This window comes from Delphinus delphis, chromosome 7 (assembly GCF_949987515.2).
Source record: "Delphinus delphis chromosome 7, mDelDel1.2, whole genome shotgun sequence".
Taxonomy (NCBI): Eukaryota; Metazoa; Chordata; class Mammalia; order Artiodactyla; family Delphinidae; genus Delphinus; species Delphinus delphis.
The window spans coordinates 66,005,820-66,064,607 of NC_082689.1; the positions used below are offsets into that span (position 1 = coordinate 66,005,820).

The window sequence follows — 58,788 nt, forward strand, 5'->3', positions numbered from 1 at the left end:
GTGCATCACCGCAGTATGTCCCTTACGGCACTTGCCATATTTTGCTTTTGATTATATGTATTGTGTTTACATTTTATCCCCCCATCAACACTGTAAGCTCCCTGGGGAGAGGGATAGTAAGTTCTTATATCACTCCCCACAGCATAGTGTACAAAGTAGGCATTTCATTCAAACGTAAGTATATACACCTAGTGTTTGGACCATCAGAGTTCTTAGCTGTGAGAAGGAAGCTCCTAATGGAAAACTCATAATATTAGAGTATTCCGAATTATACAGTAATTAAGGACACAAGCTTCTATAACAGCCTGCATGGGCTGAATCCTCACTCTGCTGCTCAACGGCTTTGTAGCCTTGGGTAGCTTACATAATCTTCCAAATATCAGTTTCCTCACCTGAAACATGGTAATACTACTACCTACCTCGTAGGGTTTTTGTGCAAATTAAATGAAATAAGGTGCATAAAATGCTTAGTACACATAATACACACTCATTACTATTCACTCTTAGTATCATTATTATTTGAGCTTAAGAAGTTTGATTTTTTAATGGCTGATATGCTTGCTTTGCAATATTTGATAGTAGGTTAGAAAGTGTCTCTGCACTGAGTAGCCCTTGATCATCCAAGGAATAACGGTGACCAAATAATTTAGGGCCCATATATATTTCGCTTGGAAATCTCAAAAAACTTTCTGCAATTCTCCATTTAATTTTTGTAGAGACCTGTGATATACTTCTTATCATGACATTTAATGTCCAATTATTCTTTTTTTTTTTCCCCGGTATGCGGGCCTCTCACTGTTGTGGCCTCTCCCGTTGCGGAGCACAGGCTCCGGACCGCAGGCTCAGCGGCCATGGCTCACGGGCCCAGCCGCTCCGCGGCATGTGGGATCTTCCCAGACCGGGACACGAACCCGTGTCCCCTGCATCGGCAGGCGGACTCTCAACCACTGCGCCACCAGGGAAGCCCCAATTATTCTTCATTAGGTTAATAGCAATGATTTCTTATAAATAACTCTGGTTACTTGATTAGTATTTATAAAGCGTATTATAAATGCTTCTTAGTGAGTACCTTAGTGAGTAATGTATATTAGTGAGTACGTTGCCCCATTGGAATGAACACATCATGAAATAGCTAGGCCACTGTACCTTAATTTCAAAATAGGGTTCTGCAGCTTTCTTGTCCTAGTGCAAGAGATCATCAGGGGTACACACATTAGCCAACTGAGCACAAGATCTGGGAGAGTCCCACTCAAGGAACTTTCAAGATAATATTACCATTTGCTTGATTCTAATTTAAATAATTTGGAGTTCTTATAAGATTAGGAAGCTTTGAAGAGTAGAATGTTGACCAAAGAGAGTAAAAAAGAAAACTTTTTTTGGCATTTACAAAATGTTCCTTCTAAAGAACAACATGTTTTTATAGGCCTGCACTGATTAAAGAAACCTTATTAGATGTAGATGAGAAGCATGTGCTTCTGGTAGTATTGTACCCAGAGGATTTTTAGTTAAGTAAAGTCCAAACTTTTAGAGTATTTGAAATATACCCAGTTGGGCAGTTAATGAACACTCTTCAACGTAAAGTAGAGAACTGTTATAAAACAGACAACTGATGGGAACTTACTGTATAGCACAGGGAACTCTACCTAATACACTGTGGTAACCTAAATGGGAAGGAAGTCCAAAAGGGAGGGGATATCTGTATGAGGATGGCTGATTCATTTTGTTGTGCAGTGGAGGCTAACACAACATGGTAAAGCAAGCATACGCCAATAAAAATTGATGAAAAAAAACACCATAAATTACTGAGCTCTTTCCCAATAAATAAATAAATAAAAAGTAGAGAAGTCTTACAAGAGAAAAAAAATGTACCAAAAAAGTTATGGAGGAGACCAAAAGATATTGAAATCTTTTCCAGTGTTCCCATTTCGATGATTCTTAGAAGTTATAGCTAAAGAAGTACAGCTTTCCTTCCAACCCTGAAATTGGTTTCTTGTATAACACATTATTTTGAATGTCAGCAATAAGCCCTTGCACTTATTTAGACCAAAGACCAAGATTGAGAATAGAGTGAATGCCTATTTCAGTCCTAGAAACGAAGACATCCGTAGTGTAATAGAAGGCAAGTGAAAGATAAATACATTTGTTTTTCCATCTGTTAAGACATAACTGAAACATTCTTCTCATTTTTTCCGTAATATTTTGTTTCCTGGCAACAAATAACAAAAATTCCCAATCAACCACATCTTTCACAATTCCTGGTTCTTTGAAAAAGCAGCACTAATAGTGTTTAGATTTCTAGTATATAAAATTATTTTCAGAAAAGAAGTAATACATATATAAAAAGAGTTATTTATATATATATAATTATATGCCTATGTATAGTTCAGTAAAGGAGCATGCCATCAAAACCATGGGGGTGTATTATATAACCACTTTGAGAAACAACTGGGCACTATATGGTAGATTTTCTATAACCCAGATATTTTACTCCTGGGTGTTTATCCAAGAGCAGATCTTTCACATGTACCAGAAGGCAAGTGTAAGAATGTTTTTAGCAGCACTGTTTGTGATCTCTTTCTCTCTCACACATGTACCTGGAAATTTTTCCAGTGTTCATCAAGAGCAGAATGGATAAACCTGATACAGTGTGAAAATAAATTATTTACAGCTACATGCAAAAATACGTATGAATATTGTCTACACAGCAAAAAAGTCAAGTAGCAGAATATTACACATATATTTCCGTAATATATAAAGTTCAAAAATGTACAAAATTAGCCATTATTTTGTTTAGGCATACAAACATATGTGGCAAAACTAAAGAAAAGCAGGACAATAATTAGCACAAAATTCCAAGTTGAGAAGGATTAGGACCTGATAGGGTCCCACAGGGAATATCAGAGTAATATTCTTTCTCTTTAAGTAGGTGGTGGGTAGAGAGCTGTTTATTTCATTGTGATTCTTTATATTTTGCATATATTTAATAAATGTTCTTTTGAAACTGCTCAATATTTGGTAAAAACAATAAAAAGCAAAAGGTGCTACACAATTACTGCCATTATTATACCTAAGCAAAATATCTTAAAAGTAATATAATTTTCAGTCCTTTATAATTCATCTACTTGTGTGTGGTCTGGGACATTATTTCCTGATTTCTATGAAACTATGGAAGTGTTTAAACGCTATTAAGAAAAAAAATGGCAAAACTAGTCAGTCTAGTTCATTATGTTCTGTGATGCTACAAAAGGTCAAATTCCATAAAACCAATTGACAGGCTGTCCCAAGACTTTTTGCTTTGGACAATCTTTAAAAATGAAAAGTTATTTTGAAAATGCACTGAGATTTTATAAAATACATTTTGCTTGAGGATTTTTATTTCATTCTACCTTTTCACTGAATAGTTTTATATTATACTCTTCTAGAATGATTCCTTAAACACAGTCCATCACTGCAATTCCATCTATCTAGTGTGTTTGTATGGGCTCCAATACAATTAAGTTACAAAACTCACAATTTCATTTTTTATATTAATGAACTTTATTGTACTTCTCACTTTATGTTTTTACTTTGTCAAGAGATAGATTTGGACCAACGGGTCCAAAAGTCTTTATAAGTATTTCACTTTCAACTAAAGTATAGGTATCACTTAAAAGTAAGAGACGCTTATTTTTAATGTCAAAATATCAATTTGGAGGTAGTTTATTTCTATTTTTCTAGTAATAATTAAATGGATAAAACTATACTATTAAATATGATGAAGCATTACTTTGGAGAATTTTGTTTATGTTTTAAAATATGTTACCAGTTTACGGTTTACAATCACACCAAAATGTTAACAATTCATTTTTGGGAAATCCTTGTTGTACTTAAAGTACTAAATGAATAACTCATGCACCTATTGTTAAATGGAGCACTGTACTGAGTTAGTTTTATACCTTCTTTTATCCTCCTGAGTTATCTAGAGGATCCTGGAATTCTCAATGTTTTGATTGTAGAAATCAGTGTGTTTGCTTTTTGGTATGACATTGTTTCATAGCATCTTTTTATTTATTTTAAGCAGATATTCATTTTTAATTAATTAGTTAATTATTTTTGGCTGTGTTGGGTCTTCGTTTCTGTGCGAGGGCTTTTTCCAGTTGCGGCAAGTGGGGGCCACTCTTCATTGCGGAGCGCGGGCCTCTCACTATCGTGGCCTCTTGTTGTGGAGCACAGGCTTCAGACGCGCAGGCTCAGCAGTTGTGGCTCATGGGCCCAGTTGCTCCGCGGCATGTGGGATCTTCCCAGACCAGGGCTCGAACCCGTGTCCCCTGCATCGGCAGGCAGACTCTCAACCACTGCACCACCAGGGAAGCCCCAGAAGCTTATATTTAAAGAAAGATTCATATGAAACAAAATTAACAATTTTGGTTTTATTATATTTGAAGATATTTTAAGATTTATATGTGAAAAAAAATCTTACTGCTTAATTTTTCCACATGTTATCATTACATGAATGGAACAGAAACTGTGAAAATAGAAATTGTCAACAAATGCTTAAAGACAAGCTGAAGATGCCAAATTATTCACCCTTGGATTCAAGGCAAAATGATTTTACAACTTCTCTGACATGATGTATTTTATAGAACACAGGTATTTGGGTCTGACAGACCTGCTTTTACATTCCAGCTCTATCAGCTGTGCATCTTTGAGCTATTTACTGAGATCTCCTCACCTGAAAGATGACAGGGATTTTTATGGAGACTAAATTAGATAATGCAGGAATAATTCCTGGTACAAAGATATTACTCAGTAAATGTTCTCCCTGCCCCACATCACAGGTCAAAGTAGGAAGTAAAATTTTTTCAGTACAAGAATATCAAGTCGTTGCAACAGGTTATAAGCAAATTCCTTATCATCCAAAGCACTTACCAGTGTTTTTTTGTGACATAAACCACAGACTTCTGGATTCCTGCCCTACTGTCTCCTCCCACTAACGTCATACATGTTTTCCTATCCATCATTCTTTTTCATTTGAGGGGTTTGGGATAAGGGAGAGAAATGGTGTCTCAGGGAATGGAAAAACTTACTGTGGAGGGAAGGGATGGAACTAAAAAGGAATGTGTATTATCATTACCATCTTCATTGAAGAAAGCTTATAGAAGACATGAGTTGTGAATAACATACTTTCTATATGAAATGGCAATGACAGAATGAGCTTTTGTAAGATAAGAGACCAAAGAAAATCCCATGGAGGTTGAACATTCAATATAGATTTCTTTTGCATCATTTTGTGCTTATTACTATGGAAGGCCTTGCAGTGGGTGCTAGCTCTGAAGACAGAATCAGATATACAACAAACTTAATGTAAAATTATTTCTCCATATCTATACCTAAGGGTAATTTCTTTCTCACATCTATTCTTACTTATATTGAAAAACATTTTGGGGCCTCCCTGAGTCTTCCTGGGGCCCAAGAGGGCTTTGGGGCTGTACCAGGCCCGTCTGCCTCAAGATGCCTTTTAGAAGTGTTTTCTGTTCTTACTTAACATTAGGCAAGGAATAAACTTGGGGGTCTTTCTGTTCTCCGGGTTAGGGTCTATGAAGCCAGCTTCTTTTCTGCTTTCAGAGTTGCCTCACCAGTCTGGCTCTTAGCGTCAAGTTTGCATTTCTGCACATCTTATTCTGCACACCATTCTGTGAATGGTGGCGCATGTGGTTGTGCAATATGGCATTTCTGTTCAGCCAGGTTACAGGGCTTCTTCTCAGGCATTCTCCCAATGCCCTCACCCCCAGCCCACCTCGCCTATCTTCTCTTTCCTCATTCTGCACACATTTTATTAAGATTTGGGGTGGGAAGAGAAAACTAGCTCCAACTGAGCACATATTCTTCAAAATATAAGGTTTATGGCATATGTTTTGCGCATTCAAGGTTTAGACTTCAAAATTCCAATAAATCCAAACCTTTGCATTTCAAAAGTTTTCTCTGTATGAACTGGGAGAGTACAAAGGGAGCAGAAGTATAAAAGGTGCTTGTTCCTGTTGAGAGATCAAATTTAGATGAAACTGTTAAATAACTTAAAAAACTCCCCCAAACGTAGTGGCTTAAAACAACAGCAAATTAATACTTCTCATGATTTACTGGGTTGGCCAGATGGTTCTTCTGTTGTTATCTGCCTGGGCTCAGTCACAAAGTTGCATTCAACGGGTGGTCGGCTGGGGTCTGAGCTCAGCTGAGCATCTGGGACAGCTGGGCCTCTCTCCATGGTCTTTCACCCTGGGCTTCTTCATGGCATAGCAACATTCCAAGAGGCTAAACACAAAAGGTAAAAAGTTTCTTAAGGCCTGGCCTTGGAAGTCACATAACATCACCTCCACCATATTCTATTGGTCAACACAGGTGGCAGAACACTCCATATGCAAAGGGTGAGGAAACAGGCTTTACCTGGTGGACACAAGGTTGTGTGTGCTGTGCCCTGCCTGCATAAAGGTATCCTGTCAAAGGACAAGTAGGGCTGAAATGCACTCTGGGCTCCATTCAGCCAGCTGGATGACTTGGAGTGAATTTATATCTACTGGGAGGATGGGGTCATCCCCTTGCCAAGCCACGAGCCCATGAACTCCCTCTGCCTATTAGTGACATTTTCTAATTCACACAAAACACTGTTTAGGTTAGTAGAGGCCCAGCTGAATATCATCTTAGTGTGAGTCAAATACACACTGGATCTCGATGAAGGCTAAGGTCTTTCCCACAGGATTTAGGTAGTTATTACAAAGCTGCATAGAGTTTGCAGTGGGGGGAGAAGGGAAGAGGGAAAGAAATTGGATGTCGTTCCTAGTTTACCTCCTTTGCTCCCTATTCAATCCCAGGAGTGAAGCCACATTACCAGGCCTTGGAAGGGATGTGTTCCCAAGACTGCTCTTAAGCCTTCAGAGGATGTCCCACATGAATGAGTCCTTTGTGCTCTACTCTTCTCCTTCTTTATCATTTCTAAGCCCTTTAACCCCTTTTTGCAATATCTCCTTCTCCCCTCCCCTTTTCTCTGTGGTCCATCAACTCTTCTAACAGAAATAAGCACATTTCCTTCCCTAGCAGTGATTTTGTGTGTGTGGCTGCAAATGTCAGCTGCTTGTCAGGGACGCCTATTCTTGAAGCTTTGCAGAGGGGAGGAGTGGGCTGTGGTCTGTCTGCTGACTCCCTTGGGAATAGAGAACAGGTGCATTCTTATTCTGTGATTCGATGTTGGGAAGGAGCAAATGACTTTTCTGTTAATCAACTAAAAACAAAGCCACTGAAAAATATAATTTCCTTCAAAGTTTTCCTTCTAGTATGCATGAAAAAATCAATATTTCTCTCTTTAACTTAATTACAATGATGTTATTTCTTTTGGTATAATACCTTAGACCTATTATGCTAAAAGAGCATCCCTGTCTTCTATGATTTAAGTTATTTAACAAATTTCATAACCTATTTGGCAATAAATGATACCACGCCCAGGTAGTGTCTCTCCACAATTCTCTCTTCATGATACTGGAGTAAGGAGAGGGTAGGGACCAAGGGAGGAGGGTAGTTTATTTTATGCCATTGCACTGGAATTTAAAAGTATCAAGGTGATTTGGGCTGATCTTGGAGTCTCTGTAGGAGACTAGGGTCTTCAGCTGGGCTAAAGAGGTTTTGGAGAAGTGAAGAGAGGGAAGAATATTGTATCAAAAGATATATGGATTTTCAGAGGTGGGAAGCTGAGTGTGGCATGATCAGAAGATGGTAAAAGATCTGACTTTTCTAAAATAAGGGGGCACTCTACTTCCATATTTCTGAAGTAATAAGGTTTTAATCATAATGAACATCCTTTACATAAATGTTTGGTAACTAAGATTCTTACAAATAGAAAATGCTAAATTGTTTATTTTTTTACTGTTTGTCTTTGTGATATGATTCTTCTAGTGATATCGTCATTGTTTAGGATCTTGAATGATTGATACAAAGTGGCTTAATAAAAGTCAGAAGGAAATCATTACAAATGGTTCAACAGATGAAGAGCTTGATCATCACAGGATGGTTTGCAATAGCAAAATTAGGAGACAATCTTTATTATCCATAATAAATGACTGATTAAACACATCTATACAAAAAGAAACCATGCAGTAATTTAAAAATAATCTGTAAAAAAGTGAATTTATTGATGTGGAAATATATGTTAAGTAGAAAACTTTGGATACAAAACAAGACCCCCAAATGATATACTTTTTATTTTAAAAACATGTCTCTGTCTCCCTTCATATCTCACATTCCTCTCCCTCCAACTTTTTCCAATAAAAAAAGATATCTGGAAAGATATATAACAGAAAAGGGTCTGGTAGTTAGTACTGATTTATCCTTATGGGAGAAATTTTGTATGTTTCAAAATTCGCCTGCATTTTTTGATTTTTCTGTAATGAACATGAATTGCTTTACAGTTTAAACAATCGTTTTACAGACAATAGAGAGATAAGTTGAGGAAAAAAGTGAGTCAGGGATACCTGGAGTACTTCTCTGAGGTCAACATCATGCAGGACTGTCCCCATCTTTTCCCACAGAATATCCTTTGGTGCCACTGTCAGAATTTAGAGCTGGCTAGATTGAACATAGCCTGACTCAGCATAGTATTTTTTTTTCTCTTATGCTAATGCTTAAAAGCTTGAAACTCTGCACTCTACTCAATCCATTTCATCAAATATTTATTGAGCACCTACTATGTGCCAAGCATTAAGGATACAAGATTAACAAGACATAATTCTGTTGCAGTTTAAGGCAATAGTGCCGTCATAGAAATTTGTACATCTTGGAAAGTCCCAGATGGTTGTGCTGATGATAGCCTACAGGGGAAAAAAATCATAAGTAAACTTCATACAAGACAATGTCCAAGAGAGTCCATACTAAAAATAATCTATCTATGTTTTCACTCATAATATTTTAAGCACAATGTAGAATTATGCTGAATCATTATTTTAAAAAAAATACCCACATATTTGTGGCTCTTCATCATGATACCAGCATCATTCCCCTTTTAAATCAATAGCCTTTCAATTCTTTTAGTAGAAATTATTTCAATCTGTTTAGTCTTTGAGCCAAAACTCTCAATTTGACTTTGAGATCCTGAACTGGAGACTCCAGTTCCCACATAAGGCAAAATTGTTTTTAAAAGTTAAATCAAGGCAGTACATTTCAAACTAAAGTTGCTAAACCCTGGGTGACCATAAATTAAACAATTAACAAATCCAAAACATTTAAAGTTGGACTTAGTGAATCTGAACAATTTCACTAGTTACATTATATATTATAATTTTTTGAATTAAAATTTCAATCTCAAGTAATTTACATATCCTCATATTTGTTTTCCATTACTATTCCTTTACCTAGAGGTTTTTTTTTTCCCCTGACAATTATCATGGCATTTACATGAATCAGTGTGTAAAGGAATTGGCAATCACATTATACCATTATCTTATTTTGTGGAAGAGAAAATGTAAGCCCAGAAGTAACTCATAGGAGTGTAAGTTTCTTTGCATAGCGCCTTTTGAAACATAAGTATATGATAACTGGTAACTACTGTTATTAGAAGCTTGGCCCTCAGATTCCTAGTCCATTACTCTTACTTGCCCGGATTATTTCTCCATACTGTTTAAGGCATTAGACTTGTACTCTGCTCAAGACACTCTGCATATTGGTTTTTTCATGGTATTTAATGGATCTATTTATTCATTTAACAAATATTTATTGAGTACCTACTAAGTGTCAGATACTGGTCTTGGCATTAATTTGCATGTTAACAGAAATGATTAAACAGTGAGTATTATTTTAAATCCATATAAACGAGCATTTGTGGTTAGTCCTGTGTGTGTGTGTGTGTGTGTGTGTGTGTGTGTGTGTGTGTGTGTGTTTTCCTGCGGGGGGCCGGGGGGAGAGAGAATGTCTGTCTTCCTTCCTGTATAAAATGTTTGGTTTTCTATCTTAACTGCCATTTTATGCCAAGCATGTAGTATTAAAATAAGCTTGTTTCTGAGAAGCATGTCTACACTGAGTCTCCTGGATTTTATTTTATGATGAAATACTAATTTCCCCTTTATAAAACAAATTCTCTATTCCATAATTTTGAATAGGATGATACTTTCAACTGATTGCATTTAGGACATTAAACATTTCAGCATGACAATATTTTTCTCTGGGCCTGCAGCATTTTAATTTTATTATTAAGTAAGTAACTTTCATTAATTTTAAGACTTTGCTTTCAGACGTAATGCTAATAGGTATGCCAGACACAGAAATATTGTTTTCCTTATTTAAATTATCCGTCTTCATCATAAAACTGACAGTCAATTTTTAGTAATTTCTGATTTTTATATTTTTTCCTGTTCTTTTTTCACTCATGCAGCATTTTGGTCCTATTTGCTTGTTCTCTCTTTTTATAGGTCTCCCCTAGCTTCTCTTTTCAGTTATTATTTGGCTTTACTAGTCTTGCTGTCAATGCATTTCAGTCCTTGGATTCCAGATTGCTATTCTATATTCATCTGCTCTGTTCTGCTCTGTCAGTGAAAATTCTGGCTCTTTGCTTGGTGGGACATCAAAAATCTGATAGGCTTTGGCTCCTGCTTCATTTAGGGATGAGTAGTACAAAACAAGAGATACAGATACTCCTTGGTTATACATTTAAGATTTCTCCCAAATTTCCCAAAGACTAACACTCTAGTCTCCATTTAAAAGCAAACAACAAAGAAAGTGGCAGAATATTTTTAAGAAGGAGGAGGGTGGTGTAGAATTTAGGTAGTGTTTAGCTACGGCTCTAAGGACAAATATTATCTAGTTGGTATGGTAATGCACATAAGTAGCTCCTGAACTTTTGGGGGGAAGAGGGGGAGAGCTTAAAAATTGCAGGTAAGTACTGATATTAAAATGTCATAAACATATTGATGCTTGCAATATGATGCTTCCTTGATGCTTGCAAAGTAACCATAATATACAAAACAAACAACTAACTAAAGTTTTAAATCCAATTCATGAGTGTAATATAAAATAGTACTGTGGATGCTAAAACCAATGTCAGACTAGCTGAGTCCTAAAGCTACACCTGTTGATACTGTACTAACCAGTATTTCCAAACCTTAACTTTAGGTCACACATAACACTAATATACCAATAAATGGGAACCATAAGAGCATGTGTCAAAATACAGGAGGAAGGCCACAGGCAAACTTTATGGACAATCTGCCAACATGTAATTAAGCATGCCACTAAAACATCTGCAGCTCTTTTCATATTTATATTCCTGTGAACATTGAAGATAGAGCCAAATAAATGAATAAGTTCATAGGAAAGTAGAAAGGTCATTTTAAGTCCTGGTTTCGAGTGTGTCAATGTTTGTTCAGAACAGCAGAAGGAAGACAAACAGAAAGGAATTAAATTTATTTTTGTCTTAGAAACAACGGCAAACCCCACCATCTCCCTAGAGTCTGCGTTCTCACCTTGCCAATAGATGTTGGGTTTAAGCACACCACCAGGAGAAGCAAGCCCTCTCTAGGAAACCACAGTGTCTTTTCAAACAAGGACAGCGGGTTTTTCTCTATTGTCGCTGCTTTCCCTCTCATCTGGGAATTGGTTTGCCTTTCGATAGCAACTCAGGAAGGGGTGGTGCGCCCCAAATTCGCGAGGCTCTGCCAAATACCAGAGGCTCTTCTTTGGAAGAGGGAGGCTCCTCCTTTGGACGTGAGGCGCCCCTACCAGAGCGCTTGCTTGCAGAAACGGAAACCACTAGCTGCGCTGAAGTGAGTCAAGTGATGAAATCAAGACTGCATGGGAAGGAGGCTCACCCAATAGCTCACGAACCTAAGTGGTGACAGACGCTGCTGAACCCTGCTCGTGGAAACCCTACGAGCCAACCACTGCTGCCGTCATGAGGTGGTCCTCGGAGGCACGGGGCCCCCGGATCTCCGGGCAGCGCACCCCTTCATTTTGGCAAAACGCAGAGGAAGGGAAGTGTGTGTGAGGGAAATCTAGACTCTCTGGTTCCCTAAGGACGCAGACCGTGTTCTGGTTACAAGGTGACCCCTACCACCAGGTCAGAGCAGGACTCCCCAGGGCAGACGGGCTGAGACTCGCCTCGCGCCGAGAACCAGCCTCGCCTCCCGCGGAGAGAGGAGCCGCGCAGCGGCCGCGCCCGGACAGGGACGGCGCCCTTGCCCCGCGCGCAGTCCTCGGTCCTCACCTGGAGCGCTCAGGTAGGGCTTGGGCGGGGCGGGAGGCTGGCGCGCACGCGCGGGACGGGGGCCTCGCCCCTGCCGACGTCGCAGGCTGGAGCTCACCTGGGAGACTCTGAGAGGAAGCCGAGCCTCGGTTCGGCCTCTCCCTGGCAACGCCGGAGGCCCCGCGGGAAGGCAGGAGGCGGCGGCGGAGGAGGAGCTGGACTAATCGGCAACTGTAGCTACAGCCACCGGAGCCGCCGCCGCCGCCGCCACCTGCACCTGGCGCCCGGCCCACGTCCAGCGCCCGCCCGGCCGCCGCTTCCCGCCGCCTTGCCCTGCCCACCCGCCAGGTAACTCGGCGGGCCGGCGCTCGGGTCGGGGCGGGGGACCCGTTGCCCCTGGGCAGCGTCGGAGGTGTGTGTGTGGGGGCGGGGGGGGGGCGGACAGACGCGGGGGCTCACTTGGCGGAGAGACGAGGAAGGTCCCGGTGGCCGGTTTTAGATGGTCTCGAGAACGATGTTTCAGTTGGCCCTCGGGAGAGGCCGAAAGGGACTCCCGAGACCGGGGAGGAGGTGGCGCTCCGGGGGTTGCCCTGTCCTGCCTGTCACTCGCAGTGCCCCCTGTCGGTCTCTGTAAGGAGGCTTCAGAAGAGCCGGACCCGGGCCGAAGTCCTGGGGGCCCCGAGCTGGTCCCTGCGAGGGTGGCCTAGTGGGGGGTGGGAGGGGCAGGGCCGGGCGCGAGGCTGCGGGCTCCTCTCGGGCTCACAGGTTGCTGGTCTCCTGCCGCCCCGGTGCGGGGGCCGGAGGGGCGAACCCGCGACGAGAAGGGCACGGCTTGGCCCGGCAACTTTCCCAGCCGGACCCCAGACCGTCCTAGGCTGGAAACCGCGGCCGCCCGAGCCGTTCAAATGGTTTCCGAGTGGTTTGGAAGGCGCTCTGCGGTCGGGACGCGGACATCCTTCTCCCTCTCTCTCTCTCTCTCTTTTTTTTTTTTTTTCTGGTCTCTGTACTTTTCCGGGTGCGCTCCCTAAGCCAGAGCTGCGCCCACTTTCCGGTTTGATCGAGAAGTTATTTTCTTCGTGGCAGGAGGAAATCTAACTGCCACTCACCAACCGCACACCATCGCGTTGAAGGACCTGTTGACTAAACGACCTGCCTATCGCGGCTTTGGTCTGCCTGTGGCATATGAGTCAAAGGTTCAAAAAAACTTTGTTTCAGGAACCTGCCACGTCTGAACCTGGGTGTGCCAGGCCCAAATTCCTTTCCCTGCCTAATTAGGCTTTTCTGAAGCCTAAGAATTGAGGGTGAAACTGGTGCTTACCTTAGACTTTATTTCCTTTTCTTTCAAAGCCCATCAAAGCACTTCCTTCTCTCTCAAATATTCACCCAAACACCTCACTTCAAATTTATCAAATAACTATTTCTGTTTTTAGAACTCCAAGGAGTTACCAATTTCTCTGGCTTCCAGAAAACCTTATTAAGTGAACATAACTTGCTGTAAAAGTTATACTACATAATGAAGACATTTAAATTCAAATTGTATTGTTAAAAATTCATTTATTTGAGAATTTCTGGTTGTGGGAAAATCTGTTGCTTCTTTTACTGTATAAATTTTTCTTTGAGTTTCTGTCTAAAATACATGAGGTTAAAGTCATACCCTACAAATAGACTTCTTTAAATTTAACTTTTAATATCTGAAGTCTAGCATACATATTAGTTAAAACATTCTGAAGAGTTTGTACCAAGCATCTTTCTTTTTGCAATGCTTTAACTAACATTTTTACATAGAAATTTTAATAATAAATGGCAATCTCACTGCCTATATTTGTTTAGTTCTATCTTTGCTAATTTTAAAAAATATATTTTAAATTGCACACTTAACATAAAATGCTGTAGGAAACACATATAGTTGTTTTTTTAAAAGGTGCAGTCAAAGTTAAAAAGTCAACCGCAGCACAAGAGGACATAATTATTTATGATACCTTTAACCAGTGCTTTCTGTTTTTCTTAAAAGAGCCTCACCTGTCCTCTTAATCGTGTCTCCATATGTGCTAAATACTATTTAAAAATTAGATGTAGGTATTGCTCTCTGAGTGTAGGGTATTAATTTAATCTTCACTGATTATTGGGCCAGATGTTATTAGATTATCTTTACCCTTAATTTTAGGGAGAAATGTAACATATTTGCATTAGCTAGAGTAACAGGGTGTCTCAGTTAAACTATCTGTAAAATAGGAAAAATAATACTCCCCTAGATTAAGATAATGAGGACTTAAATCAGGAATCTCTTCTAGCCCTAGCATTCTTAGGATCCCCTTCTCACTTTGGATGTCTAGTCAACCCATCCAGTTTGTGATAACCTGAAGCTGAGAGAGAGATTCTAACTTCAGTTCATCCAGCAAGTTAGTGGTAGACATGGCATTATTATTTGAGTGGCTTGACTCACGACTCATGTTATCTGTACTTTTCACCACCTACATTCTCATTTATCATAAGATTTTTACCTTGTTGTGTCTCATATAGTTTGTAAGGCCTTTGTAATTACAGAATAGTCAATTGTTCTTTGTCCAGCTCTGATTTACCCTAACTTCTACTTGTCCAGATGATGCCTGACTCCAGGGAGATTGAGGCCATAATTCTTCTCCTGTCATTGTGGATCACATGTGTATTGAAGATGCCATGTGGACTGAGATTTTTAATCCTTTCTTGGTATTTCAGAGCCACAGTTAATTTTTTGAGTCAACTCGGACAACATAATTTAGTCTTCTGATCTTTTATTATATTGGCTTAAAATATATTTTATGAGGCAGCAACCCAGGGTCATCCTTCCATTTGCAACACTCTAGATTTTTGGTTGGCAAGCACACTTCCTTAACATCAGTGTTTTTTAAACTGTTTTTTGTTTTGGACTGCAATCCTTAGAAATGCATTCTATTCCTCAACACAATACACTCAAGTATGTGTACATATAAATGAAACAAGGTTTACAAAACAATACTTAATCCTACAGCATGGATGTTCTCTATTATTTACTTTTAAAAAACGTTGGTCTTAAAACACTACATTGATTTTCATCGATTTTCTGACCACAATGGGCTGGAACCTACAATAAAAATAGCGGTATCCTATTGAATTTACATTTTTTTTAAGGCTGATTTTTCTACCAGTTTACTGTGTCTTACACACACACACACACACACACACACACACACACACACAGCCATGCATTCACAGAATAGAAAATCAAACTGTACTTTTAAAAATACATAAAATTATACTATAATCCTTATTAAACATTTCTTGGAGGGCTTGAGACTCTAGGATCTGGTGCTAGACTAAAACTCTCAAACATTAAGAACTGTGTGAAATCTTATTGTACATTATTGTATCTTAAATGGCTTCTCAGCATACTGTAGTATTTTGGGGATAGAAAAAACTGAAAAGGTTTTTCTGAAGGGATTTTGATGGTAACTATTGAAGTTACCAAGTATAATCTTGATAATACCAAATATTATCAAGTGAAAGTTTGAGAGAGAAAAAATTCTGTCCAGCTCTATTATAAGTTCTAAATTTTATGGGTGAGTTATAATGCTGGGTGGAGTCTGAAAAAAATCATTAAACAGGCAAGTTTATTACTTGGTTTGTAGTTTGTTAATATATATTTTGCTTTCACAATGAGACAAATATGAGACATATTGTGGGAATCATACCACTCACCCCCCAAAAAAGATTGAGAAATTAAGAAATTAGATCCCTAGGACCTGTAGGGATGTAGGCTTGGAAGCTCTGATTGGATGATTACGCCTTCCATAGAAGCTTTTAATTTTAACATGCCTTCAGATTCCTGGTAAAAGGAATTTTTCTCCAAAAGAAAATATTGATGTATTTAATATTTTGGAAATGATCAATGCCCAAATCATCTTCAGACATATTCAATTTTCTGGTCCATAAAGTGTAAAAATACATTTGGTATGCCAGATCTTTTATGATTATAAAATTGAGAAGGAAGTATTTTCAATCACCTATCTAATTATGCATCTAGTTAGTATCAGAATAATTAGTTTTATATGATTTGGGTAATCTTAACACAATTAATATACTGCCAATAGCAACAATTAATTCAAATCAATGCCAGCAAAGGCAAAAGACCAAAGTGCATTAACTTATGGCAAAGCAGAGACAAGTAGGGCTCTGAATTCTAGGTCATTAGTGACTACTGGCAATTAGATGAAGTCTCCTTCAGTCATTCTCTAGGTTGGGCTCATATTTTTTGGCACTAAATAGAGATTATTTTCCCAGCTACACTTTTTTCCCTATAATTGTTTCAAACTGCCCAAACTAGTTTGCTCATCTCATCTATCCCGTTGCCTGCTGGACATCTTTAAGATGTCATAATTACCTGAGATTTTACATTTGTAAACCAGAAACTCTATCGCATCAAAACAGCAACAACCACAACAAAAAACAATGTTTTACTTCCTGTATTTTATTTATGAGTATTAGTACATTTACCGTTTCTTATCCACAATTCCAAAACCAAAAAATCTCTGATAGCAAAAATTTTTTTGGTTAACTCAGTTTTCAGCAAAACTTGAATGCATTTGCTGTAAAACCTGCGAGAACTGTCAGGAAGCTATTTATCATCTACTCTGCTTGGAGGATGTGTCTTACTGCAGAAATAGTTCTGTGTTTGATTACATGGTACCGTCCCAGGCCCTGCTGGGGGGTACACTGTTATATTGGGCATGTAAACGATATCTCCTTTCTAACATCCAAAATATTCTGAATTTTGAAACACATTAGGCTCCTGGGATGTTGGAGAATGGGTAATGGATCTGTACTACCATCCAGGTATCATGCCAGAAATCCAGAGGTCATTTTTTACTCTTTTCTTAACTTCTACAACTATCAGATCACCGGATCTGCTCAAGGTTTTCCACCTATTTTCACAAATTCCTCTCCTACTTCTACTGCCCTAGTTCAGGGTTTCATCAACTTTTGACTTTGGTACCACGGTCACCTGCTACCTGATATCTCAGTGGATAGTATTAAGCTTGAATCCATCCTCAGCAGAACCCCTGAGGTGATGGATCTCTTTAAAAATGTAAACCTGAACTTCTCTCTCCTCTACTTCAAGTCATGTAGTGACTTTTCATAGCTCACAGAATAGAGAACCTATGGCCCTTAAAATGGTCCCACAGTATATGACCCTTGTTTAACTACGGATTTATACTCCGTAAACCAAAATTTTTTATTCCGGCAACAGATTTCGTTGTTTTTTTCTATTGTTGTTACTCTCCACCACTGAGAGCTCCTTTCCTCTTATCTTTATTTCTATAACTTTTTCCGGTTCTTAAGAGTCAACTGAGGTCTCACCTCATTGAGGACACTGCACAACCCAACCAACATTCCTCCACATACACCTGAGCTGGGTGAGGTATCCTTTTATCATGTGACTTACATATGTGATATAATACAGTCTGCTTTTTCACCTGTGTACACACACACAACTTGTAGATTATTTGCGGAGCATGTAAAATTTCTCTTTCTTCTAAGACTATTGTAGAGTAAAAATATTAGAGTAAAAGTGGCACAGGAAGGGGAGAGGCATTGGGCAGCAGTATATTTGCCTTTCTTATGGACAGCAACTGCAGAAACTGGGAAGTAGGAAACTTGTTTCACTGTACTTAATTAATTAGGCTGTTTAATTTAGGTTGCTGTTATTTCCATCTCATTCCTTTGTGATGTTATTTCTGCGCCTCTGTTCCAAGATCTGGATTTTACCATTTAGAAGTGAAAAGTTAACTTTGTGATTGAAATGTCTTACAGCTTTTATTTGCAAATATTCTACAATTGAGTACATTAGTATTGGTGAGAAGTTTAGGAGGTCAGCTTTTACCTGAAGAATATAATTTAATTAGACTAGACCAAAAAAAAAAGGCAAAAGATTCCTTCCTAGGAGTCTCTCTTCTCCAAGTTCTGTCAGTTTTACCTCTTAATTAATATTTCTCAAATCCATTTACTTTTCTCTATTCCTAGCACTACCATCATCTTTTGCCTGGACTTTCGCAAGGTCCTCCCTGTTGCCTATATGAATCTTTCTAAGTGATTCTTCACACTGCACCCAGAGGGATCTTCTCAAAGTATTTGGTCTTGTTACCCCCTGCTTAACAGGATAAGTCAAACTCCTTAACGTGGCCTAAAGGCCTGGCATGATTTAGTTCCTGCCCAGAGCACACCTCTCGCATCATCACTCTCTGTTCTAGTTCTATTAGCCATTTTTTTTATTGCCAAGTTCCTCCTGCCTCTAGGTCTCTGTAAGCGTCATTCTCCCTACCTGGAGCTCTCTTTCCTCCCGTTTTGGCCAATCTAACTAAAATTTATCTTCAGATTCCAATTTAAGCTCTTACTATGACTGGAATTTTTCATGGGTCTTCTCCCTCTTCCAACTGTGGATTAAAGTGAAGATTGTAACCTAAAGAAATAAAGTCCTACTTAGTACCTGGGAGTATTAACTTAAAAAAAAAAAGAAGTTTCCTCACAAAAGGAGCAGAATTTAATATGTGGCTCATATGTTTAAAAAATAGATTTTAGTTATTAACACCTTTATATTTTTATCAAGTAACAGTAGTTAATACTTATTGTCTTAATAAGTATTAGTCCCTAGTTACTGTTTTACTACTGAGCAGTTATGTGCCAGGCATATTTTAAGCAACTTACATGAATTAATCATTTAATTTTCAAAGCTGCTCTATGAGGTGCATATTATTTTTCCTCTACTTTAGAGATAGGAAAATTGAAAGAGTAAGTAATTTGCCTCTATCTACAAGGCTAGTGAAATGTCAGAGCCAAGATTCAAATCTAAGCAGTCTCATTCCAAAGCCTGTACTTCCCCCTGACTTATATGTAAATAAAATTAAGTAAGACTATTAAACATTTTACAACAGCAACAGAAATCCACTCAACCCTCATCTCCCCCAGTCCTGCTGTGTAAAGGCAACCACTTTCACCTCTTTTAGATGTTTCTCTCCATATTTACCTTTTGAAATAATATGTTTATACTGCTATTTCTTAATGTATCAATATTTGACATTACCTACTGACTGTCCATTATGGTAGATAAATATTAAGCTTTTTCACACACATACCCTTTGCCCTCCCTTTCTTGACTTCCCAATAGATGTCGCAGTATAATTCTCACATTTCGTTTGCATTTTAGTATGTATTTATTATTGTGTAAATCTTGTTCACTGCTGAGCCAAGCACGTGTATTATGAACATGGTTCCTTACTTGTAGAATTTTTTAAAATCGTGGAGTTAATAATAAACTCACTTAAGAAAAGAGAATGTGCCTAGTTTTTCCATGTATGAATTTCTATTTCTATATAATCCAACCCTTTCTCAGTAAGATTTTTCCACATAATCAGACCTATCAGATTTACGGGTCCCTTCCTGGAACTCTCTGTCCTCTTGTTTCTATTTGGACTATTGCTTTCTAGTCCTGTTCCACAGCAATTGTTTGGGATTTTTCTTTGCTGACATTTCTGACGGAGTTCGTATTTCTTAGATACATTGACTTCTGGAGTTTATTTACTCCCTAATATGTATGGAACCCCGCCCACCCCGCCCACCAACCTCCCCCCCCCCCCCGCCCCCCCGGCCCCAGTAGCCCTTTTCCTTTCCTTGCTGCCCTCTGATTCACTGTTTTCCTCTCTGGAGGCAACCAATGCTTTTTTTTTTTTTTTTTTTTAAACAAAAACAATATATATTTTCTCTGTTTTTGAAATGCAAATAAATCTTGCTTTTTTTTTCATTTAATTATTGTGGAGTTAACACCATATCAGCATATAAAGTTGCTTCTTTGTTTTTAACTTGGCATACTGTTCCATCATAGGACTCTATCATAATTTATTTATCTAGTTCCCTTTTGGTAGAGTTGTAGGCTGTTTCAACCTTTTGATATTAACAAAAAATGCTTTAATGTGCAAGCTTACACGTTGTCATTTCACTTGAGTACCAGCATATCAGTGGGATAAATTTCTAGAAGTTATTCTCATACCTGATTGATACCTTGACGGAGACTGGAGTAGTGTGAGACCTTGCATGTTTGATAATTCTGCATCAAATGGGATAAGAGTAAAGGGTAAAAGAACACCTGGTAGTAAGTGGGCCCTTCTGGAGGACAATTAATAGTGCAGAGAGGGTTTCTAATGCAAATTGTTGTCTTTGAGCTTTTGACCATGACCTTTGTTTTTTCAGAAATGACTCATCTTTTTGAACTTTGTCATCACCTCCTTTAGTGTTCATGGCTTCTTGCTCCATTATTTTAGCTCCAGGTCTACCTCTGCAGATAATCCAGAGTAGAGAGCATGTCATTAGCTGGTCCTTTTCAACAAGTCAAGAACCCATATTTAACACACTTTATAATTTAACAGCATCCCCAGCCTCCACACTGATTTATTTGTTGAGTTCAGCTAACTCTACCTTCCAAATCATATCCCAAGCCTCCACACCCCTTCTACTCCTCTCTCACCTAGATTGCTCTTAATAGCTTCCTAATCGCCTCTAGCCTCCTCTCTGGTCTCCCCACCCCCCTCCCCTGAGGAAAAAAATTCCATATTCAGCACAGCTTCAAGAACAGTCATTCTAAATTTCAGTTCTGATTAGGTCATCACCCTGCTTAAAATCCATTAAGGCCTCTCCCCTTTGCCTAAAGAATTAAGTACAAATCCCACAGAATTAGGTACCCCTCCCTTCCCTATGTGGAGCTTGGCATTCAGCATGTGTCTCATAGGCCTCAGTGTGTGGTAATTGTCTAGGTATGGTCCTGATGAAAATTATCCTACTTGAGGCCAGCTGTTGAAAGAAAAATTAAAGTTTAGCCTGACATTGGTTTATTTCCAACTGAAACATATATTAAAAGGGTCTTTTCATACTTTAACCATGAGGAGTGGGTAATGCAGAAATTTCAGATGGTAACTGGGTCAGTGGCAGGATATTGTGTGCTTCAAATTAGGCACATGTCTACCCTAATCTTAAAGGCAGACATTGCTTTTGTGCATAAATAAAAAAATAATGTTATGGATTTGTGGAGAATATATTTTGTTCTTTTATATCTGGGGATGTGGCAGCTAATGGAGAAGGGATAAGTAAGAGAAATATATAAATGTTGAGATGGGAGTCTTTTTGAATTTCTAGACTGGGGGATTGGCAACTACAGCCCTTGGGCCAAATTCAGTCTACTACCTGTTTTTGTAAACAAAATTTTATTAGAACCAGCTATGCCTTTTCATTTATGTATTGTCTATAGCTGCTTTTGCACCACAAAAATAGAGTTGAGCAGTTGCAATAGAGACCATATGGCCCACAGAGCAAAAAATATTTACTATTTGGCTCTTTACAGAAAGTTTGCTGACACTTTCTAGAGGGGAATGCAAGTTGAGAGGTGGAGAATGAGCATTTACTCAATGAGCTGTGCATAAACCTATAGAAAGGTGAATGCAAAGTGATAGCAATTTGAGCAAGCAATCTTACTCCCCTGCTCCCGTATCCCTTAATGCTATGAGGCCTCAAAAGGAGAATGAGTGGACAGACATTGTCTACTACTTGTGAGTTTTGGGACTCCTTCAAAAAAGGAATGTTTGACTAGATTTATTGTATGCAACTTGTACACCCATCTTCTACCTATATTCCATGACAAGGCCCAGTACACACTTCCGTCATTAAAGTATTGAGAAAAAACAATGAGGGAACCCCGGCACTGGTGAAAAAATTCTGTAGCTGCTCTCCTTGGTAGCCCATTGAAAATTGGCTCCCTGATTTCAGCGGAGGTGGTGGGATCCCATAGTAGCAGAAACCAAGTGGCAGCACTTAACCAGCACAGATGAAGTAGGTTACCTGTACAATAATGGAAAGCAGGGACATAGGTGTAATCAGAAGGCGTTGGCCCACAGATGGTTCTGTGGGTAAAGTCTAAGGTAAATTCATCAGCAGACTTCTCGTGGCAGGTAATGAATGAAATGAAATAGATGGCAGTCTCCAGTGTCACTTCATGTATATAACAGGAAAAAGTCTAGATCTGGTAGCAAAAAAGTTGACTTTAGTTGCCACAGTTGAGAGTCATGACCTTTCATCCAGTTTCCAAACCCAAGTCAGTTCACAGATGCAGAGTCATTTGATTGAAGTGGAGGCCTGTTCCCCTTGAGCAAGAGCACTGCATCACTGCCTCAAGCATACACCATAAACCCTCCTTTAAGCCTTCCCCAAAGGGACCTGTAGCCATTTGTTAGATTGCACTTTGGGGAAAAGGAAATAATCAGAACTTTCATACTTTATTCCTGAGGCCCCAAAGTATCCTTGTGGTCCACTAGTCAAAATGGGGATTTAGAGTGGCCAAGGAATAGATGGAGTCTTAGCTCAAGCCTGACTCACAGTGTGCCCAGGTGGTCAGAAGATCCACTCTGTGCTTATTTCCCCAGTTTCTTAAAGTATAATTGGAATAGACATACAAGATAATTGGCAGAATCCCTATATTTGCTCTCTAAACTATGGATCTAGGACCATTGTGGAAGGAGAGCTAAGTGGAAGACCTTAGAACTTCTCCCTTCTAAGACAGTAGATCAGAAGTAATGCCGTATCCTGGAGGGAATTGATGAGATTAATGCCACCATCAAAGATTTGAAATAAGACTTGTGATGTTTGTCATGTCTCCATTTACCTCACTTATTTGGCCTGTATAGAAGTTGGATGGATCTTAGAGAATGACTGGACTATCATAAACCTAATCATTGGCCGATTCCAAATACTATACAGCTAACCTTTGAACAATGTGGGGATTAGGGGCACCAACCCTCCGAGCAGTTGAAAACCTGAATATAATTTATAGTCGGCCCTCCAACTATGTAGTTTCTCTGTATTGGCAGCTCTGCATCTGCAGATTCAGCCAAACTCAGATCACATAATACTCTAGTATTTACTATTGAAAAAATACACGTGTAAGTGGACTCATGTAGTTCAAAGCCATGTTGTCCAAGGATCAACTGTAGTTGCTGATCCAGATACAACGTCTTTACTTGATCAAATCAACACAGCCCCGGGCTTTTGGTGTGCGGCTATTGACTTTATGAATTTACCAGGACTACCAAAAGCAATTTGCCTTTTTTAAAAATTAATTATATTGGAGTACAGTTGCTTTACAATGTTGTGTTAGTTTCTGCTGCAACAAAAAGTGAATCAGTTACACGTATACATATATCCCCTCTTTAAAAGCAATTTGCTTTTATTTAGCAGGGCCAACCATATATTGTCACAGTTTTGCCTCAGGGTCAGGTTAGTTCTTCTGTTCTAGAAATCTTAATCATCCCAACGTTCCACAAAACATCACACTGCCCTACTATTGATGATATCATGTTGATTGTATCCAATGAGCAGAAAGTAGCAAGTACTTTAGATAGCTTAGTAAAGCATATGAGAACCAAAGGGTAATAATCCAGCCCCACAAAAATTCAAGAGCACTTCAGTAACATTTCTGGATATTCAGTGGTCCCTATGCTCAAAAGGCCCTTTTGGATTTTGGAAGTGACGTATACTACATTTGAACATGCCCCTTCAACCTATCTACAGAGTAACCCATAGGACTGCTGGTTTTGAATGATGATCAGAGCAAGAGAAGGCTGTGCAGCAAGTCCAGGACACAGTGCATGCTGTGCTACCAATTTGGCTTTAAGATATAGCAGATTCAATGATTCTCTAAGTGTCTGTAGCAAATAGGGATTCTGCACAGAGCCTCTGGCTAGAACCAATAGCAGAATCACAATGCAGATCTCTGAGATATTGAAGAAAATCTCTGACTTCTTCAGCTAACTATTCACCCTTTGACAAACTGCTTTTGGCTTGCTACCAGGTAGATCCCGAACACATGACCATGGGGTGTCAGTTTATCATGTGGACCGGGCTTCTCATCTTTAACTGGGTGTTGTCTGACCTACCTGGCCACAAGGTTGGCCATGCCCAGCAGCAGTCTACCAACAAGTGGACATGGTATTGTTGGGGAGGGGGAAATATCCCCCTCTACTCCTCTTGAGTTCTGTGGCTGGACTAATAATAAAACTGACACAAGAGAGATTAACAGGAATAAAAGAAACACATTTTAATTTGTGTGCATGAAGCTCTCATAGCAAATGGGACCTAAGAAGTGGCCAGAGCAGGCAGCTTTTATACTTTTTAGACGAACAATAAATTTGTGAGGAATTGACAGGACAAAGAAACTTAGGCTTTGGGTGCTTAGTGAAGAATCTAAACAGAGTTTGGGCTTGGAGTAGTAAATTAAAGAAGTAACAAAGTGCTTTTTTTTTTTTTTTGAATACAGGCTTCTTGGCCCCAAATTCCCTGTCTCTGGCGATAAAGTTGTCCTTCTACCTCCAGATGCAGGGAGTGCGCCGTTCACATGAGAGATTTATTTCCTGCTTTCTGGGAGACAGGAAGGTCAAAGTGTCCTTCTTGCATTGGATGTATGCCATTGAGGCATATTTTGGGGGAGGCCTGCCCTGGGCCCCAGTAGTATGTAAGAGGCAGAGCTTGGGCAGCTCTGGAAAGTACAAGTAAGTTGTACAAGCAAATGACTCAGACTCCTTTGATAGCAACTCCTGCTGTATTGCCTCTTTTCCTCCAACCCATGCCTTTGGCCTCTTGAGAATTTCCTTAGTCTAGTTGATAGAAGAAGAAAAACCTCAAGCCTGGTTTACAGAGGAGTCTACAGGTTATTCTGGTACCATTCAAGAGTGGACGGCTGCAACACTACAGTCCTACTCATAAGTAATCGTGAAGGACAGTGGAGAAGGAAAATTCTCCCAGTCAGCAGAATTTTGAATAGTAGATAAGATTTGTATACAATATATGGAATGAGAGAGGGCCAGAAGTAAAGATATATAATGGGCCATGGGCAGTTCCTAATGGTTTGACTATGTGGTCAGGGACTTGGGAGGAACAGGGTTGGAAGATTGGTGACAAGGAATTTTGAGGAAGAGGTATGAGGATGGACCTTTCAAAAAGAGTAGACCCTGAAGAAATTCATGTCCCATCTTAATGCCTACCGTAAGACATCTACTGCTCTTAATAATCAAGTGGGCAAAATTACACACTCTGTGGATGTCAGTCAGCCTTTCTCCCAGCCACTCCAATGCTTATTCAGTGAGCCCATGAATAGTGGCCATGGTGGCAGAAGTGGAGGCTATGTGTGCATGGGCTAAGCAACATGGACTTCTTCTTTCTAAGGTTGACCTTGCTAGCACTACTGCTGAGTTCCTCCTAGTCAATGAGAAGCCAACATGGAGTGCCTACAGGCACCAGCCAGCCACTGGGTGGCAGGTTGTTTAGATATGACATTTTCCATCATATTGAGGGAGCAGATTTTTCCTCATTAAAACAGACAAATATTCTGGATATGGATTTGCCTTTTCTGCCCACATCAACAGCATGGAATGCCTGAGGACAGGGTAAATTCAGAATGGGTAGTGGAAGAAGGAAGACATAGATATCAGTTATGGCCTTGCGGCCAATTAGATAAATGAGGATTGCAGTAGCTTTGCACATTTTTCCTTTGCTTTTTATATGTATGTGTTTATTTGTATATGCTACTAATTTTATTCTTTCCTTCCCATTTTATTTTATTTTTTTAATTTTTTTGGCTGCACTGGGTCTTCGTTGCTGCACGCAGGCTTTCTCTAGTTGTGGCGAGCAGGGGCTACTCTTCATTGCAGTGCACGGGCTTCTCATTGCGGTGGCTTCTCTTGTTGTGAGCACATGCTTTAGGCACACAGGCTTCAGTAGTTGCAGTTCGCGGGCTCTAGAGCGTGGACTCAGAAGTTGTGGTGCACGGATTTGGTGCACGGACTTAGTTGCCCCGCGGCAAGTGGGATCTTCTCGAACCAGGGCTTGAACCCATGTCCCCTGCATTGGCAGGTGGATTCTTAACCACTGGACCACCAAGGAAGTCCCCCCACTTTCTTTTTAAAAAAATATTACATAGAAGTTGTTAGAGGTTACAATTTAGTCTTTAGGTGACAGAATATTAGGTGGGACTGTGACAGAATTTGAGAAGTAATTCACATAGTCACAACAATGGATGCAATGGCTGTTGGCGCTCTGTGTCTCCTCATTTTGAGGTCTCCCCTTCACTGGTGAGAAGGATGCTTGCGTCTTGTTAGGCGGGATATAAATTCATTCATAGGTGTACATGTGGCAGGAGATAGTAAATAACAATTACTTTGTTATTGTCCAGGAGTTCAGATGTGTGGCAGAGAGGCTGAGTCATCAAAAGGGCAGACTGTGCTGCTTATCAATTTATTTTCTCTCAGCTCCAAAGTCATTCTGTTTGCCTGCTTGTAATGATGGAGCTGGGCCCTGTAAATATTTCTCCTGAGCCTTTTCAGTAGACGACACTGGAGGGACACTGAAGGTAGAAGGAGCTTCTCTTCCTGGTTTCAGGGTGGCTCACTAGCCAGGTTCTTGCTGGGCATACTTTTCCTCTACTGCCCCACATGGTTTTCTCCAGTGCTAGGTAACTGCATGGCACAGCTTTCTCTGGAGTTGGCACCTCCTTGCCCCCTGCACTTTCTCCAGAGATTGATTTGTGTACTGGCTGCAGCCACAGACATCATGGACCTATTCCCAGCCGAGATCACCATTCCCCATACTCTTTCTTTAGCCCTACACATGTACACACTGGGAGCCCCACAGCACTGGGTGTCTAGGGAGCCCGCTGCCCAGCTTTTATCTCAGGTACCAGCCTGGAGCTACACTGGCCCAAAATGCACATGAAAGTGCACTAGACTCCTACAGAGGACAGCTTTCCAACTCCATCAGCAGCCAGCAGTTTTCCTCAGCACCTAGCAAGTTCCAGGGTTTGACACCTCTCTCTGAATGGCTTCTTCCAGGATCCAGAGGGAGTATCACCAGTGAGGCATCTCTGTGACTCTTCCACCATCAGGGAGCCAGTGCTCTGCCATCTCCATTAAGATCTCTGGATCTCAGCCCTCAAGAAGGGGTGGTTCTTCCTTGGGCCTTCATCTCAGCCTTAGGGGTGGTGGTTGCCCCTTATATCTACCAATCCTGTGTTCTTCAGCATTCTTGTTAACTCTTACTAGCCAATTCCCTGTTACTCCAGTCCTCTCTTAATGATAGATAAAACTTTCCTTGTTCAAATCACTATGTAGTTTCTGTCTCCTTACTAATCCAAAGCCATCAACTATGTTTCAAGGTAAATAGTTAGACGGACAGATCTTTCAAAATGCAGTGCTTCTGCCTGGGGGAAAAATCAGTTAAGTGGACAATCTGTGGAACCCCTGGAATCACTCCAGTAGAGGAAAAATTCCTCTACCCTCTAGTATGCCATAAATAATGTAGTATATCTTTTATATGTTATGTGAAATTCATTCATAGGTGCAGATGTGGCAGGAGATAGTATGTGAGCCTCCCTCCCCACTTACCCTGTTACCCCCATGGGTAAGTGTAGCTCTGTAATTACTTGTTTCTTCCAAACTGAAAAGATAGATTGGCTGGTCCACAAATCAAGATCCCGTCTACAACGTTTCACCTAAGATAAAGTTAATGGAGATATTTATCTGACCAGGTGTGGCTGAGAAGCTGGATGTCAGACTATGCCCTTTTCCTTATTAACCTGTGCCTTACAGTTGCTGGAAGTCAAATCTGTCACTAGGCTTTTTGTCTCATAACCTGAGGATACCTAGGTTCAGAAGTCGTCCTACTTTATGACAAAAGTCATCCTACTTTATGACAATTTCATGCATTTAGTTGGCTGCTGGTGGCATTTTCCAGCCACGCAGAGCAGCTTTACTTGATCTTTAGCTGGGATCTTTGAGGTATGTCCGCTGCGCGCGGCTTTCTCAATGTGGTTTGCTTTGCATCAGTGTTTGTCACTTGTCATACATCCGGAAGTTACTTCCTCTCAGAATTGTTGGCGAGAATGTGAACGTGGACTAAAACATAATCAAAACTAACAAATCACAGTAGCAAATCACCAAATTTGATCCCATCAATAAATACAAACAGAAATGACTTCCTACCACTCCTCAATTCCCTAACATTTTCACCAGCAGATGAGGGGCACTTAAAATTTCTGCCCAAGTACTTAAGGGTTTATTATCAAGGCAAGTTTTGTTTTGTTTTGTTTTTAAATTCAGTTAGAAAATCCAGATGATAATACATGGGAAAGATCCAATGAGTATTAATTCACAGTAGTGTACTTTTGTTAATCTACAATCTACACTGTGATTTGAGGGTATAATTTTGTAATTTCTTGCTTTGTGTAGTTCTTCTTAAGTCTTTACAGCATGCTTTAACTCAAGTTGTAAGTAAGTTTCACATAACAATTAGGCTTTGTGCCAATTAAATTCAACTGGAACCAGACCTTAAATCCCTGGAGTTGTAAATGTTTATTGTCACAAACACAGAAACAAGAAATGGAAAGAACCACTGTCCGCTTATTGTATTAAATGTTACTCTCATGTGCAGTTATGAAGTTCTACATTTCACTGCTTTAGAAGATTTTTTTAGGTGGAATTTTAAAATTAAACTAACAACTAATCTTGCAGTGTGTGCTTTTTCATGTGGAAGGACAATCATGACTATAATGATGGATGATGGATCTTATCTTGATGTTTTCCCACCTGAATATTCATTTAAACAATATCCCCAGATGATTTACTGCCACATCATAGTTTAAGAAGCCATGGTCCAGATACCTGGAAGCACAGTTTTGTAGTTATATTATCTTAACTTATGAGATTTTGGTTTTTTTTCTGTTCAGATGGAAGCATATTTTTACTCCTGAGAACAATTCATTGATTTTAACCCAGTCTCACAGACTGTTAGAATGGTGCATATTGTTTTAACCTTTCAAAGTATCATTTTGTGGATATCTTTATTTATTATTAATGCCTTTTTGTAATGTCTACATATATACTAAGGTATAGATTAATATTTTTTAAGACCAGAAGTTCTCTGAATTTTATTCTAACTTTAGACATTTATAGGGATTTGGAATTTAGAAAATCTTCGAATTTTAATTTTTTTTTCTAGTTTTAAAAAACTATTTCATGGTATTCCCTTCTCTTCTTCTGCGAATGTGATCTTTTATAATTAGCAATTGACCATTTTGGATAGGCATGTTTAAAGATTTTAGAAAGAATACAAGAAGAACAAACCCTTTGTCTGCTAATCATTTCTAATGTGCAAATACAACATTTCTAATGTGCAAATATCCTGAGCTTGCTGTTGTGCTGAGTCTTTTAATTCTCAAACTTAATAATCCAATTAGAAGTTGGTTTTGGAGAGATTAGTTTTGTTTCACTGGCTGTTTTTCTTCTTTTTTTTTTTTTAACAACTTTATTGGAGTATATGTGCTTTACAATGATGTGTTAGTTTCTGCTTTATAACAAAGTGAATCAGCTATACATATACATATGTCCCCATATCTCTTTCCCCTTGCGTCTCCCTTCCTCCCACCCTCCCTATCCCACCCCTCTAGGTGGTCACAAAGCACGGAGCTGATCTCCCTGTGCTATGCGGCTGCTTCCCACTAGCTATCTATTTTACATTTGGTAGTGTATATATGTCCATGCCACTCTCTCACTTTGTCCCGGCTTACCCTTCCCCCTCCCCGTGTCCTCAAGTCCATTCTCTAGTAGGTCTGCGTCTTTATTCCCGTCCTGCCCCTAGGTTCTTCATGACCATTTTTTTTAGATTCATATATATGTGTTAGCATACAGTATTTGTTTTTCTCTTTCTGCTGTTTTTATATGGTCTTCAAGTTTGGCAAGTAGTGTGGTCTAGGAACATGGTATTATTCCCAGGAATAGAAATAAAGAATCCTAGTTAATTAATTAGGATTATCTCATTAATTAATTAATTTGGATTATGTCTTTTATTGTTCAGAGTCTCAGTTTTTCCATGTTTATGATGGGAATAAAATATTTTAAAAATGATTTTACAACATCATAATTTGGAATATAACCTCAATGCCTCATTTATATCAGCAGTTAATCCCTTAGACTTTTCAGGAATCCTTGGGTCATTCTTGCTTTGGATTTTTTATCTTATCCCTCCGTGTCAAAATAATTTCCTTAGTTTACATCAAGAGTTTATTTTGAAAACCTGTCTTTGGAGTATTAGAAATTAATAATGTGGTTGCCTTTGGTTAGATGCAGTCCTTTTCTTTTTTTTAAATTTAATTTTATTTATTTTTTATACAGCAGGTTCTTATTAGTCATCCATTTTATACACATCAGTGTATACATGTCAGTCCCAATCTCCCAATTCATCACACCCCTACCCCCCACTGCTTTCCCCCCTTGGTGTCCATACGTTTGTTCTCTACATCTGTGACTCAATTTCTGCCCTGCAAACCGGTTCATCTGTAGCACCTTTCTATGTTCCACATACATGCGTTAATATACGATATTTGTTTTTCTCTTTCTGACTTACTTCACTCTGTATGACAGTCTCTAGATCCAGATGTAGTTCTTTTCTCATCAGGTGCTAATTTTGCCCAAAGTCCTGTTACCTGAACCAGTGATGCTTAACCTTTGCCACCCTTTAGAATTATATGGAGAGTTGAAAATAACAACAAAAGCAGGGCCTAAGCCTCATCCCTAGAACAACAAAAATAATTGTATACTTTAAATATGTACAACTTGTGCATCATGTACACTTCAGTAAAGCTACGAAAAAAGTTTTAAAAAGTCTCTTTTTAATAATACATAGTGATCCAAACAGCTGGAGTTCCTTCCTCTCAATAAAAGCCACAATTGTCAAAAATAAACGAATAAATAAATAATAAAAATAAATAAAATCAAATTCTGTAGAGATGGGGCCTAAGGCACTGCAGTTTTAAAGAGCTTTCTGTTCATGTGTATCCAGAATTGAAGACCACTGATGGAGATGCTTAATGTTGAGTGTAATTTATCATTAATGGAAGGCTGATATTGTACATTAGCAGCAAAGAAAAGTCATACACAGTCCCTGGGGGATCTATGTTGGAATCTTCAACTGATCAGCAATCAATAAAATAAAATTATTCCCTTAGAAATAATCTGAAAAAAGCAAAGCATCATGTTCCTACTTTAGTAGACTCTACCGCTAAGCAGTCTCAGTTTCTTAACCCGCCATTGTCAAAATCTACAGTCTCATCCTCCTCGATCTTTATTTCCAAAAACATGCTCTGAAAATAGTTTTTTTTTCTTTTTTTTAACTCATTTGTCCAGAAAACCTCACTTGAGGTGATGTGAGGCTGTCTGTAGTTTTTTTCTCCTAGGTTTTCCCCTTACTTCCTTACATTTATAGCATCGATTCTTGACTCCTTTATAAAGACCTTACTTCAGACAACTTCAGTGAAAATCTCAGGATTTTACATCAGACCTGAGTTGGAATACAGTTGGGGAAATGCTGGTCTTCCACTTAAACTGAATGACCTTGGCCAAGCCACTCAATCTACTTGGCTCTCAATGTTTGTCAGTAAAATGGGAATAGCATAAACTTTGCAAGACTGTTGGAAAGACTAAAAGAGAACTTATGTAGTAAGTGTTAAAGTATCAGGGACCTAATCAACATTTAACAAAAGTTAACTATTTCTGATAGTAAATGAAAGCTTGGTCTTCTTTCATCCCTTTTCTAGTCAACAAACATTTATTGGGTACCCATTACGTCACCAACATTGTGAAGTGCCAAAAAAAACAACCATGAGTAAGGGAGATACTATTCATGTCCTTTATGAGCTTGTCTTGACTCTCTCATTAGAGATATCCTATATTAAAACCTAACTGAGTGACTTGCTTAAATAGATAAACATGCACACAGTATAGGATTATTACCCTATTGATGAACTCCTCTAGTTTATAATGCATCCTTAGAAAAGAACTCTCTTCCACTGGCCTCATTAATTCAATCCTTCTTTCCAATTCCCCATCCTACCCACAGATATGATTTCTGGCATAAAATGTTTTGGAAAACCCATCACTACTGTAGAAGGATCTCACTCTGGGGCTTCCCTGGTGGCGCAGTGGATAAGAATCTGCCTGCCAATTCAGGGAACATGGGTTCGATCCCTGGTCCAGGAAGATCCCACAAGCCACGGAGCAACTAAGCCCGTGAGCCACAACTACTGAGCCTGTGCTCTAGAGCCCACGAACCACAACTACTGAAGCCCGCATGCCCTAAAGCATGTGCTCTGCAACAAAGAGAAGCCACTGCAATGAGAAGCCCACACACCGCAACGAAGAGTAGCTCCAGCTTGCTGCAACTAGAGAAAGCCCTCGCGCAGCAATGAAGACCCAATGCAGCCAACAAATAAATTAATTAATTAATTATTTTTTAAAAAAGAGAAAGATCTTGTTCTGTCATCTCCTTCTACTCTATACTTTCCCGGGACGCTTTCCTGTTCTATGTTGTGTTAAAACATTCTAAGGAGACCACCTCATTCCTTCTCAAATTCCTAATCTAGCTTATCCTGGCTACTGAAGAAATTTAGTATCACTAAATAGCACTGGAGAAGGGGATATTTGATGGTTGTCTCAGAGACAGAAAGGGGGATGAACATAAGTTAATTTATATCTATCTGTTGTCAAGCATGAATATATATATATATTTTTGTGTGTGTGTGTGTGGTACGCGGGCCTCTCACTGTTGTGGCCTCTCCCATTGCGGAGCACAGGCTCTGGACACGCAGGCTCAGTGGCCATGGCTCACAGGCCCAGCCGCTCCGCGACATGTGGGATCTTCCTGGACCGGGGCACAAGCCCATGTCCCCTGCATCGGCAGGTGGACTCTCAACCACTGCGCCACCAGGGAAGCCCCAAGCATGAATATTTTATGCAGAAATCATATTTGTGGGTAGGCCATTAGAAGAGAGAAAGGTGATCAGGTTGTATTTCATAAGTTGGGGAACCATTATCCTATGAAAACTCAACATTTTGGCCTTATCTCCCTGGAACCTCTTAGATCATTGTTGCCCCATTAGTCTGAAAGTGTCCTGAATCCTAAGCCCTAGGATCTTGGGGGCATGACTACAACTAGCCTATTGGATTCTCTGCCAAAGTTCATTTCTGGTTTGCACTAAAGCCCATTGGACCAGGTCTCGTGAAGTTTACTTTTAAAGATCAACCACTGTCAAACAATTAACATCTCTCAAGGGTAAGATGTAGATTGTATCCACTTGACATGGATACATTATCTGACAATCTATTCTCCCTTGATTCTCCTTTGTTTTGTTTTCTCATTCCTTTTGCTCTTTCTTTCCAGTTTCTCTTTTTTCCTCCCCTAACCCTTAATTGTAGCTATTTCTCTGGCCTTCTTTACTTTATATACTGTAGGTGAACTCTTTTGTACCCCAAGACTGTCAAAGTTCATCTTTAGCACAGAGCTTTTCCCTAATTTTCAGTCCTATGTATCTTTTTGCTCATGGGAACTCACCTTGGAAACCCTACCAGCACCTCAAATTTGTCATGACCAAAATTGAACATCCCATCCCAAATCTTTCTACCTATATTCCCTGCCTTTGTCAATGTCATCGCTCTCCCCATCCACCTCCCATTCTTCTCTTTCTCTCACCAAGTCCTATTCGATCTCATTTCTTGGACTCTCTTGAGTCAGCCCTCTCCATCCTTCCTGCTTCCCTCAACTCTTTGGTATACGTTACGTTTACTGGTGCCGAGGAACCTGTGGTTTTTCTAAAACATAAATATGATTACGATCCTTCCTTAAAATCATTCAGTACTTTCCATTCTATTGATTCAGGACAAAATTGGTAGATTCCAAATTCACTGTGACCTTTAACTGACCTTCCAGCCTCACCTCCTGCCCTTTCCTGCCTGTGCCCTCCACTTCTGCTGTACCCAAGGATTGACCACATCTTTTCTTGCCGTATGCCTTTGCATCTACCATTCCCTCTCTCTCCTCTCTCTTGTCCACCAGCCTAAAAATTGCTTATCTGTCAAGATTCTGCTCAGTGGTGTCATTGCTGGGAAATTTTCCCTAACATTTCTTCGTATCCTCCATGTGCTTTCGTAGTCTCCATCACATCATGCTGCTTTGTGGTTGCCTGTTGAAGTGCCATCGTTCATACTGACCTCTGCTCCTTGAAGCTTACCTTTAAGGTACCTTAATAGCCATAGCCTAGCACAACATTTGACAAGTAGGAAACGATATAACCGCAATTGTGTGGTCCGAAACTCCTTACATTATATCTTAAAATGATGTTAAAATCTTAAGAGGTCATTTTAATCCTTACCTGAGGCTCTTGAAGCAATCAAAGCTCAGAAATATTGGAATCTCATTTTTATGGGCAAAACATCATAAATGAGGTCTCTGCTGGAACCAAAGTATCCAGTCTGTACTGAAAACATATAGAGCAGTCCAATTAGAAATAGTATGTAGAACTAAGTTTTCAAGTTCTGCCTATTTTGTTTATTCAGCTTCAAATTTTTTGCTAAAGGCCAGAGAATCCATCTCAGAACTTGGTTTTCTTATTTTAAATTTAGTAATATCACTAAATTTTAAATTTAGTGATAACTTTGGAAAAGAAGTTAAATAAAGTGTTAATTTTTACTCCTATAGACATTTTTCTTAAAATGTGTTTAGGGTTAGGGAGCAAAGGCATTTCCTTGCCCTTTTGTCTCTGCTAATTACTTGACTGACTATAATGGTGCATGGTATGTAATCATGTACTGAACCCTTCACAGTACATTTTTTTAGACATCATGAAGAAAGTCCATCTTCACTGTGATTCAGGCAGTAGTCAATGTCCTCTTTTATTTTTCGTTTCTTTTGCTCCTGATGTCCCATACTAGGGTTTGGTAAACATGCTGCTCTGTTCTTAGGATCAACTGCAAGCAGCATTTTGTTGCACCAGATACTGCTTTTATAACTTAATGATCTCTATTGCCTCTTTAGAGACACTTCCAAGTGATGCTCACTGCCATTTTTTTTTTCTATTTCTTCTTATTTTTTTGTGTTTGTGTGAGTTATTGAAAATAGCTGTTATATAACAACAACACATTATCTTAATTTTCCAGTCTTTATTGGATCTGTTAAATTCAACAAGTGCTATCAAGTGAGCAGATTTGGGAGAATGCCAGTTTACTTGGTGATGAAGCTGCTTTATCATCTTAATTGATTTAGCTGAAGTTCATAGGTTGATGGTGAACTTCTTAAAAGCCACAGTTTTAGATGTATGCCTGACAGTACCTGTCAGTGTACCTTTGCTTTCTTATGGATTACCCCTTTCTTTACAATCAGCTTAATGAAGTTCTTTAGCCCTTTGGTTATTGAGCTAAGATTTTTTTAAAAAATAAATTTATTTATTTATTTGTTTTAATTTTTTTTTTTGGCTGTGTTGGGTCTTTGTTCTGTGTGCGGGCTTCTCATTGTCGTGGCTTCTCTTGTTGCAGAGCACGGGCTCTAGAGCGCAGGCTCAGTAGTCGTGGCACACGGGCTTAGTTGCTCCGCGGCATGTGGGAATCTTCCCGGGCCAGGGATCGGACCCGTGTCCCCTGCATTGGCAGGCAGATTCCCACCCACTGCACCACCAGGGAAGCCCCAGAGCTAAGATTTTTTAAAAAAAAACTCAAAATATATTTATAAAACTCATTTATGCATATTATATGGCAGATATTAGGCAGAGTTAACAATGTATTTTTTACTGGAGAGAAGTCTCTAATATTTTATAACCCCAATAGATTATAGTTAATGATAGCAACTGTGTTCTTCCAGAAGTGTAATTTTCTTGAGGGCAAGATATCTTTGTATTGTTATTAACCATAAGAGTACATTGTTTATAGCTTATGTTCAGTTGTTGGCTGAGCGAATGAAGTGAACCATGCCCATAGGAATGAATAGCTACTAACCTGTCATTTCTGTTTATAGGTATTGCAATTTAAGGAAACCTTCTTGCCAGCAAATCTATGATAAAAAATATATGTAACAGAGGAAACTGTAACTGTTATTTGTCAAGTGACAAGCTTTTAATGTCAGAATGGCTCACCTAAAACGACTAGTAAAACTACATCTTAAAAGACATTACCATAAAAAGTTCTGGAAACTTGGTGCAGTAGTTTTTTTCTTTATAATATTTTTGATTTTAATGCAAAGAGAAGTAAGTGTTCAATATTCCAAAGAGGAATCAAGGATGGAAAGAAACATGAAAAACAAAAACAAGATGTTTGATTTAATGCTAGAAGCTGTAAACAATATTAAAGATGCAATGCCAAAAATGCAAATAGGAGCACCTGTCAGGCAAAACATTGATGCTGGTGAGAGACCCTGTTTGCAAGGATATTATACAGCAGCAGAACTGAAACCCATTCTTGACCGCCCGCCTCAGGATTCTAATGCACCTGGTGCTTCTGGCAAAGCATTCAAGACAACCAATTTAAGTATTGAAGAGCAGAAGGAAAAAGAACGTGGAGAAGCAAAACACTGTTTTAATGCTTTTGCAAGTGACAGGATTTCTTTACACCGAGATCTTGGACCAGACACTCGACCTCCTGAGTATGTTGAAGAATATTCACTGTTTAGTGTTTATCAGGAGGGTTTTCAGGGGAGGGGCATTAGTTAAGGAAGTTGCTTGTTCTTTAGTCACTTTGAGGCAAAGAATCGACAAATACCATTTATTTAACCTGTCTTAATTATTTTTTGCTTATTGTTATTGAGGCTAGATTTCTATATCTATGTTTAGTGAGGCATTGCAGATGTGAAAAATTATCATCTTAGAAATTAGAAAACTGAATTCTAGATCTGACCTCTATAGAACCACAAGGAAATCCTTTATTCTTAAATGCTTTAGTTTTCTCATCCATTTAGGAGGAAATATGAGGTGGATTTTATGGGAAATGTGGGAGGTGGAGGAGTTGTTTCTGTTCTTCTGTGTATTGCTATAGAATAGAAATATTAAAAACTGTGCCAAGATTTTGGAGCTATGATAGTTTATGAGCTAAGTCATGGACTTTGTGGCTACTTTTAGTGCTATAACTACATTTCAGAATGTCCTGTGTTTTGTAACCTTTCTTTTAAGAGACAGTATTGTTTTTTTATCTGTTTGTTTTTTGCGGTACATGGGCCTCTCACTGTTGTGGCCTCTCCCGTTGCGGAGCACAGGCTCCGGACGCGCAGGCTCAGCGACCAAGGCTCACGGGCCCAGCCGCTCTTCGGCATGTAGGGATCCTCCCGGACCGGGGCACGAACCCGCGTCCCCTGCATCGGCAGGTGGACTCTCAACCACTGCGCCACCAGGGAAGCCCGACAGTATTGTTTTAATTACTAGTTCAACTGTGATTCTTTCTCTGGAGTTTTGTTGAATAAGCTCTTGTATTTATAGAGTTTTCTCCCTTTCTCTTCTGAGAGGCCAACATTGCTTTTCATTGTCACTTTGTTTACATGTTAATCTCAAATATACAGTATTTTGATTAAAATCCCCCCCAGACCCCAATTCTACTGTGCTGTCTCTTTGTTCTTAGTTAACCATCTTGTTATCTTTGAGGTAGTATTCAAATGCTCTATTTGAACTGAAACAGCTAAAATGAATTTCAGCACTTTTAAACAATCTGTAGATTTGTTAAAAGTGCAAGATAGACAAACTGTAAGCAAACAGTGCTTACATATTTTGCTTTCTAGTTATGAGAATTAAATTTATAAGTGAACCTGAAGAAAAGTACTTTAGTAGACTTAGGTCTATTGCTTCCTTCATATTTTTCTAGGTTTATGATCATGAATACCTGCTCCAACTATGAGTTCCTCAATATTGAAGCTGTGTAGATTAGATTTCTGTGGCTCTATTCTAATCTGTGTGATTCAAGGTTAAATTGCTCATCATTTAAAATGAATGTGTGAAGAAACAAATGAATGTAAAATATTCTAGTTGTTCTGACAGGGCATAGTATAGTTCCTTTTTTATGCTAATAGGTTAAAATGCAATATGGCCCTTTACTGATTTTGGGAGAGGTCTTGATTGAAAAGCAATTCCCATCACAAATCAAGAAGCATGATTTTTATTCTCTGACATGACAAAGGGAGCTCAGGATAAGCCTTTTCTCCAATATAGCTTTGAGAAACTGCAGTAATATTCAATAATGTTAATCAATATGTAAGTGCAAAATAGCTATGCACACAAAGAACCTTTTTTTTTGGACAGGAATGTGTACCTAGAACTGTGAAGATTTAATACTTTCATACTTTAAATTTAACTTATATCATCAAGGAACACATTTTCTGAAGAACTGCTAATCTTTTACATGCTCATTAGAAATATAGATCCAGTCTCTCCCGAAGCCAGATGGTCTTGTGACTGATAATTTAAGCACATTTCTGGATGCCAAATTTTTCAAATGGTTTGACTGGGAATCTGTAATCACTTTGGCAAGTTATTTGAATTTCACTACTTTAAATGACATGTGAAACAACTTTTAAACATAAGTTGAGCATGCTAATTGTTTCAAAATAAATGGGGCTTATGAAATCATACTGTGAAATTTTATTATCACTTGCATTGATGATATAACATGACACTTTTACTTGATATTAGTACTTATCAGTTAAGCAAATAAATCCTTGCTTAAACTGAGGGAAAGCCTTGTGAGATTAAGGAGATAACACTTTATTAGTGTGAATTTTTTTTTTTTTTTTTTTTTTTTTGCGGTACGCGGGCCTCTCACTGTTGTGGCCTCTCCCATTGCGGAGCACAGGCTCCGGACGCGCAGGCTCAGCGGCCATGGCTCACAGGCCCAGCCGCTCCACGGTATGTGGGATCCTTCCGGACTGGGGCACAAACCCGTGTCCCCTGCATCGGCAGGCGGACTCTCAACCACTGCGCCACCAGGGAAGCCCTAGTGTGAATTTTTGTAAAGTGTCATACTTTAAATCTTCAAAACCTTTTCATAATTCTATATTAATACTATATTAATTAGTCACGTGGCAAATAAATATAGGAAAAAAATTTTTTTAAATCCCCAAACTCACTCCCCAAAATGCTTATAAGACAAAATTATAAATATTTTTCCTAAAAAAGAAATACTATAGTATGGAGCTTTTCATAATTTTTACTTATACTTTTATGTTGGCTTATAAGACTTTATGTATTAAAAATACAAGCTTATATTTAGTCATTTGTTTCCGTGTAATTTTAATTCGAAGATAGATAAATAGGTAGTTTGTGTTTGGACTTTATTTTTAATTGATAGTTTATCCAAAATTCACTTTAGAATAAATCATTTGCTTTCATCTACCAGTGAGGATGAATGTGATTATTTTCTTCTGGCTATGCATGTATGTTACACTTTAAAATCATGATGGTCCTAGAAAGCAAAATCAGTTTCACCTTCCTCCTCTTTTCCTACTCAGTGGTGTTGACACCCTCTCAATATTTTATCCCTAATTTAATTCCTTTCTTATCACTACAAATATTTCGACCTAAAGACGTCCTCTCAGGAAAGGATTTGAAACACATTCATACTGAGGTATGGCTGTAAACGTAGTAATTAATGAGAGTTTGTAGAATCTCTCTTTTAGGGTGGCTTTCCCAGGCCACCATTCTGGGGGCTCTGGTTTCCCCATTGGCCCTGGCAGGGCAACCAAAGTGTGCTGGGCTCCTATCTCCATGAGTGAATGGTTTACTTCCTTATCTTTGGGTTTGAACAGCACTGTTTGATTGTTCACACACTACTTATAGTGGCTTTTGACTGTGTAGGAGGATTTCATAGTCTGTTGTCTAAAATTGTACAACCATTTATGGTTATCAAAGATCCAGTTATTTTACTTATTTATCTCTACCATAGATCACACATGTTTTATGTCCCAGCTTCACTCTGTTTGATTTTACAGTGTTTTGAAGCCCTCTCCTATATGTTATTTCATTTGATCCTCACCTCAACTCAGCAGGTGAGGGACTGTGGTCATCTCCATTCTCAAAGCCTGGAGATTGTACAGACCCACACACACCCCAATGGCTTCATATGAAGATTATTTTCATTGAGGATGACATTGCTATCAAAATGAATTCAAGATAAATTTATAACTAAAGTTTTTAGTGAATGAGTAATACCGCTAATCAGTCAAAAACTATTTAGGGTCTCTCTCCTTACTGGAGCAAAATCTTTAACACAGCATGGCATGTGACATATGGTAGGTACTTAAGTTTTTGCTGAAGGAAATAGGATTTTTAGTAAGCAATTTTTTCCCCTTTTGGTTCAGTTACCGGTTAAGGAAATTGATTAAACTTAGAAAATATTACATTCCTAGGAAAGTATCTAATTTAAGATAATCTCTACAAAGATGAATATTCATTTAATAATTAAAAATTGCAAATGTTAAGAAAAATGCATGATTTCTACAAGGAAAGAAAAAAACTTGGTTTGTATTTGAGCAGTTACAAGTATTTGCTATTTTTACAGGTTGTCTCCCTTCTAGGTTATTTTTCTTATTTAAAATGTTATTTGTATTTAAAATTATATTATGGAGAAAGCTTACAATAGCATGTTTTAATTCGTGACATGTGATCAATATCAGTGGACATGATCTCTGGGTAAGTGGTCTATTTGTAAGAAATTTTGTTTTGATCTATTTGCCTTTATATAGCATTAAGATCATCTTACATATAAATAAAGTGTCCACTATCATTTCTATTGTTTTAAAGGTTTAAATAATGATAATTTAGTAATGGTATAGCTGTGAAATAAAGTAATAAAATTCATAATTGTTCTTCTACTTTGACTTTTTCTAGATGTATTGAACAAAAATTTAAGCGCTGTCCTCCCCTGCCTACCACCAGTGTCATAATAGTTTTTCATAATGAAGCATGGTCCACGCTGCTTAGAACTGTCCACAGCGTGCTCTATTCTTCACCTGCCATATTGCTGAAGGAGATCATTTTGGTGGATGATGCTAGTGTAGATGGTAAGAAAGCACATGCAAATTACATTGTTTCCTAAGTAAATCCATGTGGCGTTGTCCAAAGTCTATTTGGGTATATGGTGCTCTCTGTATGCCACCTCAGATCTTGAATATAGTGTCTTGGATGCTATATATGATGGATGAAGGGAGAATCCAAGGAAGTCCATATTCAAATATTTTGGAGTTCAGAAATGTGTAAAACGTGTGAAACACCATTATTTATAACTTTGTAGTCCTCAATATGAGACTTTTATTGTAAGACATAGTGGTTAAGAGCACACACTTGAGCCTTGAGTTAGGCTGCCTTGATTTGAATCCCAGTTCTCGTCCTAACCAGCTATGTAACTTGGGAAAGTTATTTAACCCCCCTATACCTCAGTTTCGTTATCTGTAAAGTGGGGGAAATGCCATATTTCATCAAATTTATTGTATAATACATCATTAGTTTACATACCAGTAGAATAAAAGACCCTTACAGCCAATTAAACGAACATGCCATCGCTTATAAGAAGTATATAATTGTATAGCTTAGAAATGAGGGAATACATTAGTACATAACTCCTAGGGTTGTTTTAAAGATTAGAGGTATTCATATAAATAATCTATTAATTAATAATATCAAAGAGTAGTTAAAAATTACTGAAGAGTTACCACATCCTGTTTTATTTTGGCGCTTTTAAATATTCCAATACCATTTACAAAGCTAGCCAAAATCTTTAATGAATTTTCACTTAATTTTATGTCAATAATCAGTTGCTAAGTTACACATTTTAAATTGGACTCACAAGGATAATCAGACAAATACTATAATTTGCTGAGTTTTCAAACATTACAAGTATTTTAAGTACCAAACAAATACATATTATTTCAACGATTGCAAAATTTATTCCTGAAAGAGCCCAAGTTTGGAACTAGATTCCTTAAAGTCAAATTCTAGCTCCAGCACTAATGAGCAGTTTCCTTATATCTGTAAACTGAAGATAACACTCTTCCGTCAAATCCAAAGCACCATCTACTGTAAGGTAAGTCATTACTTTACAGACCATGGGGAAAAAAAACCCACTACCTATTAGATGACATGTCATCAATTAATTATAAGATGTATCCAGACTTTAGACGTGGTTGTAAGTGAATAAAGCATAACATTTTTAACCTAATGTTTCAACCATTTTAATCTTTTCTTTCCTAATCACTGTCTACATAAACATATAATGTTTATCTAATTATATCCATGTCAGAAATCTAGTTTTGAAATCTGACATTTTCATGTAATATTATTAGCCTGTTTCTGTTACCTTCAAAACTTTAATTTTAATGACAAAAATGGACTAGATACATTTTACTTAACCATTCACTTTTATTTACCCCTTAGCCTTACTATATGTAATACTACAATAAATATCCTTGTGCTTATGTTATTTTCTCTTTTTTTGAATTATATCCTTAGATAAGTTAGGAGAGGTAGGACTGCTTGGTCAAAGGGTCTGAGTATTTTTTATAATTCTTTATAGCAATCAACAATAGATTTGGAAAAGTTTTCTTGGCGAGGGCTATCTTTGAATAGTAGTGTAATTTGTCTTATTGAATCAGTCAAAGAACTATCTAATGAGTCCCCCACTGTGGAAAATGTGTCCCTCGTTACCACAGAAGAGCTTGTGAAGTAGAAACCATAGTCCCTGACTTCAATTTGCTTAAGGAAAAGCAGCATAAATATGTAGGTACTCAGTTAACTGATAGCTAAATCCCAATGATAGCAAACAAAATATAATTAAGATTTTCAGAGCATAGACCATGTGCTAGTTAGTTCTTGTCTTAAATGTTTTATTTGTACAATAATCTCTCATTGTATCCTCCTAACAATTCCCTGTGAGGGTTAGTCCTATTAGCCCCATTTTTTCTATTATCTCACTTTATAGGTAAAGAAACCGAGGTACAGTAAGGTAAAATAATTTGCCCAGGGTCACATAGCTAAAAGTAATGGTGCTATAAATCAAACCCAGGAAATCTGATTTCATGGCTTTGTGTTTTTAACTTCATAAAATTAGGGTGTGGATGGGGGCTAAATTTAAAGGGCAGGTAAGAATTTATAGGAAGTTCAGAAGTTGTGGATGAATAAAAATTTCTTAACATATGAACAGTGGGAGGATTTATTGAAGGAATCTGTAGTGACTCCGTTTTAAAAATCAACTCCCATTAAGACCTTTAAAATGTTTCTATTTTTAAGTTGCTGCTCTATAAGTCTATGATTAAAGCAGAAATAGCTATGATTATATTTTTAAGACAAATTACAATCCTACTTGTCTTTCGGAGTATTAATTCTGAGGTACTTAGAAGGTGTTAAATAAGTTAATCTGTTACTCTGAGACGATAATGTTTAGATAGGCTTATTTTTCCACAAAAGTTATTCCTGGACTCTTACCTCCTTCATGAATGTTTAAGCTTTAAATAAGCAACTCTCTTATCTGCACCACTGGAGAATTTTTAAAAATATGTAATTACAGATAAAGTCAAAGTCACCTGCAATTGCTTTTGAAATCTGGTAGAAGCAAACATCTACCCAGGATGTTTGCTGGTGTTCTCAATATTCCCAAATCTTTTTGAGTCTGTGCTATGGGTCCAAGAAGGCCACTTGAAGAACTGCATTATATACTCAACAAAGAGTCAAGAATTCAATGGTGAACAAGCAGGATTAAGACATTGTTTAAAAATATGGATAACACTTGATTGACTTGATTGATGTGTTTTTCTTTTACCTGCTATTTTAACTCTTGCCTAGTATGTATGTCATCCAAATTGGACTATGGAGTATCTTAAATTATACACACCCATGACTAAAATTTTGCCTGTTTCTAACCTCATTCCTGATTTACATACTCTTTTCTTCCTTCGTATTTTTACTGGAAAAAATTCTGTGTCAGGAGACTCTAGAGTTTTCAAAAATTTTTTGCTGATTCTTTGTAGAAATATTCCCAAACTGCTGTAGCCCTGGATTTTCCTACTCATCTTTCTCTCAAGATTTTGGTCTTAAATTATTTTGACCACTGCCTAAATATCAGATAATTTTTTTGATACTTGAAACTTTTCTATACATTTGCAGATTTAAATGCCAATTTAAATAAGAATCAAATATCTTTTTGGCCAAATTCAGTTTCTTTCACTCCTTTGTCCCTTTCCTCTGGCCTCTAAATGAGTCTTCTTAACTCCTGGGGCCTATTCCTTTGGAAGTCTCCCCCTCCAAACACATTGTGTTTACTGATATGACATGGGCAGGATAACTATGTGTGGTAATGTCACGCATTATAATCGTTCAAAAGTTAAGATCTGTATATATAATTTTTGTTTTCCAATAAGAGTTGAAGATATAATTTTTGTCTTAAGGATGGATGTGTACAACCGTTAAGATTATGCATGTGGAGGACCCATTGCTCTGTGGTTTCTTTATTAGCTTTCATATATATGAAAATATACTTAGAAAGGAGTTAATCTTGATTTTTTTTCTTACAGAGTACTTGCATGGTAAACTAGAGGAATATATAAAACAATTTTCTATCGTAAAAATAGTCAGACAAAAGGAGAGAAAAGGTCTGATCACTGCAAGGTTGCTAGGAGCAACAGTAGCAACAGCTGAAACACTCACATTTTTAGATGCTCACTGTAAGTATACAAGTATAGACATAGTTGTAATATTTTCCCTCCCCCTCCCTCTAACTTAAAAGGTAAGGAAGCATTTTCTTTAAATGCCTAATTGCATTTTCTTTAACATCATTTTCAGCTAGTGATTATAGCAGTGACAGCCCAAGCAGATTACAGCTCTGGGTAGGAAATTCCTTTCACTTATTCAAAGATCTTACGTCCTTTTGTTTGAGGCTCCTTAACTTTATGGCCTCCAGTGAACAGCTTCCCCAGCGACTTATCCATGCCTAGGATTTTTTCATATGCTCATTTTGTCAAAAAAATGTGGTTTTCCTTATTATTCTTGATTACTATACTTTAAAGTGAGTGAAAGTTTTGTTTAAGTGTAGTCAACCCTATCATTAAACTTTGTCCTAACACTTTTACTTTTTATATTTCAGTTTTTTTTTTCCCCCAAAGATTCACACACTCCTTTTTGTGCCAAGTTAGGGGTGCCCCTTTACAGCTTCTGGTATCTTTCCCATGAATGTTGTTAGTTTTTGTTGCTGCTGGGGTTTTTCTCTTTGTATTTTGATTTTTTTTCAGTGTCAGTGATTTTAAATAAAGTACTTAGACAGTATTTTTAGAGTCAATGTTTAATGTACATGTTAGGTATTATTAAAATGTCACTTATTCCCTCGAGCTCTAAGTTTAGTGAGTTTTACTCTTTGTGTGAGTGTTTAGCTTTGGATTGGCCAGCCTTTAGGTTATGTTTGACCAAGCAAATGGTTTTGAGCATACGCTAATTTTTACAGAAGGGCTTTTGGATTTGCTTGAGTCTCTTTAGAGCTTTCACATTCAGTATTCTCTTTTTTTATTCTTTTTTTTAAATGGTAGAATGGGAACTGCCTTGTCCTGTGACTATTTTTTTTTTTTAATAAATTTATTTATTTATTTTTGGCTGTGTTGGGTCTTCGTTTCTGTGCGAGGGCTTTCTCTAGTTGCAGCGAGGCGGTGGCGGGGGGGCGGGGGGGGGGGTGGGGGTGGGGACACTCTTCATCGCGGTGCGCGGGCCTCTCACTGTCTCGGCCTCTCTTGTTGCGGAGCACAGGCTCCAGACGCGCAGGCTCAGTAGCCGTGGTTCACGGGCCCAGCCGCTCCGCGGCATGTGGGATCCTCCCAGACCAGGGCTCGAACCCGTGTCCCCTGCATCCACAGGCAGACTCTCAACCACTGCACCACCAGGGAAGCCCTCAGTATTCTCTTAATACCCAGCATTTAAGAAAGGTCTAAAGGTAATCCAGGAGAGGTGTTTTCAAAAGGAAATGGCTGCTTCTCCAGCATTCCCTCTCCTGGTCCAAAAATTACAATACTGTCAGACTGGGCATTCTTCCCCTCCAGGCAAATGAGTCTGATGGTCCTCCTGGACCATGACTGCCAAACTCCACTGAATGATGGGAAGCCCTGAGTAGCATTGTACATGCCACATCTCCTGAACTCTATGTGTGATGTGAGACAGCCTGGCCTGGGGCCAGAACCCAGACCTTTCATGCCACTCCTCCACTCTCTTTCATTAGCGCTGGGCAGGTTTGAATGGTACTTCGTCTCCAACTGCTAAAATCAGAATATTCTGATTCCTTTACTTATTTTCTCCTAAGAACCTGTCAGAGAAATAAAGATTTCAGTTACTCTACTCAGGGAGACAAGTTTAAGTAAATCAGAACACTTCTGGAGCTAGGTGGTATGGATCAGCAAAACATTATCCTTGATTCATGGCCCATTTTAAACAGAAATACACAGTCTGAAACTTAAATATATCAGTATCATTTTGCTTCCATTGTAAGGTTAAAAAAATCAGTCATTTCCTAACTATGCTTAATCTTGTCTTATATTTTTCATCCTACCCTTATCTCACAAGAAACCTTTAAGAAATCTCCCCTATATAAATGTTCAAAACACTAAAGACTTGGTTATTCTCATTTCTCTGTAAACCCTCTTCCAAAACACAAAAGGAAAAAAACCCTGAGTGTTTTCATTGAATTAATTAAAATTGTATTCCTTCTAGGTGAGTGTTTCTATGGCTGGTTAGAACCTTTGTTGGCCAGAATAGCTGAGAACTACACTGCTGTCGTGAGCCCAGATATTGCATCCATAGATCTGAACACGTTTGAATTCAACAAACCTTCTCCTTATGGAAGTAACCACAACCGTGGGAATTTTGACTGGAGTCTTTCATTTGGCTGGGAGTCACTTCCCGATCATGAGCAGCAAAGAAGGAAGGATGAAACTTATCCAATTAAGTAAGATGATTGCTCTCAAAGTCTTATATACAGTTCAAGTATTTGAATATGTATGCATTCTTTGCTTTTTACAGTAATTTCTACAAAGGTAATTCACATTAACAAAATAAAGAATACACATATTCTGTATAGAAGGAATAGGAAAGTCATTTATATATTTATGTACTTGTTTATACATGATGTTACTGAGTAGGAAGTAGAATTAAGTGAGCTCTTATGTCTTTCTTATAATCATTACTTAAGAATCTTTTTTGTTTTTGGCCGAGCCATGAGGCCAGAATCTTGGTTTCCTTACCAGGGATCGAACCCGGGCCCCCAGCAGTGGAAGCACGGAGTCCTAACTACTGACCACCAGGGAATTCCCTTGAGAATCTTTTAAGTTTGGTTAGAAGACACAATAATTTTGTTCCGCTAGGGAAGGATACTTAAAGTTCTTCCTCCCCATCCCCCAAAACTTGACTTTGAAGATAGCATTTTTAGTTTTTATTAATCTATATAAAGCCTTGAAATTGTCATCTCTCTTTAATTTATTTGTACATTTGATTCAGTTGCTCTTAAAATATGTTTTTTTCCTTATTTGGTTTTTATAACAAAGTTTAACAATGGATTATTTTTCAGAACACCCACTTTTGCAGGAGGCCTTTTTTCCATATCAAAAGACTATTTTGAACATATTGGAACTTACGATGAAGAAATGGAAATTTGGGGAGGTGAAAATATAGAAATGTCTTTCAGAGTAAGTTTATAAATATAGCGCTTATACTAAACAATGAAATATATATTTCTAGTTGGCTGATACAGATTATCATGGATGAATGTAGTCTTTACTTTTTGTGCTTTCTAAAATTTAATTGTTAGAAATTTTAGAATAAATATATTTCCTCTTAAAGTGTAACTTAATATATTTATTTATTGCTGCCAGTGTAACAAGAAGAATCAGTTAAACGCCTGTGTCCAGGCAGTAACACCAATTAATGCACTTGTAGCTACTGAATTCCAGCCAAGATAAATATAATTAAATCTACTGCTTCAGGAAATTGGTTGATTATCAAGCGAGTCAGCATGGAAAAACATTTATGTATAATTTTAAAGGACATTGAACTTAACTCTTCGGATTAAACAAGCTTTTTTTCCCTATACATATTAAACGTTAATATGAGAAATAAAAGAAAGGTGTTAGATGGTCTCCACATATACATATTTGATTTCATGAGTTCATTTTCTACAATGATTTTGTCATTCATTTCTTATCACTTAGGCTGGAATGTAGTGGAAAAAGAACTGAACTAGGAGTTGGAAGATTTAAGTTTTGGCTCTGGCTTCATCACATAATGGCAGTGATGATCTTGGCCAAGTTTGAGCTGCTTAAGGGCAGGGGTCTTGTTTTATTCATTTAAGTATTCCTAACCCCCAGCACATGTTGGATCTTAAGCAGTCTGTTGAACAAAACATATCACCAAGCTTTCTCACTTGTTTAAAAAAAAAGAGAGAGAGAGAGAATACAACCACTGCCCTAATATTAGCACATATTATTAAACATGACTTTTAGATTTTTCATTTATGGCAGAACAAACTGTCAAGATATTTAAGTGAGTAGGTATTGATTTAGTGATTTGCCATTTTAGAGTTAATGCAAATAAGTTCTTTGACCCTCTATCTCTAAATAGTATGAAGTTTTTATAATGATCAAGTTTAATAGATTGTGCTTTGGTAATAATGACTGTCTGGAATTTGTTTCTTGATCACAAAATTGAATATACAAGAGATAAATAGAGTCTGGGCTCACTTTCTCCAAGTCTGCTGTGGAAGTCAAATGCAGAAGAGCCATTGGTCTTCTGTGTGGATACTAGATAGCTTGAATAATTTTTGCAAAAAAAAAAAAAAAAGAAGAAGAAATTGTGGACTTTTACTTTTATGAGAGATCTGAAATCACTATTTTGTTAAAGTAATTTCTGGAAATGTGGGGGGTTTTTGTCTCTTGGGTCTGTACCATTTAATAATAGTTCTTTATCTTTGAGAACTTAAATTGAACTGGCAGTGAACAGAGACTATTTGTAAAGCTGCAATAAATCTCTTATTTTGTTTTTATTAGTATCTTAAAGGTGAACTTAAAAGCAACACTTTGATTTTCCTAAAATACTGTAAATTTAAACAAATATCATTAATTATCAGGTGTGGCAATGTGGTGGGCAGTTGGAGATTATGCCTTGCTCTGTTGTTGGACATGTTTTTCGCAGCAAAAGCCCTCATACCTTTCCAAAAGGCACTCAGGTGATTGCTCGCAACCAAGTTCGCCTTGCAGAAGTCTGGATGGATGAATATAAGGAAATATTTTATAGGAGAAACACAGATGCAGCAAAAATTGTTAAACAAGTAAGTTAGGACTAAATAATTAAATTATGGTAAAAATCCACAAGTTCACATGTCCTCTTACCTGTTTGAGTCAACTCAAGCCTAAAACATTTTTTTAAAAAGTTATTTTTAAAGCTGGGCTTTTGAACTCAAAAATATATAACTCATTGATGTCAGTTTTCTTTTCTTTCTTTCTTTTTTTTTTTTTGAAAAAGTCAAGTAAACTGCATTTAAAAAGTTGAGGCATTCTACCTGATGTTATCCTTTTAATATGGAAGATATTTAGTTTTTGTAACTGCTTTGGTTCAGTATTTTACTCAAAGAAAATAAGATTAAGTGGAACTGCTTTTAACTGGTTTTAGGCGATGTGATTAGCACCTAAATCAAGGTGCTAAGTGACATTTTGAACTGGAGAGCTAGACAGTGTCAGAATGGGGCAGGAAAATGAACCAGAAGTATCAAGCTTTCTTATTTCCAGTTCTGGTTCCACTGCTCCCTGGAGGGGTGACTTTGGCAAAGCCCCTTGAGACTGTGAAATGGTTATGGTGCTTCATAGGGTGGTTGACAGATTGGCCTGACATGGAGCATGTGCTCCACCACGTTTCTTCTCTCTCCCTCCCTGTCTTGAGATAAAATACTTGCCTGTCTCCCAGAGCAGCTGTGAAATAAGGAAATAATTGCTAACAAATGCATGGCACTGTGGTTGTTATTGACCTGTCCTAGATCAAAGCTCTGCAGAATCATCATGCCTAATGCATTAGAACTGAGTCCCAACAGTTTCAACATTGGATGTGGTAAATAAACTGGAGAGTTTAAGGACATGCTTCGGCAAATGGCACCCAACTCTTTGTAAGAAACAGTGCCGATTTGCAAGCCGGTATATATTGGGATTAAAGGGCATCAACATTTCGAATGTCATAAAGAAAGATCTGGTTACCTCATTTCACTTTTTCTTTGGTCTCTGGTATCTCCCTGTAACATGTCAGTACCATGCAAAGTCAGAGCACTACTGGGTCAGATTGCTAACTTTTTACCCAGGGCCACCAAAACAAATCGGGCAGATTGTGTACTGCACAAAAGTGCTTGGCTAACCAGGCGAGTGGATGCTAAATACAGTTTATGCTCTCTTGTCACCAACAGAGGGACAAGTGAGCCAGCAAACCCTTGTTTTTAATATAGGGCAAGTAGATCCATACGGTAAAATGCATAAGCTACCCAGAAGTCCTTCAGAGTTTCATACTTTTTGCTAAAACACCTGGGTTCAAAACATTGAAGGTGGCAGAGAAAATATTTTCCTTAGTTGAACTGATAAGCTTGAGTATTTACTTTTTCATATATTTAGGCACCCACTGTAAATTTTCTTTAAAATTTTGCCTGTACCAAATACCTTTTCAATTTTAGTGCTTTTTTTTTTTTAAGTTTTCTTAGTCCTTTTAAATAAGGTAAAGGAAAATAAAATACAATTGATTAATAACTTGACTTTTTCTACTAAAACATTGTTATTGTTAGGATATTATTAGAAGATAGTGTTAGGAGTAAGCAATACCCTTAAAACTAGAAAAAAATATTCCCAACTGCGTTGCTTTTTGTGGTCTTGACTGGAGAAGAGATATGTTACATGATGCACAGTTGGCACTGTTTCTCTATACCTGCTTTCTCACACCACACTTTACAGACCACTTTTGCGTATAAAACCAGGATCAGTTTTGGATGCCCCCACTACCATTTTTTGCCTTCAGCATTTCGCTAGGGATCTTTGTCCCATGACAGAGGTTTGTGGCACAAAGGAAGAACAAAATAGCACTAGGTCGGCACTGCAGTGGTCCTTGATTCTCTTTGAAGCCAGAAGTGAGCAGCCAGGCATACTTGTTGCCTGAATGAATGGTGACTGTAGTTAAATCGCATCTTATATTTTGGCCCACAATTTTTTTTTTTAAGACCTAAATGTAAATACAAATAGTAGCATTCGAAGTACTTTATCAGTTCTGTTTTAATTAAACATCCGCCTTCACTTCTCATCTTTCTCCAGAAGTCATTTGGTGATCTTTCAAAAAGATTTGAAATAAAGCACCGCCTTCAGTGTAAAAATTTTACATGGTATCTGAACAATATTTATCCAGAAGCGTACGTGCCAGACCTTAATCCTGTTATAGCTGGATATGTGAGTATTTTCCTGTTCCTTTTTAGTTGGTATATTCCCTTCCACCAATATTTATGTGATTCAGAAAAATTGCTGAAATATTTTCTGTTTTATTGCTTTTGAGATTTTACATTATTATTAACACCACTTCCTGAAATTAACTGCGAAAAAATATAAACCACATAGATTTTTAAAAAAATTTATAACTTGAAAATTTCCCTTTAGATTAAGAGTCTTGGTCAGCCTCTATGTCTGGATGTTGGAGAAAATAATCAAGGAGGCAAACCATTAATTTTGTATACGTGTCATGGACTTGGGGGAAACCAGGTGAGCACTGCACTAAAAATCCTCCCTTCTCTTTAGTACCTACAAACAGAAGTAAGTTGTTGCGCGTTTTTCAGAATCCCTAAATCAATTTTATGTTCCGGTAAACTGGTATGTGAAACGTTTTTAGATTAAGTTTGGCAATTCATATAGAAGTTGTAGAGTACTTTATTTTGATTTTCACTCTGCCTCTGAGAGCAGTTTGAGGTTGCTTACCCATTTAGTAGAAAGGTAAATGAGAAAATAATAGAATAATACCATTTGAAATGAAAAACAGGATCTTCTATGTGAATCTTTGATGTTGCATGACTATTAGCATGGTGATTTTGCTAAATTATACGTAAAGGCTATATTTAACTGGATTTGACAGCAAATAACATCATGTTCATACTGTATTTTTGTGGTTCATGATATTAAAAGTTTGATGGAGGTACACACACACACACAGATATATACATATACATATACATATATGTACATATATGTCGATGTGTATATATATTCATATCTTAAAAATTTTCCTTATACACTATATATTAGAAGAAAACATAATTATATAAATAGTTACATTCTTTTAGAAATAACACTGGACTATCCTAGTAAAAATTAAGGTTTTGAGCAATGAGAAATATTTCCTCATTTGTAAAAATCTTATCACTAAATATAAATACTTATAAATTTATTTCAGGCTTCTTCTAGCATTACATCTATTTTATCGTAAAAGTTGAAGATATATTTTATACATTGTTCTGTCTGTTTTTCTCCTATCATTGCCATAAAGATGTTTTTATAGTTCTGTCTCTAAAATAATTTTTAAATTATAAATAGCATATAGCCATCTTTTAGAAATTTGGGGATGCTGAAATAATTCACATATTCTTTCAACAAGTGTTTGTTTGGCGCCTATAATGTAACTCACACTCTTATAGTAGTGAAAAAGACAAAGTCTCTATCTTGTTGAGCTTATATTCTAGAAGGAAAGGAAAAAATAAATATGTAATTTTAGGTATAAAGAAAAATAAAGCAGAGTAGGGGGATAATGTGTGTGCGGGGGGGTTGTTAATTTTGGAGGTTCAGGAAGACGTTTTTGAGAAGGTGACCTTAGAGTGGAGGCCTGAGGAGTTGGGAACCATGTTCCAGGAGGAGAGCATCTTGGCAGAGGACGCAAGGCCAGAGGCCCAGCGGCAGGTAAAAAGAGCAAGCATAAAGCCAGTGTGGCTGGAGCAGAGTGGTCCAGGAAGAGAGGGGTGGAAAATGAGGTCAGAGACATGAATTAGGGGCCAGGTCATATAAGGCTTTGCTGGCCTCGTTAAGGAACTTGAATTTAATTCCAAGTGTGACAGAAGCCACCTGAGGATTTTGAGCTAAAGAATTATATTTTCTAGTTTATATTTTAAGAAGATAACTCTGGCTTCTATCACCCTGACATAGCCATTGATTTTATTTTGATTTATTTCCTTTAAATGTTATCTTCAATCAAGCATTGCATTTAAACTAGTTTGGGAATTGTAGTTCCTTGAGTGCTAGATGTTTTTGAGATATCATCGAACTCGATCATTTCCTCATGTTCCCTTCTACTGTTTTGACCAGATAATGATATTTTTTTTATAGCATAAAACTCCATTGTAACAGTATTGCACTATGCCAAATGAAAATAAGTATTCTGATAATGTGACTAAATTGACTAATATACTGGTGCAATGCCGTTTAATTCATTATGGCTTTGTAACACAATGCTTTGCCTCTTCCCCTTTCTCTTCCAGTGTAGTTGTCCTGGTTCTAAGGTAAAATTCTCTCCAGTGTTCTCAACTAGATAATAACATACTCTTTGGTTGTCTAAGTATCTTCAACTATTCTCCATTCCTTATAACTTCCGTTTTAGTGGTTTTTAAAAAATAATATGAGTAATGTAAAGTTCTGGTCAGCCTTTCTTATCATCTTTGAAATCCTAAGGTTTATCTTTCTTAAAGAAATACAGCCAGAGTGCTGTTCTCGTGATCTAAACCCATTTTTTTTCAATGTCTCCATCTGAAGAGCTATCAGTTATAAAAATGATATTATATTTATGGAATGAGATAAATTAAGCATGAGGCTAAGACCAGGGGAACTCAAGATTAATTCGGCTAATGTTTGTGGAGTGCCTACTCTAATACACATAAAGGGTTTAGAACAGTCCCTGCCTAGCACATAATAAGGGCTCAATAAATATTAGTGCTAAGACTAATAATTTCACTATTGAAAATCAATTATGTTCACTCATTTTTTCTTTGGAATGTCAACATTATGAAATATTTGATGTATAATGGATGTTATTACTAGATACACTGCCTGACTTTGTTCTATGGTGAAGTCAGCTAGCTACACACACAATTCCAATAGAGTGCTATGAAGGTTATCTCTGATGCACTATGGGAAGCCTGAGAAAAGTGTAATTTTGTGCATAAGACAAATTCAGGGAAAACTAAAGAAGGAAGGTAATATTTGAATTGGCTTTTGAAGGATCAAAAGGAGTTAGCTAGGCAGAAAAGGACCCAGAAAGATATTCTAGGGAGTAAAGCAAAGTGGAGTTATGGATACATATGTTCTGCATTGGTAGAATTGTGTGAAAGGAGCATAGTGTATAATTGGGACAATGGTTGGTGTTAGACTGAAAGTGGAAGATTTCACGTACCGATTAAGAAGTGTGGGGGCTTCCCTGGTAGCGCAGTGGTTGAGAATCTGCCTGCTAATGCAGGGGACACGGGTTCGAGCCCTGGGCTGGGAGGATCCCACATGCCGTGGAGCAACTAGGCCTGTGAGCCACAACTACTGAGCCTGCACGCCTGGAGCCTGTGCTCTGCTACAAGAGAGGCCGCGACAGTGAGAGGCCCGCACACCGCGATGAAGAGTGGCCCCCGCTTGCCACAACTAGAGAAAGCCCTCGCACAGAAACGAAGACCCAACACAGCCAAAAATAAATAAATTAATTAATTAAAGTACCCTTAATTTAAAAAAAAAAGAAGTGTGGACTTCATCTTAGCAACAGTAGTGATTGTGAATCACTAAGCAGGGAATGTAAGGGATCAAATCAATGCTACAAAAGAATAACTGGCAGCAGAGTGGACCAAATTATAGGAGCAGAAATTGGAGGTACCTGGAGGTATTGCAGTAGAGATTTTGAGTGCCTGAACAAAAGAAGTGAGGATGTGGAAGTAAGGATCGGTGGGATGGTAACATCTGAGAGGAAACTTCAGTAAGACTAAGGGGCCACTTAATTGGACATGTGGGGAGAGAGAAACATCAATAATAGTAACAATAGCTAAAAATGTATTGAATGCTTACCATGTACCAGTTATTGGTCTAAATGTTTTACATGTATTAAACCATTTATCTTCATAACCCTATGAGGTAGGAGTTATTAAATTACCCATTTTACAGGCAAGGAAACTGAGGCAGGAAAAGTGTCATCGTGTGCCCCCCGCCCCCCACCTTCGTGCGGCTTGCAGGATCTTAATTCCCCAACCAGGGACTGAACATGAGCCATGGCAGTGAAAGCAGAGAGTCCTAACCACTGGACCACCAGGGAATTCCCAAGAGTACCCTGTTCAAATGTTTCTAGTTTAAATGAAAGTGCCATTAATTGAGATGAATAAGAGAGAAGAAACACTTGTGGAGAGAAAGAGGTAGTTAATGGGCTTGCTAAACGTTTCCAGACTCTTTTCTGTGGCAAACCTATTCTAGCCTCCATCCTACCTGATAGCTTCCAATTTCTGACATGGGAAGGAAGACAATGCCTTCTTAATTAACTATCTGTTGGTGATAGGCTGGAGAAAGGCTATACTATCTTCTGTCCCAAAAACTCAGGTTACGATTCTGATACTTACTTCATTGTATTATTTTGGTGAAGTACACCTGACTCCATTATTCAGTGAGTTGCTGATTTTTTTTTTTTTTTTGGCTGACAATTTTGCAACTGAGGATATAGAGTGCTCTCGTCAGTAACAGCATTCTTCCTTTCACAGTACTTTGAATACTCTGTTCAACATGAAATTCGGCATAACATCCAGAAGGAATTATGTCTTCATGCTGCTCAAGGTGTCGTTCAGCTGAAGGCATGTGCTTACAAAGGTCACAAGACATTTGTCACTGGAGAACAGATATGGGAGATCCAGAAGGTACCTCAGTACAATTAATTCACCCCTTTATGTAATTATTTTGATTAGCTCTAATTGCTTATCTGGGAAAATACATGAAACATACTGTATTGATATTATCTGTCAGAATTTCTGTCTTTGTTAACTTTGTCATTACGTATGTCTACCCATGTGGTAAGAAAGAAGATATCTATGAATTAAATACTCTTAGGAGCAAAATAGTTATAAAATATCTTACAGCATGATTTATGCAGTTCAACATGTCTGTGGATTATTAGTAATATTTGTTTGTATATGTTTTAGAATTTCTTATGATGCTTCTTGTGACAGTCATACTTTTGTTTTCCTGGCAGAGAAGAGAAAAATAATTATTTTTTCTTACCTAAAGTGATTAATTCTTTCCTTCCCTATTTTAGTACTTTTTCATGAATCTAGAATTGAGAGAATATGTGAAAGGCTTTTTTTCTGTTTTTAAACATATGTTTTAAAACTTAGCTGGAAACTAACAGTTCCTACCTGAATATTGTTTTGTGTAATTCTAGAACACTAGAAAACTGACTTTTATGACTGGATTTTTTAGAGTTTTATCACTTATATCAATGAAATATTTGTTATTTGAGAACTTGATTGAGACCTTTTTCTGCATACCTCTCTTCATTTATATAACACCTTCTGTGAATTGAACAGTGGTGGCATAAATGATGTTGCCTACACCAAAAACCAACAAGATTTTATCAGACATAGTAGATATTAGAAAGATTAAAAGTTAAGAATGGTGTATATTCGTTACATAAGTCTCTCTTTGGCTTCCATGAGACCATAAATTGTTTTTATATTTCTCCGTTAACTTTGAGTTTTGAAACTTAATGTCTGTTGTATTTCTTTTTATTCTAGGACCAACTTCTATATAATTCATTCTTTAAAATGTGCCTTTCAGCAAGTGGAGAGCATCCAAGCTTAGTGTCATGCAATCCATCAGATCCACTCCAAAAATGGATTTTTAGCCAAAATGGTTAAGTGTTCCTTAAAATTAAGGAGTTGAAAAAGGAGATATTCTTTCTTATAAAACTGTGACTAGGCATACACTGTAGTTTTTGAAAATTATGCAAAAGCAGCTAACTGTAACTTATTCCAAGTGCATTTTTCTTATTTATATCTTAAAATGTCTATGTAGCACCGCTACAGAAATCCCTTAAGTTTCCATTTCAAAGCACAATAGCTAGTAATACCAAAGACTATTTTGAAAAGTCCAGATGCAGAGGAAAAGATGTTTACAGTATGATGAAAATAATTTTCCAAGTAAAGTGATGTTCGTGTGCTTTGTACGCTTGAGAATATGCATAGCTACATTCACACACTCACAATTAAAAATTTTTCTTCTAGTTTTTTTTGGGGGGAGGGAGAAAGATTTGATACTGTATTTTTTTAACTACATAGAAATGGATCAATGAAGGTCAAAAATTGGCCTTTGTGTAAAACCAGGAAATTTTTTATAGAGCTAGAATTTATTATATAAAAATGCAGGTAAACTTCTTTTGCATTTTGTTAACTTATCTGTCAAATATTTCCTTAAACATGAAATTAAGTGAATAAGGAGAAGACTATTTTTAACACTTCAATTTCTTGGCAAATTTAAAAAATTTCTTAGTCTAAAGTTCACTTGACTTGAAGCAAAAGACTTAAAAAAATAACTATACTGTGTGTTTTCCCAAAGAAATTTTAAAAAAACCTCTAAGTCGCTATCTGTTAAAAAGGTGTCTTTTTCCTTTCTGTTAGTCTTTTTTCCTATCAAAATTCACTAATCTTGAATGTTTATGAAATTGAATTTCAAATGCAGAATACTTGACTCATTTAAAGCAAAAATTTTTTTGTTACTGATTCAATTATAGATTGTCTTTGTAATGAATTTTTTCACCAAAAAACCTTATTACTATCTATGGAAAACACAATAAAACAAATTCTTATCACTATTGTAACTATTTGTTTTTTTATTTTTTGGATAAAATATATAATTGATAATAGCTAGGGAAAGCATGAATTTTGTATCCTGAATTTCTAAGCACCCACTGCAGAGTCATCAGATATTTCTGAAGGGAAAAAACATTTAATAGTAATGGCATAAAAAGTGGGGAATGGAGAAGATTACGTGTTAGGTATTTAGAAAATTTTGTACCAATTTCTGATAACTTTCCTTGAGCATATGATAGAGTAATTTTTTAAAAATGTGATGCTTGGGGCTCCCCTGGTGGCGCAGTGGTTGAGAGTCCGCCTGCCGATGCAGGGGACACGGGTTCGTGCCCCGGTCCGGGAAGATCCCACATGCCGCGGAGCGGCTGAGTCCGTGAGCCATGGCCGCTGAGCCTGCACGTCCGGAGCCTGTGCTCCGCAACGGGAGAGGCCACGACAGTGAGAGACCCGCGTACCGCAAAAAAAAAAAAAAAAAAAAAAAAAAAAAAAAAAAAAATGTGATGCTTACTGAGAAGATTTAACAATTTTTGGTCATTTTATATATAGATCTATTCTTATTGAAGAAGTAATGTATGATTGGCTTTATGTTTTAAACCTGGTTTCAGTTGTACATAAGAAAATATTTTACAATTATTGACTCCATCTTCTCATTGTTTGTACTTTGAACTTACATTAAAAAAAAACTCTGCACTCTTTAATTTATTACAATGCCAACTTTTATTTTAATTCAACTGATATTTATTGTGTGTCTAACTTTGTGCCAGAAGTTATGGTAGGCATAGTAAGACTTATATTGCCTTTGAGCTTAGGTCTTATGGA

At 37.8% G+C, this 58,788-nt stretch overlaps 1 protein-coding gene across 1 annotated transcript; it reads left to right on the forward strand.

The window, feature by feature from the left end:
* Nucleotides 1-12,361: 12,361 nt before the first annotated feature.
* On the forward strand, nucleotides 12,362-58,415 carry GALNT3 (polypeptide N-acetylgalactosaminyltransferase 3). The gene is made up of 11 exons (XM_060015686.1): nucleotides 12,362-12,541; nucleotides 36,125-36,748; nucleotides 40,971-41,143; nucleotides 44,645-44,794; nucleotides 46,818-47,052; nucleotides 47,671-47,788; nucleotides 49,225-49,425; nucleotides 51,434-51,565; nucleotides 51,770-51,871; nucleotides 55,870-56,022; nucleotides 56,896-58,415. Exons 2-11 carry the CDS (start codon nucleotides 36,234-36,236, stop codon nucleotides 57,016-57,018), a joined length of 1,902 nt encoding a protein of 633 aa, XP_059871669.1. The 5' UTR covers nucleotides 12,362-12,541; nucleotides 36,125-36,233; the 3' UTR covers nucleotides 57,019-58,415.
* The last annotated feature ends 373 nt before the right edge of the window (nucleotides 58,416-58,788 follow it).

What these genes read in the sequence shown, in the direction of transcription:
- GALNT3 (XM_060015686.1), top strand. Translation starts at nt 36,234, where the DNA reads ATGGCTCACCTAAAACGACTAGTAAAACTACATCTTAAAAGACATTAC. An exon ending in ATGGACTTGGGGGAAACCAG is followed by an intron (nt 51,872 to 55,869) that starts GTGAGCACTGCA and finishes TTCCTTTCACAG; the next exon opens with TACTTTGAATACTCTGTTCA. An exon ending in AGATATGGGAGATCCAGAAG is followed by an intron (nt 56,023 to 56,895) that starts GTACCTCAGTAC and finishes TTTTTATTCTAG; the next exon opens with GACCAACTTCTATATAATTC.